Source organism: Abramis brama (assembly GCF_963993115.1).
Source record: "Abramis brama genome assembly, chromosome: 25".
Lineage (NCBI taxonomy): Eukaryota > Metazoa > Chordata > Actinopteri > Cypriniformes > Leuciscidae > Abramis > Abramis brama.
In genome coordinates, this window is record NC_139987.1 from 7,943,477 (window position 1) to 8,007,863 (window position 64,387).

At 37.1% G+C, this 64,387-nt stretch overlaps 2 protein-coding genes and 1 long non-coding RNA gene across 4 annotated transcripts; all 3 read right to left on the minus strand.

Moving 5' to 3' along the window:
• Positions 1-4,143: 4,143 nt before the first annotated feature.
• On the minus strand, positions 4,144-9,207 carry LOC311076101 (eosinophil peroxidase-like). Its single transcript, XM_084103996.1, has 13 exons — positions 9,183-9,207; positions 8,597-8,656; positions 7,402-7,501; positions 7,135-7,310; positions 6,903-7,035; positions 6,691-6,820; positions 6,378-6,584; positions 5,920-6,277; positions 5,611-5,771; positions 5,249-5,507; positions 4,986-5,156; positions 4,595-4,832; positions 4,144-4,365 (listed from the first exon to the last, which is right to left on the minus strand). Exons 2-13 carry the CDS (start codon positions 8,652-8,654, stop codon positions 4,149-4,151), a joined length of 2,208 nt encoding a protein of 735 aa, XP_083960122.1. The 5' UTR covers positions 8,655-8,656; positions 9,183-9,207; the 3' UTR covers positions 4,144-4,148.
• A 24,428-nt stretch (positions 9,208-33,635) lies between these two features.
• LOC311076100 (myeloperoxidase-like) lies at positions 33,636-39,910 on the minus strand. Of its 2 annotated transcripts, XM_084103995.1 has the most exons (15): positions 39,855-39,910; positions 39,391-39,450; positions 38,189-38,288; positions 37,922-38,097; positions 37,690-37,822; positions 37,478-37,607; positions 37,175-37,381; positions 36,724-37,081; positions 36,415-36,575; positions 36,044-36,302; positions 35,781-35,951; positions 35,393-35,630; positions 34,967-35,163; positions 34,284-34,319; positions 33,636-34,096 (listed from the first exon to the last, which is right to left on the minus strand). In XM_084103995.1, the coding sequence occupies exons 2-15, from the start codon at positions 39,446-39,448 to the stop codon at positions 34,014-34,016; spliced, it is 2,307 nt and encodes a 768-aa protein (XP_083960121.1). In that variant the 5' UTR covers positions 39,449-39,450; positions 39,855-39,910; the 3' UTR covers positions 33,636-34,013. The 2 variants fall into 2 exon arrangements, with proteins under 2 accessions (XP_083960121.1, XP_083960120.1); XM_084103994.1 differs by lacking the exon at positions 39,855-39,910 and having other exon boundaries at positions 38,189-38,285; positions 39,391-39,412.
• Positions 39,911-45,515: 5,605 nt separating this feature from the next.
• LOC311076179 lies at positions 45,516-46,893 on the minus strand. Its single transcript, XR_014604623.1, has 2 exons — positions 45,965-46,893; positions 45,516-45,775 (listed from the first exon to the last, which is right to left on the minus strand). It is a non-coding gene; the product is annotated as an uncharacterized lncRNA (long non-coding RNA).
• Between the last annotated feature and the right edge of the window lie 17,494 nt (positions 46,894-64,387).

The window sequence follows — 64,387 nt, forward strand, 5'->3', positions numbered from 1 at the left end:
AGCTAAAATCAGGGCAGAAAATGGCCCTTTATTTCTAAATTATAACCCTTTATAATTGTACATTTAAATAGTTTATTAATCATTTACTTACACCTTCTAAGTGATCTTATGAGCACTGACAGTGACAACTCCTAAATAACTTGGTGTAAATTATGCAATACTTAATTTAGAAATGATAAATTGATCATTAATAAAGTATGAAAATACAATTATTAAACACATTATAGATATGCTTACAAATCAAGAATAAAGCATTTATAGCTGTATTTATAAACGGCTTATTAGTGTATATTAATGCTTTATAAATTATGAATTAACTGTTTACTAATGCTTAACTAACGGTTAATAGCGTGCAGTTATTATAAGTGTTACCATTTTTTATTTAAAGTCATACTAACACTATAAGTGCATTTCATTATTAAATAATAAAGACATTGGAAAAGTAGCAGATTTACAACTTGCTTTTTATTGACTTTTTTCTGGCTTTTCTTATCCACAGGATATATGCATTTGTACACAACTGCAATAAATAAATAAATAAAACATTTACATAAAAGGAAAATAGTAATTAATTAAGTCAAGGCAAGTATCCTCTTCCCTTCAGCTAAAGATAGTGTAATTAAGGTTGATTATTTCAGCAGTTAGCTGTACATTATAGTTTTTCTTTAAGGCCACAGTGCCCAAAGTCCGAGTTCCTATGCATGAGAACTGGAATTCATATACACCAGGAATGCTGGCAGAAGAACTACCCTGATGTTTGGTTATTTGGTCAATTTCAATTTATTTAGTTTAAAAAAGAGACAATGTACATCAATCAACATTCATGAATGTAAATGTACACAAATTAGCCCGAAGGCTTGTTTTCATTGGTCCATTTGTCAGATCTTATTAGGCCTAAAAAATTCTAAAGAATTCTGTAAAATGCAGTTAAACAAGTTATACAAAAAGACAAAATATAAAAAAGACAAAGTAAATAATAATAATAATATTTATAATAAAGTGAGAAACATCAATGTTTACATTTTTGATTATGAAGAAGCCATTTCTTAAAATTATATATAAATGAGTTAAATGATGTGCTTCATCATTTGATTATGGAATAGAATTCCTTACTTGATTAGGAATAGAATTCCACCTATGCGATGCTCTGAATGAAAAAACAAATGACCCAACTGAACACAATCACTATAGCAGAGACAGAAAGGGTGGCGCCAACAGAAGAATTGGTAGAATTATTTCCTGCTGTATTAATGTGGGCTCCTGGGGGTCCTGGGGGTCCTGGAGGTCCAGGCGGGCCTGCTACACCTTGTGGACCTGGAAAAATTAAACATTAGTGAAAACTAAAATATTTGATTTTGATAACATACAGAATATCATATTTGTAATCTTGGCTCAGTTGGTCAGTTATGGTATCTGGCTTAAATAATTAAAAAGAAAGTGAGGTTGGCGGCTTTATGTTGAAGGAATATTTAAAGGCCATGTTTGATGTATGACTGGCTTACCAGGTTGTCCTCGAGATCCTATCAAGGAATCGGTGTCTGAAAGATAATGCATACATGTTACATGTTTGTACTACAGTGGTATGAAAAAGTTTGGGCACCCCTGTAAATTTTCATGATTTTCTTTTATAAATCATTGGTTGTCTGGATAAGAAATTTCAATTAAATATATCATATAGGAGACAAACACAGTGATATTTGAGAAGTGAAATAAAGTTTATATGATTTATGGAAAGTGTGCAAGAATTATTTAAACTAAATTAGGCATGTGCATAAATTTAGGCACCACAAAATAATAATTAACTCAATATTTTGTGCATCCTCCTTTTGCATAAATAACAGCCTCTAAACGCTTTCTATAGCTTCCAATTAGAGTCTGGATTCTGGCGGAAGGTATTTTGGACCATTCTTCTTTACAAAACATCTCCAGTTCAGTCAGGTGTGATGGTTTACGAGCATGGACAGCCCGCTTTAAATCATACCACACATTTTCAAAAATATTCTGTTCTGGGGACTGAGATGGCCATTCCAGAACGTTGTACTTGTTCCTCTGCATGAATGCCTTAGTAGATTTTGAGCAGTGTTTTGGGTCGTTGTCTTGTTGAAAGATCCAGCCCCGGCGCAACTTCAACTTTGTCACTGATTCCTGGACATTGTTCTCCAGAATCTGCTGATATTCAATGGAATCCATGCGACCCTCAACTTTAACCAGATTCCCAGTCCCTGCACTGGCCACACAGCCCCACAGCATAATGGAACCGCCACCAAATTTTACTGTAGGTAGCAAGTGTTTTTCTTGGAATGCTGTGTTCTTTTTCCGCCATGCATAACGCTCCTTGTTTTGCCCAAATAACTCTATTTTAGTTTCATCAGTCCACAGCACCTTATTCCAAAATGAAGCTGGCTTGGCCAAATGTTCTTGAGCATACCTCAAGCGACACCGTTTGTGGCGTGTGCTGAGAAAAGGTTTTTTCCGCATTACTCGTCCATACAGCATCTCCTTGTGTAAAGTGCGCTGAATAGTTGAACGATGCACAGTGACACCATCTGCAGCAAGATGATGTTGTAGGTCTTTGGAGCTGGTCTGTGGGTTGACTGTAACTGTTCTCACCATCCTGCGCCTCTGCTTATCTGAGATCTTTCTTGGTCTGCCACTTCTGGCCTTAACTAGAACTGTGCCTCTGGTCTTCCAATTCCTCACAATGTTCCTCACAGTTGAAACTGCGAGCTTAAATCTCTGAGACAGCTTTCTGTATCCTTCCCCTAAACCATGATGTTGAACAATCTTTGTTTTCAGGTCATTTGAGAGTTGTTTTGAGGCTCCCATGTTGCCACTCTTCAGAGAAGATGCAAAGAGAAGAAATACTTACAATTGGCCTCATTAAATACCCTTTCTCATGATTGGATTCACCTGTGTATGTAGGTCAAGGGTCACTGAGGTTACCAAACCAATTTTGAGTTCTAATAATTAGTGCTAAAGGTATTGAAATCAATAAAATGACAAGGGTGCCTAAATTTATGCACATGCCTAATTTAGTTTAAATAATTCTTGCACACTTTCCATAAATCATATAAACTTTATTTCACTTCTCAAATATCACTGTGTTTGTCTCCTATATGATATATTTAATTGAAATTTCTTATCCAGACAACCAATGATTTATAAAAGAAAATCATGAAAATTTATAGGGGTGCCCAAACTTTTTCATACCACTGTATAAGCCTAACTGTTCACATTAAATGGGAAAAAAAACTATTTTAAACGCGAAAGAGGCCCCAAAGCCAAGCAAAACCCAAAGAAGCAAGCAAAAGGCAGAAATGACTAAACAGCTTACAAAGGCTTGGCGCAGTTCATGAAACAGTGCTTGACAGTTGTGATATCCAAATCTATTAATATATGTCACTGCACCAGTACAGTGTACAGCAAAAAAAAAAAAAGAAATTACTCAAACAGTGTCCAGTTTAGATATTTTACAGTGAATTAAAGGAGAAGTTCACTTTTAAAATGAAAATTTTGTCATCATATAATCACCCTCATGTTGTTTCAAACCTGTATGAATTTCCTTCTTCTGCTGAACAGAAAGGAAGATATTTAGAAGAATGTCAGTAACCAGACAGTGTTTGGGTCCCATTGACTTCCATAGTATATTTTTTTCCTACTATGGAAGTCAATGGGACCCAAAAACTGCCTGGTTACTGATATTCTTCTAAATATCTTCCTTTCTGTTCAGCAGAAGAAAGAAATTCATACAGGTTTGAAACAACATGAGGGTGATTATATGATGACAGAATTTTCATTTTAAAAGTGAACTTCTCCTTTAATTGCCATTTAAGGTAAATAGGTCATGTGCACAACAACATTACTTATCTTTTTCCTTGCAATTAAGAGAAAACAAATTGACTAACCTTTTTTCCAATGGTTGTAATGTTGATGCCACCAACACCATGAAGGCCAATTACCAAATCACAGGTGAACCAAACCATGGTGACCATGCGAACAGATTATAAAATGTCTTCAATACCTGTTTGCCTATACTACCATAAATCAACCTCTACAAGCACATACAAAGGCAGTAAGAAGCTTAGAAATTTGCAGTCAGAGGAAGAAGATTTATGTATGACCACACAGCAAATAATCATTTAAGAGCTCTAATACTGTGGTGCCTTACCAGTTTCAATCCAAGGGTTGAGGTTGAAGGCGGGGATATCCCCACAGTTAACGAAATCGGCTGAACTTGTGAAGCGGAAAGGATCTCTGGGAACTCTGCTGATTCCAGTGTTGTCACAGATGATGCGGGCCAGCGACACAGAGGCTAGTGATGCTTTTTGTTGTGTGGTAAACACTCCTTTGTTCTCCCACCATAACCTGAACACAATGTGCAACTTGACATTAACACCACTCAAACACATGCTGTTCTCTTAGACTAAATCAGGGATGTCCAATCTTGCTCCTGGAGGGCCAGTGTCCTGCAGAGTTTAGCTCCAACCTGCCACAGGGCATTTACCTGGAAATTTCCTGAAGACCTTGATTAGCAGGTTCTCTCTTCCAGGAGAGGGATTGGACACCCCTGGACTAAATACACAGAAATCTTTACCTGTCACCCTCGCGAATGTGCTGGAACTGTGTAGAGATAAGGCAGGCAAAAAGAGAACCAACACGACCACCAGGAACAAAAGGCTCAGCAACACCTCCCAACCAAATGTCAATGTTCTTAGGGGTGCCATAAAGCTCAATCAGCCTGCGAGCCAATTCAGTGTTGTTCATCACCACAGCCAATTCTTGCTCATTCTGAGGTTCAGACAGTCCACAGAACCGACGCCATGCATTATAGCCTTGTGAGAAACAACAGATAAATACCCATTAAGTCTTCTAAAAAAACACATGGAGTGATAATGCAGCATGAAGCTGAGTTGACTTCACATGGTTGGATTTAAAGGGTTCCAAGAGTTTTCTTTGCATGTTGTGTATGAATCCAGAATATTTACCTGGTATAGCGTGGTCACGGCCTCTTTGCATATTGAGGGATGCCAAGTCCAAAGCAATGTGGGCTGTAAAGGCAAACAGTCTCTCTCTAAGAGCATTCACCATCATGTGGTCCTGTGTATTCAGTTTTGCTGGCCGACCAAGCAGTCCACGCAGCAGAGGATCAATGCCCCCTACACAAAAAGCAAAGTAGAAATAAAGTGAGCTTGAAAGAAGACAGATTTAGGACTCTCTGGGTATGCTGTTACAAGCCTCACAAATTCACCTTCAAATATCACCCTCCATGGCGAGAAGAAGGCTTCAAAGACGGGCACACTTGAAAATTGAGGATGGTTCTGGTAATTTTCATCAAGACGAGATATGATGGGTTGGATGGCCAGGTGGGCAAAACGGAAAGCTGCAGTGGCAAAGACGTTTGCAATGGTAGGGTCCACATTTTCATTGTAACCTGGATATTGTCCAAGGCGACTATTGTAAGCATCAGGACCCACAATTATCGGCAAGTAGTCCTTAATCACCAAGATCTAAAAGAGAAAGGAGAGGTTGAATATATGAATATATATATGTTGTACTCCACATGTAACTGTTTGTGCTTGTGTTAATGCACTTTTCATTGAGTGTCTTTACCTGGTTGTAGGCACCCACAATTTTTCTTGCCTCTTGATAGAGGGTTTCACTATTCCAGGTAGGATTTTGCACATGGAGGGCACGAGCTAATCTATTGTGCTCTCTCAAGAAAAGTGCGTGTAATGAGGTAAGAGCAATGTTTTCAACAACACGAACATCCCCTGCACACATCAAGAGTTCATTAGCATTTGCAAATAGTAGGTATATACCACACATTTTAGATGCTGCATTTACCAATGACGACTAGGAAAATGCCTGATACTTGCATATGAAGGCATAAGATTTTCTAAGAATGAAAAAGTTACTGACCTGCAATGAAGCAAGGCACCTCTGTTAGGGTGGTGTCATTGAGGGTTTTCCCACGTGTGGCACACATGTTACTTTTTACACTAGTAAAGGGCAGGTGCTCTCGTCCATTATCCTTGAACTGATCATTGACACGCAGAAGACCACCATCATTGGTCAGGTCTCGTAGTTCCTTTGCTAGCCCATCCTCATTCCCGTAAACCTGTCCAGCATCTAGGAAAGCTGTTAGAGCGTTGATCTGTTCCTGAACTTTGGGGACACCACCAAAGAAATAGGCGGTGTTCCCAGAACCACAGGCCGGTGACGAACGGAAGAAAGGGAGACAGGAGTCAGGAAGCAGGCGTTGATCTCCTGGAGGAGCCTGTGTTTTGACATTAAATGTATCATGAAAGATTGTTATTATACAACAACAATAGTGGCAATAATAATAATATCTGACAGAAGAACAATCTTTAACTGACCGGAATTGGGAAGCAGGGTTCAGAGCGCTCACAGCTCTCGTCACAGTTGAGGCCACTGCTGAAGGACCTAATGCTTGGTGAGGTGGGCGTAAAAGTCAGATCGTGGTCAACCCATTGCCCAAAGAGTGTAAGCATGAAGGTAAAGTCATGATCACTCTCTACGTCAGCATCTGCAGTGCTTAGAATACGATTGGAAACCAGTCGGACCTGTAATCAATGAGGTAGACAGAATTTGGACTTTGTTAACTGATTGGTGGCCTACTTGATTGTCAGGTAGACTTCAGTAAACTATTCATTATCATCTCCATCATACCAGGGGCAGCGCTGCACCATTAAGCAATCTGTTGGGATCCCATCCTTTGGCCTGGGATATGCCATCCTCATAGACAGCAGGCAACCATCGGGCAAAAGGGGTGTTGGATGCACCAAGAAGTGGGTTATTCCTGGGAATTATAAATTTAGTTGTTTAGCAAGACAAACACTGAGTCTTTGATTAAGACTCTGAATAAGGAGTGCAAGACAGACCTGTTGTTGCAGACATTGCTGGCAGTTCGATACTTGTTTATGTGGGGTGTGGTCCTACAAGAAGGTGGCCGGACTTGAGCAGTACACCCTGTCAGACGTGTGATTGTGTTAAGCTCGTCTTGAGTGAGCAGATCTAGGGGAAAACACATAACAACAGTTTATAGAAAGGAACATCAGTCAGTGATGGATCTTTTCTGAGCTTTGCAAGCTTTGCAACATGTTTTACTCATACTTGTAGCATTGATGGACCTCTTGTGTACATGATGGGCTTTCTCACTGATCAGTCTGAGCGTTTGCCCCATGTAGTCTGCGGCTCTCACAGCGTCTCGTGTCTTTCGAGCTGGCTGTTTCAGCAGACGTAACTTGTCGGAAGGCTTGATGACATCTCTGCGCACCCTTGCTAAACTCCTGGAAGAGGGAAGATTTATAAAAATAAAATAGATCAATGACTGATGATGGCACAGGAATATTGAGCAACATTCTTACAAATTTTACTCACTCATCACGAGAATACTTATAAGCAGCATCTACTATTTGCTTTGCTTCCTCGATTGAATCTAGAATGAAACGTCTCCTGGCTAAACGACTCTCGTCTTCTGCTAAAAAAAAGAACAGGGTATTAAATCATCAATTCATTGCCCCAGAAATACTAATAATGACAAATTTTAGTGTACCTGTATTTTTTATATTGCTAATCATTAGCTGATTAATTTTTGAAAGGCCCCCAATATATTTCAAGTGAAATTGAAGAATGGAAAAGGACGTTTTGTACAAAATCAGGCCAAGATGAAGTTCGTTTTGGCAGTTTGAAACAGCTTTGCAAAGCTAACTTTCCAGAAAAGTTCGCTCCGGCTGGTAAACACCTTCGTACTACCATTGGTCCAAGGTGATTACATCATAGGTTGGCGTGCGCAGAGGCTCCGTTTTTTTTCTTTCTTTTTTTTTTGATAAGGAAATCTCTGGTTCATTTCTTCTGTTCAGTCTGTCGAGGTCGGATGTCCGCAAGAAAAACATGAACACACTGGAGAGATGCTTTATAGTAGAGAATTAAGTTGTACTTTGGATAACATGAGACACTGACACCGTTTTTTTATTACTGTAAAGCTGCTTGATTTTAAGAAATCTATTGTATAAATGAAGTGATATATGAAGACTTAAGATGCAAAAGCCTCTAAGTCCGTCTAATGTTTTTCTTTAATATTAACATTTTTATCAGGCTCCTATGTATAGGTTTCTACCTAAGTACCGACATTTCTGAAAGGGATGAGGCTGGGATTTAGTGAGTTTGAAGTGAAAGTATTTGATGTACTAAGTGCGGAGAGCATTCACTCAATATTATTATCTCACTTTTTAATAGGTGGCTTTTAGAGGCTTTTGCATCGGAGGTCTTAATATATAAATTTGACGTGACTTTACTGGAGTGCCGATTTGCTGAGCTCGTGCAAACATATCCAAGTTGTTATGATCAGATGCTTTTCTTATGTTTTCTTTAAAAAAGCTTGCTGTTTTCTATTTTTTGTTCTATTTTTTTTATTTTGTTAGTGAGAGGAAAGCGTGCAGCACATATTTACATATTCATCTAAAATATTGCGACTTTCGCTAACAGTATATCACTGGTCACGTATTTTCGAAGCGAAGAACGAAAAAGAACTTAGAGTCCTTGAGTATATCAGGACCTTAACTGATAAACTTACCACCCATGGAAAGGGCACAACAGCACCCGACCACAAAAAGCAAGGTGCAATGATTCATCTCTGAAACACAAAGTGTGACCATATGAAAAACATTGTTTATGAAAATTGCACTTTTTGTTTTATGCATTTCCTCAGTTTTGGAAGATAAATTCCTCTAGATTTAAGTAAAAAAAAAAAAAGTATTTAAATAAATAAATGTAACTTTTTTAAAAACGAAGTAAGATTAAAATGTTATTTTAGACTGTAGTCATTTGGAGTATAACATATGATAGCAGTTTTTAAACAAAATAAATATGTTTCAATATTGTGCATATTTTACATTTTAAGAGACACAGGCAAAATAATACAGATTTATTGTGAAAGAATCTGAAAAATTTGACAATTAAAAAAACATTCTAGAGTGAGAAGTGTTTATACAATGTAACAAATAATTAGACTTAAATACATTTGCATTTATACTTTGCATTTGCAATCAGCATCACAGAGTTTCACAACAACTACGTAAAAAGTGCAATTAAATTTATTTACAACAACAACAACAAAAAAGCCATCTAACAATAAGTTTTAGATTGGTTGCATTTCTCACCTGGTTACAGGTCTCAGGCTCTTTGGTTCCGGACTCAAGGCTCTGAGAGTGTGCTTTATACCGTCCCTCATCCTCACTCTGTTAAGCATCACTGAGGGAGTCCTAGGCGGAGCAACTGGTTTACTTCCTTTTTCCTTTTCACATTTACCATGTGTGGTGTTTCTTTAATTGTTTTGAGGTGACACTTCTTAGTATGCATTAAGGAATGCAAAAACAATAGCTACGTATTTCTGTGCGTAATAATGTCTTTATACTGACACAAGGGGTAGTTCCCCAAAAAAAAATTAATACTGTCATCATTTATTCACTCATTAAACTGAAGTAATGAAATTATGTAGTTACCAAAATTCCAAAAACTATCTTAGATCTCAGAATTACAATAACACAGGAGTTTGATGGGCACTTGTTGGCTGCTTTTCTTTCATTGTCTGCTCCAGTTCATCCATTAAATAATAATAATAACAATAAATACAATAAAATGTTGTGTGTGTATATATATATATATATATATAGAGAGAGAGAGAGAGAGAGAGAGAGAGAGAGAGAGAGAGAGAGAGACGGTCACACTTTAGATTAGTGTCCAATTCTCACTGGCTAACTATTAATTTCGACTCACTATAATTTTCTTCAGTAAACTCCAAATCACTGCTTATTAATAGTTAGTAAGGTAGTTGTTAAGTTTAGGTATTGGGTAGGATTAATGGATGTAGAATATGATCATACAGAAAAGGGTGTGCTTTATTAGTACTAACAAACTAACAATATCCTTGTAATATTCATGCTAATTAAAGCAACTAGTTCAGTGGTTCTCAAACCTGTCCTGGAGGACCACTAACACTGCATGTTTTCGTTGTCTCCCTAATCAAACACACCTGATTCAACTCATCAGCTCATTATCACATGGGTTAAGGAGCTGAAGAGTTGAATCAGGTGTGTTTGATTAGGGAGACAACGAAAACATGCAGTGTTAGTGGTCCTCCAGGACAGGTTTGAGAACCACTGAACTAGTTAATAGTGTGAATTGGACACTAAACTAAAAAATCATATTCATACATTAACACAATTTATATTGTCCACACATTTTCAGAATTCAAGAAAACGTTTTAAGGTCATGCAGAGTAACAAATTCAAATAAAGTGGGTTGAACCATTTGACTGGTAGACAGTGTATATTACTGTCACCATGTTTTTGTTTGTTTTTTAAACTTTTATAACATTTAGGGGAAAAAAAAGAAGAAAAAAATCTAAAATAAGTTGAAACCTAAAATAGTTTAAATTGTTTAACAGCCTATTGACCTATAATCTATCACTGAGATCAGGAAGCACTTCTTTTGTGTTCATTTTTACCAGCACTCCACTTACCATAGAATTTATGACATCAAACTCCATGTGATGAATCAGAGCCTGATTATGAAGTTATGATTTGCTTTGCTTTCCTGGTCACAGAATTGGAAAACATGCTGGCACACACAAGGGCTCTACCAGTAAAAAATGTATTTAATACTCGCCTAAAACCTATCATTTATCAAAATATTTTTTTAATCAATTGTGTTATCAGGTCATTTGTTTTTTGTCCAATTCACTACTTTTTACTGGGCACAATGTCTGTCTGTTTTAATTTCTTTTAATTTCTGTTTTTCCAAAATCCTCATTCCATAAGACTCTTTCATAATTGATGTCATATCAAGTTTAATTTCATAATTTTAATTGCAATTACACTACTAAAAGTAAACGCCTGCAGACTTGAAAAACAACTAATTAATTTTTCTGGCCTTGCAGAATTTTTCAGATCTGTTGAAAGTTACTTGAACTTTCTTAACTTTGTTGGCTAAGAGAAGGCAAACCTCAAGACAAAATTTTCAATAGAGTCATTAATATTAGATGAACTACAAACTGTCACGTATTAATATCTGAGACTCTCAAGTGTTGTGATTGAACTTATTGTCATGGTATATTAGTCAATCCAAACTTAGTTTAATTTAACATTTAAACAAATCTTCTGACATTATTAAAGTTGTGCAAAAGATGAGAATGTCACGAAGATTAAGACGAAGGTACACAGGATCCAATACGAAATGATTTTAATCAATCAAGAGTAGTGTGAGTAGCAGGAAACAACGACAAAGAAACATGTGACTGAAGAAAACCACCTGAAAGTTCATGGAAGTGTAACTAAAGATCAACAAAACTGAGTGCGTGTGACAGAGACGTGTCTTTCGTTAACCTGATGTGATTTGAGATATTTTTTATGCAACACAGGCTCATTGAAAAAAAAAAAAAACGTAACTGTGGCAACATTTTGTAACACTATTGTTTTTTTTTGCCTGCTAAATAGTGGGGAGAAATGAGAGAATGAGAGAAACCTGAGGCACAGAACTGAAACATAATTCAAAACCCATCCAAACATAACACAAACTCAGATTATCCCTATGACAGTATCTTGTTTGATTAATTTGATGACCGACCAGAAACTTCATTCTTTTGTGTGACAGACTGAAGTGTGCAAACTGATGCTATCACCTGACAATTGAAAAATCCCAAAACTCCATGCCTAAATCAGACAGGGTGGTGACTGATAACTGTATGCCTCTCCTTCTTTAAAGATATTTTAAAGATACTAAGATAAAGATATTTAAAGAAATGTGTCATTGTTTTTGTCCATACATCACTCTGTTAAGCGTCACTGAGGGTGTTGTAGGCGTTTACTTCCTTATTCCTTTTCACATTTACCATGTGTGGTGTTTATTTTTTTAATTGTTTTGAGGTGACACTTCTTAGTATGCATTACAGGAATGCAAAAACAAGAACTATGGATTTCTGTACGTAGCTTCTTAATACTGACTAGGGGTGTGACGAGACACTAAGCTCAAGAGAACGAGCCGAGATTTGTGCTCAGTATTTTTAAGAAATCCCCAGTCGTGAGCTTAGAATTATAAGGTTCTATCTCCACTTTTGGTCGAAATTGAGTTTTTGACATAATCTGATCCATTAGGTGTTTATTAATGCCTGTGTGGTGTTATTTTTGTAGAAAAATATTTTGTTAGTAGTTATTAATAAAATAAAAAGGTTCCATCTCTCCATTGCCAGCTGGGATGTAAAAATTTTGATGCTCAATATCTCAGAACTACCCCAAATGGAGATAGATCCTTATAATTCTAAGCTCACGCAGTGACAAAATTCATGTAAAAATATTCAGGTGTATTTTGAAATGTTTTAACTGATAATTTTGTAATGAATGTAATTTCAGTTCTACTTCTCAATATGAATTATCATATGCATTGAAAGACAACAATATACAAGCACTGTAAAAGGTTTTGCCACAAACTCAACTGACTGGCTTCTGTCCTGTTTAACATCAAGTCTCTTCAGACCTTACTGTACATGAATTATAAGCTTCCAAAACTTGAGTTGAGGCTGTGTGTGACCTGTTAATTGAATTCCTTTCCACAAATTGAATATAGAAATAAAACATAAATAAAGTGCAAACAATAAGTGAAACCATAATCAAACCATAATCAAAGTACTCTCTCAATATTCAAAGTGCAAACAGAGACCAGAGCTAAGAGGTGGTTACATCTACACAGCCCAGCCTAAGATAGGTTTGGTATTGGAAGACAGGCTATTGTATGCGGCCTACTTTGTGCGCATGGCGCATCAGAGAGCTCGCGTTTTACTTTACAGAGCAGACATTTACAATAGTTTACAATTGAAGCGACCTTTATCCAACTGAATTAAATGGTTTTTATTTATTTTTAAAAAAAGCAAAACAACAGTGGAAGCAATGCAATGAAAACATAGCGATGGCATACAGGTATTCTATGCTAATTTCACCCTCACGCTCCGTCATGGCGATATCGCGAGGCAGCTTTTCACCTCAACGAGAAATCTCGTCACATTTGAATATCGCGAGATCTCACCCCTAATACTGACACAATGGATAGATCATTTATTCACCCTCATGTCGTCCCAAACCTGTATGCCTTTCCTTCTTCTAAAGAAGATATTTTGAGAAATGTCTCACTGTTTTTGTCCATACATGGAGGTCTTTATCTTCTATCAAAATATCTTATTTTGTGTTCAGCAGAAGAAAGGCATGCAGGTTTGGAATGACATGAGGGTGAGTAAATGATGACAGAATTTTCATGCACTTCGTATACTACAATATGCCATTTTATAAGCTATATAAATATATATATAATTTTTTTAATAAATGCTATTCAATAAAAAAAATGAATGCATTAGTATGTTGGTTGATGGTTTATATATACATGATATTCAAGTTCACAAGATTCACCACAAGGTAAAATGTTTCAGAATGTAAGTGGTCTGTGTTTTGATGTCATTTATTTCAGTGTCCTTGCAGATCTAGTCTAAAAGTGTGAACTATTTATTATTATTATGACTATTTTCCACATTTTAGAATAATGATTGGTTATTAAAATGTAATATATAATGTAATATAAATAAAGCTATTTTTGCAGTATGTGGGTGTATGTGAGCTGTTTGTCATTGAACTAATTAATCAGACATCAGGTGACAACCTGTAATGTAGTCAGTTTTGTGCCTATATGGTTTGCTATTTCAAGCACTTCTCTTTCTGTGCCTGTGTTTTGCAGCAGGGGAGAGTGGGGTAAGATGAGCCAACTACCCAGGGACCCCTTCAAAAATGTAATTCTTGGTGACACTTTATTAACAACAGATTAATAGTTAGAAAATGGCATGAAAATGTACTATTAGTGACTTTGTTAGTGAACTTTTAGAATACATTAGAGGATTGAGAAACTTTACAACAACAAAGTGGGGGCAGATATCACAACTTTGCACACCTTAAAGGACAATAACAATTCAGATTTTTTTGTGAACTGGTTTCAGCATTGAAGCACAAGGAAGTAGGAACATTTCATATTATCCAACTTTCAGTTTTGTTTTGTTTCCCTTTGTTCGCAGTCTGTACGTGATGAAGTGCACACTGTTTTTCCTTGCCTTGATTTACTGCATGCTATGAATCATTAGTTAGTAAATAGTGAATGTATCATTTATAAAGCAATGTCCCTACATTAATAGACATTTGTAAGCAGTTATAAATACAGCTATAAATGCTTTATTTTTAATGTATAAGCATATCTAAAATGTGTTTAATAATTGTAAATTAATACTTTATTAATAATCAATTTTAATTTCTAAATTAATTATTACATTGAAATATAGTAGAAGAAAATCCAAGGCACTCTTCTTTTAGAAATTAATAAAAAGCCTTTTTTTTGACTGGCTATTTCATGTTAGAAAATTTTAAAAGACATATGGGGAAAAAAACAACCCACGCGTAGCGGCACAAACAGCCTTCTTCAGGGTATGTTTTACAATCAAACACTTTCCTCTTTTATAGGTGCTAATTAGAAACACCTGAATGACAAATTACATGCACATACAGAGAAAGTTCACTAGGAGGTTGCATTACAAATTACATCAAAGAGAAAAAAGAAGAAGAAGAAAAAAAAACAAAAAAACAAAAACACATATGTACATACATACACATACTCATATACACATTAGAAAAAAAAAAGAAAAAAAAAAAAAGAAACCATATGTACATACATACACATACTCATATACACATTTAGAAAAAAAGAAAAAAAAAAAAAGAAAAAAAACAACAACACATATGTACATACATACACATACTCATATACACATTAGAAAAAAAAAAACATATGTACATACATACACATACTCATATACACATAAAAAAAAAAAAAAAAAAAAAAAAAACATCACAAAAAAGGACTAAAATCTATTTCTTCATTCAACCCAGGGTATACTGTGGCCTGTAACTCATATATATAGAATGTTTCTCTCTGTAAAAGTAATTTTAAACAGTCACCACCCCGAATACTCTTTTCGATCGTTTCTAAACCCTCAACCATTAGGCCTTCTGGATTACTATTGTGCACATTTAGGAAATGTTTTGCCATGGGGTAATCTAAATTAGCTTTTCTAATGGCATTCTTATGCTCTGATACTCTGTCTTTGAGACGTCTCTTGGTCCGGCCAACATAAAAGCATCCACATTTGCATGATAACCTGTATACCACAAACGTGGTATTGCAATTAATGAATGTCTTTATGTTGTACCTCTTATCAGTCTTGAAATTACAGAAGTCTTTACATTCTTTAATACTAGAGCAATGGTTACAAAACCCACATTTGTAAGTACCTTTTAACTGTCTTTTAAGCCAAGTGGTCTGTTTTTTGGCAGGAAGATGGCTAGATACTAGCCTATCTCGCAGAGTTGGAGCCCTCTTGAAGCTAATTTTTGGAGATGCAGAAAACACTTCTCTGAGAACAGGATCACTCTTAATGAGATTCCAATTTGAGTGTATGATCCTTTTTATGGGATTAGCCAAAGAGCTATATTCTGTCACAAAATAGGCCTGATTTTGTAAACAGGGTCGTTTTATCTTCTTCTGGAATAGCTCTGGTCTAGGAATACACTGGGCTTTCTTATAAGCATTTTGTACAATTTCTGTGTGATAGCCCCTTTCTAAAAATCGGTTCGACAGGACTTTAGCTTGCACTTCATATTCATTATCAGTGTCACAAATACGTCTAAGGCGTTGGAACTGGCCAAAAGGTATATTGTTTTTTAGCCAGTTTGGATGGAAACTATCTGCTTTTAACATCGTGTTCCTATCTGTTGTTTTACGATATACAGTAGTATGGAGTTTCTTATTTTTGCCAGTAGAAATGGTTAGATCTAAAAAGTTAATACTAGTTTTGGAATGTTCCATACACAATTTTATATTCCTATCATTATTGTTCAAGTGATCATAAAATTGTAACAATTCATCATACACTCTAAAAACTGCTGGGTTAAAAAATAACCCATCCTTAACCACACCGCTGGGTCACTATTGGACAGAACACGCGCTGGGTTGGTTTGACCCAAGTGCTGGGTTTTACCATTTAACCCATATTTCTGGGTCATTCATTTGACCCAACCAGTGGGTGAAATTAACCCTCTTGCTGGGTTAAGTCTTACTCATGTGCTGGGTTATTTCTTGTCTCATTGCCTTAATAATTAGTAACAAATATTTGTTATATTACGAATGTAAAATAATTATTATCTCTGTAATACAATAAACCAGAGAGGCCACTGTATATGTGATTTCAATCTCATTTAATTTTTTAAAAATTTTATACATTTAATACTTTTCTTTATTGAATACAAATGTTAATCAATGTCAAAGGTCTGACATGTCCCCCTCGTCTCGTTCCTGAGGCACAGAATGTGCAGCAATTCACCAGTCATCTCATTTTGTAAATATTCAACCATGTTTGTCCTCACCTGTTGATTACACAAGTCAAGTCATCTTTATTTATATAGCGCTTTTTACAATACAGATTGTATCAAAGCAGCTTCACAGTGATACTGTAACATGAAAATAATACAACAAAGTTTGTTTAGAAGAAAATTGCATCATCGTCCACCTTAAGGCAAATCAATAATATTGTTGAATATTAAATGTCCCCAACTAAGCAAGCCAAAAGCCAAGGCAACAGTGGCAAGGAACCAAAACTCCATCAGTGACAGAACAGAGAAAAAAACCTTGGGAGAACCCAGTCTCAGTCGCTCAGTTCTCCTCTGGCCATCGAGCGAACAGTGTATAATTATGATTCAGGCAGCATTACAGGTCAGAGGTCAGATTGAATAAGAACATTCAGAATATTTATCCAGTTCCATCTGGTTGGAAGTCGGAGTCATCACACCGCTATGGAGACGAGTTTGTTGAGGATCAGTCGTGTCGATGAGGCCTTCACAGGGCTGATGAGGCTGGCCCTTCAGGGATGCGTCATAGATGGGTCCAGGCACAGGTCCACCTTCTGATCTGGATACGGCCCGGATCCGGCTGACTTCAGTAAACCTCAGAATAAACAGAAAGACAAACATTAGCATAGATGTCATTCTTCTTATTAAATAATGAGTACATCAGGTGTTATAGGAAAGTGTGCCCGGTTCCAGCTGACCTTATCTATGCAGCCTAATAATCATTTAACTGATTTGAATAATGTATAATGTTCTATATGAATGCCAGGTAAAAGAGATGCGTTTTAGTCTAGATTTAAACTGACAGAGCGTGTCTGCTTCCCAGACAATCACTTAGAGTGTTGCAAATAAACTGACATGCAAGTTAAGCTTTTTTGTGGAAGTATCAATTTATTATTGAATATGCAATAAAAATATTCCAAACATTACCAAATGACTAAATGTAAAAAAACAAACAAAATGTGTATTCAGTATTTGCAAACTGAATTATAGTAATAGTAATAAAAGAGTAATTTGGACAAATATTATCAACATTAAGGCATTAAAATAAAACATTAATTTATTAAAAGTAAAATATTACTGTAATGTTAAAACTCACAAACCCACAAAGCTGCTCGTTAATCTCCTGACTGGCAGCGCTGATGATCGCCTCGTTTAGATGTTTCACACAATAAAATGAAAGATAGGGTAGGCTATCATGTAAGTTTAAATTGTTTAAGTTTTAAATATTGACGATCATTCGTTCAACTAAACGGGTATAATTTTCTTCTCAAAACTGGCGCCTGTCCATTTATTTCTCTTTTCCTCAGTTGCTGTTTAAAGATTGCAAGGCATACATTTACTAAAAAAAACTAGGCTATATCAAGCTCTTGAAAGCCTTTTTTTTTGGGGCACAAACGATGGTTCGAGACATTACAGAAGACACACGCAGACTGTGCTGGAACTTACCTCAGTCACTTCTTCTGACGAGTATTTCTAAAACTATGCCAGCAGACTTTTCACTCACAACTCACTAGCTAGCCTAACGTACATTAGAGACTCATTTCCCGCTGATTTTACGTGCGAGCCCTGTGAGGGATAGTGCGCGTATGGATTTCATACAAAACGCTTTTCTCACTTTTAAATACGCAACGTCGACAATGAATAGGCCTACGATAATTACATGATGAATTTAGAATTTAAACTGCATATTTCAAAAAGGCTGCTGATATATAGCTGGTTTAATTTCAACTAAGGATTTAACGATGCAGCATTTTATCAAAAATTCTAACCGGCTAGCTGTGGCTATTTAATGTTTCACAGAATAAATACGTTACCTCTCACACTTCCATATCAAAGACTGTATGTTGAACAGTGAAATTAGCTTGCTGCTACCACCACCACAACTTATTAAAAATATAGGTAAACATCATATTAACTTACCATAAAACAATGCCTGCTCCGAGTGACGTGCTCCTCGAGTCAGAAGTGAAGAATCCAGAAAGTTCTGCAAAGAATGAAAAAAGTAACCAGTTGCTGGGTCAAAATAACCCAACCAGCGGTTTATTTGTGAATGACCCCCTTACAACTCATTTGACCCAGCATGAGCAACCCAATAATGTGTTTACAGTACCTCAAACAACCCAACTTTTTGACCCAGCACAATCAACCCAACAATTTGTTTACAGAAACAACCCAGCATTTTTTTGAGTGTAAGAACCACCCCTTCTTCTTCTTTTTTCTCTTTGATGTAATTTGTAATGCAACCTCCTAGTGGACTTTCTCTGTATGTGCATGTAATTTGTCATTCAGGTGTTTCTAATTAGCACCTATAAAAGAGGAAAGTGTTTGATTGTAAAACATACCCTGAAGAAGGCTGTTTGTGCTGCTACGCGTGGGTTGTTTTTTTCCCCATATGTCTTTTAAAATTTTCTAACATGAAATAACCAGTCAAATAAAGGCTTTTTATTAATTTCTAAAAGAAGAGTGCCTTGGATTTTCTTCTACTATATTTCACTGAATTCCTGACCCCAAAGAGCACCTTCTAAAAAACTTTTTTGAACTCCTTGAGCACCCTGGACATTTTTCTCATTCCAATTATTAAGCACTAGGGACGTGCTTTTTCTGGAGTTGCTCTGCTCGTATCCAGTGGGCATGGTGGAGTCGTATTATTAGCTCAAGATGGAGAATGGAAGATACAACGCAGCATTCTCATATTCGAATGAGCAAGCCAACAACATCATTGTAACTCAGTCTTTACTCGATGACACAACAAATTCTCCAGGAGCTGAGCCAGATGTGAGTAAAAAATATTTTGAACTCAAAAGAATGGCAGAAAAAGAGATTAAGCTTCATTGGAGTATCGTTAATCTGTCTGATTACTGGCGTGAGGGCCGCATTCCAAGAGGACTTAGAATAAAAAAGTTTCCCTCGTTTGGCATAGAAGATACTGATTTCAGATCAAAATGGGAAGCCATTTTGAATAAATGCTCATTAGATCTGATTCTGCTAATCATTGAACATAGTAAGAAAGAAAAAGAAGTGGTGCAAGAAAAAATCAATGAGATAAAAGTACAAATCTCCGGCATGAGTAATGATGACACAAAACTGCCATTTGAAAATAAATTGAAACAGGACCTCGAGAAACTTGCAGATTGGGTCAGACAACAAAAGATCAAGAAATTTAAGAGAGATGAAAACGACTATAAAGATGACAGAGGGCCCTATCTTGCACCCAGCGCAATTGACTTTGTACACCGACGCATGTATCATTCCTATTTTGCACCCGCGCAAAGCGTGCTTTTCCCTCCACAGAAGCACGTCGGTTAACTAAGAAATACACTTGCGCTCCCCGGGGCGGTTCAGCGCAAAGAGGAGGCGTGTTCCAGCGCAAACGTTCCTTCATGCTATTTTGCAGGTTTAGAAAACAATTGCGCTACTAACCAGGAAAAAATAGTTTAAAGTCAGAGGCGCGTTGCGCATGTTATTCATATGCTATTTTAAGGGCGCATGCTTGGCCATAATCAATGTAGCGTGTGCACAACGCGCATACACTTTGATTCTCTCATCTTCACAGAAGCAGCAGTTTTCATTTTTGCAAATCATACATTATTACGATAGATAGATAGATAGATAGATAGATAGATAGATAGATAGATAGATAGATAGATAGATAGATAGACAATTTATTATAAAAGCATACATCTAGCTTACACATTTACCCAAATTATCATATGCCTTTTTAACCGAAGTTAATTTGGGTGTGTTTCTCCATCCCCAACGTCCCTGACGAGAGTGTTGCTCTCCTCGGCTGTGAACCGCTCCTGGTGCGCGCCTGGCAAATCCGCCGTTATAATAGGAATCCGCTTTAGAACAAACGCGCCTGCTCTTAAAGGGAATGTGAGATGACGCTCTGATTGGTTTATTTCACGTTACGCCCAAACCACACCTATGAATAATGAAGCTACTTCAGACCAACCCATTTTAGATTTGCGCCTGGCGCAAGAGTCATTTATCCCGCCGGGAAAATAGCAACAGCGCCAAGACCCGCCCACAAAGTTACTTGCGCTTTGCGCTTTGACACTTGCGTTTCAGATCGTTAAAATAGGGCCCAGAGTGTACAAGTGGACTAGACCTAATCACAGAGATAGACAAAGACAGAGATCTGTGTCCTTCAATTTTACTACGAGCGATGAAGAATCCACTTCGATCTCCAATATGTCTTCACCAGCTGCTTCTACCATGTCTGATTTTTTGGACGAAAGACCCAAACGTATAAAATCCAACATAAAAAGAAGAAAACAAGGAGAGGCAGAAAACGATCAAGGACAAAGACAACAACCATGGACTCTCAGGGACCGGAACAAGAACAGACGGTAATCAACCTATCAAAAACATCTCTTACCTCTGACCATGTGAGTGTGTTGTCCAAAGGACTCTCTTTTTCTCCCACTTACCACACTAATGTGTTCAATACCAAGGTGGATCTATTTAGATTCTATCGAAGTCTCCACCTTAAAGTTTGGTATCATCAATATAATCAGAGAAATGACTGCACAGCACAAAGATCTTCCTTTAGACCAAAATCATACTTCATGCCTCCAATTTCGAATGCGACTTTGACTGCTTTTACAAAAAAGGTGGATTATGACATTGAAAGATTATTTCTATCATCAAATCAAACAAGTAGGGAAAATTTGACCAAATCCCAGAAACTTGCAATAGATCATCTGACAAAGAATGAGTCTATAATTATAAAACCGGCTGATAAAGGAGGAGCAGTTGTAATAATGGACAGAGACAAAATGTTGAAGAAGCCTGTAAGAGCCACCAGTAAGTCTCCTATGTGTTCTGTATGGTTTCATTCATAAATATTCACTGCACTCGGATTGTAGGTGGTGGGCGTGTCCACCAGGGTTTGGGCGGAAGTGATAGTGATTTATTTGTTTTGCTTTACGGGCTCACCTGCATTCAATGGGGCTTTGACGGAGAGAGGGAGTGAGCCTGGGAGCGAACACTTTCTGTTGACCGCACTTTTAGCACTCATATAGCACTTTTATCACCTGGTAACTGCAGTACCATGTACTTTTACGTGTTGAAGTGCAATAAATGATTGAACTTGGATCAACGAGTGGAAATGAGTTTTCTGCGCGTCGCAGTGTATTCAGACTCTCAGTGTTTAGTCCCTCGCGGCTGCGGGACTATGTTTTGCCTCGTCCACAACCGCTAACAAAGCCTTACGACAACTTAACAATCAAGACTACTATCAACGGCTGCGGTTCAATCCGATAGACAACATAAGAGATAAATTAAAAGCTCTGTTGCTCACAGCAAAGGATACTGGGTGGATTTCAAAACAGGAGCATGATTTCCTCCTATGTCAACATCCTAGAATACCCACCTTCTATATGCTCCCAAAGATCCACAAGTCTCTTGAATCTCCTCCAGGCAGGCCCATCATATCGTCCAATGGTTCTCTCACAGAGCCAGCTTCGCAATTCATAGACTTTCACATTAAGCCATTGGCTCAACAACTTCCTTCCTATATACAGGATACCACTCATGTGTTGAAGGTCTTAAGCGATATGAGAGTTACAGACAATTGTTTTTTAGTCACATTTGATGTGGAATCTCTGTACACAAATATTGCTCACAATGATGGACTAAAAGCTTTACAACATTTCCTGGTGAATAGACCTTCAGACTCTTTGCCTCCCTCCGAATTCATTGTTCAGCTCACTGAATGGACACTTAAAAATAATGTTTTCCTTTTCCAGGACCTACTACATATTCAGGTTCGGGGCACTGCGATGGGTGCATGTTTTGCCCCCAACTATGCTAACCTTTTTTTAGGTCGGTGGGAGAGGGATTTGGTCTATTTAAACAGATACAGTGACAAGATAAAATGGTGGGGGAGGTACATTGATGATATTCTTATGATCTGGGGTGGTTCTTATGATGAATTGTTACAATTTTATGATCACTTGAACAATAATGATAGGAATATAAAATTGTGTATGGAACATTCCAAAACTAGTATTAACTTTTTAGATCTAACCATTTCTATTGGCAAAGATAAGAAACTCCATACTACTGTATATCGTAAAACAACAGATAGGAACACGATGTTAAAAGCAGATAGTTTCCATCCAAATTGGCTAAAAAACAATATACCTTTTGGCCAGTTCCAACGCCTTAGACGTATTTGTGACACTGATAATGAATATGAAGTGCAAGCTAAAGTCCTGTCGAACCGATTTTTAGAAAGGGGCTATCACACAGAAATTGTACAAAATGCTTATAAGAAAGCCCAGTGTATTCCTAGACCAGAGCTATTCCAGAAGAAGATAAAACGACCCTGTTTACAAAATCAGGCCTATTTTGTGACAGAATATAGCTCTTTGGCTAATCCCATAAAAAGGATCATACACTCAAATTGGAATCTCATTAAGAGTGATCCTGTTCTCAGAGAAGTGTAGTAGTAGAAGTAGTAGAAGTAGTATCTAGCCATCTTCCTGCCAAAAAACAGACCACTTGGCTTAAAAGACAGTTAAAAGGTACTTACAAATGTGGGTTTTGTAACCATTGCTCTAGTATTAAAGAATGTAAAGACTTCTGTAATTTCAAGACTGATAAGAGGTACAACATAAAGACATTCATTAATTGCAATACCACGTTTGTGGTATACAGGTTATCATGCAAATGTGGATGCTTTTATGTTGGCCGGACCAAGAGACGTCTCAAAGACAGAGTATCAGAGCATAAGAATGCCATTAGAAAAGCTAATTTAGATTACCCCATGGCAAAACATTTCCTAAATGTGCACAATAGTAATCCAGAAGGCCTAATGGTTGAGGGTTTAGAAACGATCGAAAAGAGTATTCGGGGTGGTGACCATTTAAAATTACTTTTACAGAGAGAAACATTCTATATATATGAGTTACAGGCCACAGTATACCCTGGGTTGAATGAAGAAATAGATTTTAGTCCTTTTTTGTGATGTTTTTTTTTTTTTTTTTAATGTGTATATGAGTATGTGTATGTATGTACATATATATATATATATATATATATTTATTTTTATTTTTTCTAATGTGTATATGAGTATGTGTATGTATGTACATAGGCTATGTTTTTTTTTTTTTTTTTTTTTCTAAATGTGTATATGTGTATGTGTATGTATGTACATATGGTTTCTTTTTTTTTTTTTTTTATCTTTTTTTTATGTGTATATGAGTATGTGTATGTATGTACATATGTGTTTGTTTGTTTTTTTGTTTGTTTTTTTCTTCTTCTTTTTTCTCTTTGATGTAATTTGTAATGCAACCTCCTAGTGGACTTTCTCTGTATGTGCATGTAATTTGTCATTCAGGTGTTTCTAATTAGCACCTATAAAAGAGGAAAGTGTTTGATTGTAAAACATACCCTGAAGAAGGCTGTTTGTGCCGCTACGCGTGGGTTGTTTTTTTCCCCATATGTCTTTTAAAATTTTCTAACATGAAATAGCCAGTCAAATAAAGGCTTTTTATTAATTTCTAAAAGAAGAGTGCCTTGGATTTTCTTCTACTATATTTCACTGAATTCCTGACCCCAAAGAGCACCTTCTAAAAAACTTTTTTGAACTCCTTGAGCACCCTGGACATTTTTCTCTTTCCAATTAATAATTACATTATTTGCAAATTAGGAATGGTCAGTGCTTCATAAGATCATTTATAAAGTGTAAGTAAATGATTAATAAAGTATTTAAATATACATTTATACATATTCATACAAATAGTAATAGTTACTCAATGTGTCAATAAATGCTTTTTTAACACATATTCCTACTGAAATTCATAATTAATTCAGGTAGTTATAAAACATTTAGTAGTTGTCAGGTAACTATTTTTGTGAGCTCATCTAAAGTAAGGACTTTTTATGCCTCCTAAAGCTTTTAAAAAGGAGATTTAAATGCTCAGTTATCTCCTAAACAGATAAAGGAAACAAATACAACACCGTGATACAGAACATGGAAATATTTATTTCAAGATACAAAAAATGTAAACTGTACAGCTGTACACTTGATATAAAATGAAAAATAAACCTCTGCAATGTCATATGAAATATAAAAAGAAACAAAATAAGCAATTGGAACAAAAAACAACAAAATAAGCAAGAATATAAATAAAAAATAAGAAACAAAATTAATATACGTCAAAAAAAAAAGAAAAAAAAAAAGCAACAATAACAAAAAGCAACAACATTAGGAAAATAGGCTAAGCAAAACATTTAGGTCAAGTCAGAAGGTTTTCTTGTTTCAGTTTCATGGCTGAAAGAAAATTCAGTGCAAACTTCTCACAAAGAAGTTCCAAAATTCCACATAAAATCTTAGTGTAGAAAAATCCAAACTGCCTAATGTTACCCAGGACGACCTATAGGACTGTGCAAGCATTAGGGGTGTTGATGGACTCTGTCTACTCCATCTATATTTTAATCATCGTTCTAAATCTGTTCTAAATTTTCTCAGCTTTTTGCTCAAAATGTTGCTTTTTTATGCAACTTACCAACATTCAAGTGTTGATAAAAAAAACTATGTTTTTGATTGTTTCAAAAAAAGCAGAGGGTCTGTTCTTACTTTTGACATATGTTCAAATATTCATACAACAAAATATTCTGAGGGCCATAAAACTTTTGTGAACATGATCAAACATGCTGACAGTGGCTGGCAACTGTTTAAAAAACGGACGGGGAAAGAGTTAAAGTGCAACAAATTATTATCCATCACATTACATCACATTTACATTTTAAATTGTACTTCAAATAGATGAATACGTGAAATTATAGATTTAATTATGAATGAATTACTTAAAAACAAACACACAGAATATTTACACAAAAGCACTTACATGCCTGCTAAATTTAATCCAAACATTAATAAAAACATCATCTCGGCCTATATCAAAAATAAAGGTAGGCTAATTGAGTTTACTTGAAAAGTGCAGCACGGTCATAACTAAACTCACATGTGGCACTGGCAGAGAAAGCACTATCTGGTGTAGTTGCAGTAGACTGAAACCTGTCTACTTCATCCTAAACATTGACCTTCAAAGGGTCAAAATGCTATAAATTTGTTATGTTACAAAAGCCTAAAAACTGAAGAGTGTGTTCGCTTGGAAAATGTTAAGTATTTTAGTTGAACTGGCATAGTTAGAGTCACTGTTATACCGCTCAAGCAAAACAGAAATGGTTTCACACCATTTGTCCAGGATTGAGGTGCAGTGTCCTTCTAATGAGAGCAGGCAAGTACAAAATGTAAGCAACTCAATTTGTTCTCTTAACTAAACTGAAGCAGAAGTGCCTGACCTGTTAATTCAACACGAGAAGTTTCTCAAAATGACTGTCGGAAAGACAGTTGTGTTTTGGCAGGAAAATGTCTTTTCCAATACTAAACAACCGCTCACATGTGGCACTGGCAGGGACACCAGTATTGCACTTAATGAAGACTGTCTTCATTTTTGATAGATGCTGGAAAGCACTATCATGTGTGTTTGTAGACTGTAGATAAATGTTAAATTCATCCAAAACATTCTCCTGGTTTCTGGAGAAGTAGTCTGTGATCTCATCACTTTTATTTTCTGGCTTCCTTGAAACAATTGTCTCTGCAACATGTTGACTGTGTGCTGCTGAAAGCTCCTGTTTTGGTCTTAAGATGATGTCATCTTTTTGCTCATTTGGTATGTAAGACATACGAAACATAGGATGTGAAGCCGTTACCATGAGATATGTTTTACCGGAAAGGTAACTGAACCTTCTGTTCACACCACTGATGATGGCATTAGCTAATGGCCCACAATATTGGGAGTTTTCTTGCTCGAGTGACTGCAACTTCTCAACAAGAATGTTGATTGTGGGGACCAAGACTCTGAGGAATGCCATTTTGTCTGACTGGGGAACATCTAGGGCCTTGGACAATGGTGCCATGACCTGTGAAATTACACATATACATGGCTGTATGCATGAGTGCAAAAATACATGATGAAAAGTCAATGTAAGTCAAATCACAGGATGCATAAGTCACAACGATTATTATATTCTTAAGAGTTATTAATAGGTACTTAACTTTAAAATAATTTACTAAAGAATTATTAAAGTCATTTAGTTTTAATAAAAATAATATAGAACATATACCAAAAATATTTTTATGATAAAAATATGGGATTCTATGAAACACTAAAAATATTTACATAAAATGATTGATTCAGTACATCTAAGCCAGTTCAAACTCACCATGACATATTCTTTGATGAATGTAATCTCTGATGGCTTCAGTCGTGGAAAGTCCATTTTCTCACAAACATCATGGAGCTCTTGAGGTTTCTCTTCAATTCAAGTTATCATACGATCCATTGCATTATATATAGAATTCCAACGAGTTACATTAGGCACAACAGCATGCATCCAAGTCTGTCTTTAATGTTGTCAGAAGCTTGGGTGCTTCTACTCTGCTTATTCCAAAGGCTTTGACATTTGGCGAAAGCTGCCCTTGAAATCTTTTTAAATGAAGAGTCTTCCACAGCTGCCTCAGCATCTTTGGGTGCAAACAAGTGGAGAGAATGGCAGGCACAGCGTTGATTGGCTGGCAAGTGGTAGTCATCCTTTTCTGTCTCTTTTAGAAATGCTGCAACATCACTGAACTCAACATCTGCCACTTCATAATTTTCTTCAATTAACACAACTTTGTTTTGAATGCTAAATTCCATGTGGACACTTTCAAGCATCTCTGCCAGAGTGTCATAACTTAAGTGTGCCTTCCCTTGATCCTTCGGCAAGCTAAAGCCCCCGAAGAGATGGTAAGTGTGTCTGAATCTATTGAATGGACAGTGACTCCCAGATGGCTCTTGTGATTTGTAGACCATGCATCTGTGGTTGTTGCTACAAATTTCTGCTCAGACAAAACTTTATACATATCTGCCTTCATGGAAATGTATTGAGTGTACCTAGCATTTTGACTAATGTCTTTCTAGACATCACATGTCTTGAAGGCAGTACCTGTTTGAATAATTCTTTAAATTCTGCCCTTTCATCAATACTGAGGGGATGAAGCAAAATTCAGAACCAGCTTGTTGAATTTTGCATGGGAAACTGGTGCCACATCCCTCATGAAATACTGGATTGGACTTGATGAGCTTGAGGAACTCTGTTCTTGAATGGAGGGTGTCGTTATCATCTTACTGAGTTGCTGCTGCATTCTCTGTAACTTATTCAGTTTAGATGGATGCTGTAATGGTCACCAGCTGGAGTGCCCTTGAGAGCCACCAGAGGGCACTCCACACACCAGACTATCATGTTTCACTCACAAACTACATTTCCCATAATTCACTGCCTGGACTCATCATCACTGATTGCATTCACCTGTGTCTCATCACCTTGTTAGTCTCAGCCTATTCATACCATGTTCACTCATTCACTCACTGCAAAGTTTTGTATGTTGTTGCACTGCACTTCTGAGCGTTTTCCCTGATTTTCTTGTCTCTTGGTTTTTTGGATTTCTTGCCTGTCCCGTGGATTACTCTTGTGCCTCTGACCCCTGGCTGTTTTGTTTTGTTTTGTTTTGCCTGTTTTGTTTGTTTGTTTGTTTGTTTGTTTGTTTGTTTGTTTGTTTGTTTGTTTGTTTGCTTGCTTGTTTGTCTTCCTGTGCTTGACCCTCTGCTTGTTGGATTACGATTCTGGATAACCCCTTTAATAAAAGCAGCTTTTGGATCCTCTACCCTCTTGTCTCGGAGCAGTTTGTAACAGATGCAGTCTCTGATAGGCATAGGATAAAGGGGTAAAAGCAAAAATTAGAAAGAAAAAAACATTTGAAATGACATACTTTTAAATTATTATGCAAGACAGAAATATATAAGCCTACTATTGTAATACAACTGCGATACAACATAAAGGAATGTTTCAGAGTATATTAATTTTCACTTTACACTAAGGTAGTTAAATGAAAATACTTGTCTTAACTTCTGCACTTGAAAGGATTAAACACTTGAGCTTTTATTTTGGCGGTAAACTATGACGAGACCTTTACGTTTCTATGACGCTTTAATATTACAAATGGAGCTGTAATTTTCTGGCTGCCCCACTGATCTATATAATGACTGGATAGCTCATGGCGCTCTTAACTGCCAGCAGGCAGTAAAGCCACCGGAAGTGTTCGAGCGGCTATCTTACGATTCCCTACCAGCAGAGGTATGGAATCACTTTTGTGCCAATAATAATGAACGTAACTTTTCAAGAAACTAATGAAAATATAAATTAAAACTGAATAAAATATCTTTGAAACTGAAAAAGAATAAATTGCAGGCAAATTTTTTTAATTAATTTTTAATACACTGCATGCTTTGCTAACTATTTCTCATATTTCTATCGCTGATCTGAACTTACAAATGCGCTTCCAGAGTTTTCATTTACGCTGCTGAAGTTTTCGTTTACGCTTCTGAAGTTTTCGTTCGCCGTTCTGACACACACACGTTCTGTTCTCATTGGCTACTGAGTTTTTGCTTGACAGCTTCTTCACCTGAAGTGAAGACGTCAGTGGTGTGTTTATGTGTGGATGTGAGCATCTGTAATCACAGCTTTCTATTTCATTTTAGTGATATTAAGTTTATATCTGTATTTATTTGCTGCTACACTATATTGTTGAGATGATTTCTTATAGAAGGAATAGTACAGACGAATGATATCATTATCATTAGTCATCGTCGCTATCAGGATACTGGATAGCCTACTCGTGGTAAGTCTGATTTTTTTTTTTTTTTTTTTTTTTTTTTTTATACTATACTAATACTATTTATAATACAGTATTGGCTTTTTCAGGTGGAGAGGCATTTTAGAGCTCAGTGAGAGCCCATAACATTATACAGCTGTGTTGTCTTGATTTAACTTAGCCCAATCAACACATGACTTGTTTATCTACATTCGGTTACAATACAGTCTTCGATTAGATCATATTTCCCCCCAGCCACCCCAAACAACATTGTACATTGTACAAAAGTACTGTATCAGTCAATGACCGATGCCATAGGACCAGAGAGCTGTCAATCACTGCCTGATCCAACTTTGGCAATGTAAAGCCTTTTTTTACCATGCCAATAAAGCTATTTAAAGGTGCAATGTGTGATATTTCTGAGGATATATTGACAAATGCAATATAAGATCCATAACTATGTTTTCAGTGGTGTATAAAGACCTTACTTAATGAACCGTTATGTTTGTATTACCTCAGAATTAGTAATTTATATCTACATAACCGCGGGCACCCCCTTCTATGAAGGTCGACATATCGTGACGTCATGTTTCTACCGTAGCCGACAGCGAACAAACAGCGATACAGAGCGCGTTTCGTCACTAACTTGAATGAGAAGAAGCAGAAAAAGACGCAGCAGAATACTCAGGTTGTCCCTGACTCTGCAAACGTGCTGTCTGAACGACGCCTCGGACATCGTAACGTTAGCTATTTCCCCTTACCTAGCTGCTTTGATGCTCTTATCCATAGCTCTTATCTTATACTAACTAGCATGGAAACAGGCTATGGTAAAGTCAGTGAATAAAAGACTAACACAATGATGAACAAGTAAAAATAATGGCAATAACATGTGGTTTTACTGAATAATTAAGTAAATATAATTTAATATAAAATATAATATAATATAAAGAAACCTCATTGCATGCTTGACTTGCTAATCTCTGCTGACTCAGACGACAACATCTTCCGATCCTACGTCGGCCACCGTAGCTTCTCATTCGAGTTTGCAATTTAAAGGATTGGCCTTGAGTGACTGACTGTTTGCAATTCGCAAATCTCACCACTAGATGCCGCTAAAAAAATCACACACTGCACCTTTAAAGCAGAACTTGGTAACTTTTTTAACTTAATAAAATTGTCTAGAAATCATTTGGATGGTTAAACAACATGTTCTGGTGATATTGGTGACTTTCCCCGCTCCCCCCAGCGTTCCCAGGCGGAAAACCAACCTTGCAACTTGGGGACTACCGTCCCGGCAAGATAGAAATTGGAAGTCTCGTGAGAAGCGAGAACGAGCGCGAAACACGAATTGCTTTACGGCAATTCGACATAAACACACACGCATGTATGATGTATTACCAGATTACCCACCTCGGTAGACATAGCTCCACACGATACAGTTAGCTTGCTCCGATCAAAACAAACGCACATGAGCAGCGGTAGAGAGGGGGAGGAGGCCGCGTTGTGAAATATACGGCCCACAGCTGTAGGGGGAGCTCGTGGGGAAAACATGCGACAACAAAAGGGAAAATCAGCGAAGAAGTGACTAGAGTTCGCTAGAGTTGCCGAGTTCTGCTTTAAACCTGAATTTCTCAATTGCTGATTAATTTGCGATGCAGAGTTTTTGAAAGAGGAGAGACACGACTTGACCACAGACCACGTCTCTGTTCATAATACAGTGAGGAAAATAAGTATTTGAACACCCTGCTATTTTGCAAGTTCTCCCACTTAGAAATCATGGAGGGGTCTGAAATTGTCATCGTAGGTGCATGTCCACTGTGAGAGCCATAATCTCAAGACATAAACACTCAATTATTTTGAAGTATCGCCCTGGTTGCAATATTTATTCTGATTACTTTTGTGTGATAAAGATGACTGATAAAGCTGTTATGTGTAACTAGTATGAGAAACAAAATGCTTTTTCTGTGTCCATATTTCACAAACAATAATGCAAAAAATTGCACTTCAAATGAACATTTCTATGAAAAATGTTTAATCTTTAAAGTCCCTGTAAAGGCAATTCTAAAAAAAAATCTAAACACATTATAGCCTAAATGTTAGAAATGTATTGCTAAAACATATTACAAAGACTGTGAACTGTGAAGTACTGAATTGTGGAGTTAGACCGTTATACAGTTTTTCACCATTGCTGTGTTCCGGATTTTTTGGGCGGGGCTAAAACGGGGGCTCGATGACGCACTGGAGCCCCTGAGCTCCTGGACACGCCCCTACTTGATGACGCAACGGTGTCATAGTCAGGCAATGTTTTCTCAGTCAAATCATAAAATTTCCTATTGATTCAATAGAACACGTGAGCTCACTAGGGTGGCACGGTGGCTTCACTGTTTACAGTATGACGTCATGAGCTATCCAGTCATTCTAGATTCTCCACAGGGCGGCAATATTCCGGAAAACATTGAAGCTTCCCGGGCACCATCATTGATTAGCAGACCATCACCTACTGTTAGCATTCCATTGACTCCCATTCATTTTGGCGTCACTTTGACAGCGAATAACTTTACATCTGAGGCGTTTAAAGACTCCATTTGTCCATTATTTATTTCTAAGGAAACACAAAAATGTATAATAGGCTCCATTACCTTGTATCTTACGCTATGGCCCCGTAGAAGCCGTTTTTATAAAAATAGGCTAACGATTGCGTCATAACCACGCGACTCTCTGTCGCACAGTAGAGAAATTACCGTATGGACAGGAGGAGAAGCTTGCGGGCAATCAGGGGGACGTGGAGGCAAAATGACAAAATAATTAATCAGAATACTTAGCAAAAGTTGCTCCTGCTCCTAGCTCATGGACACCTCCTACTCACGCTCTCCGTCTCTGCAAGTTTTGGAAGGGAATGATTCAGATTTCTCTTGGCACAGCTACTAGAAGACAGACGGGTTGCTCACATCACATCTACGTCGTCAAGCTCAGTTTGAGTCTGCGCAGTACGCTCAGCCATCAGGAAGTGAGTGCTTCTAATTGACTTCACTTTTCTCCATTGAAACCTATGGGGTCGCTGTGTCCAGTGTATATACTGTCTATGCGGCTTCACTTTTTATGACATCATGAGCTATCCAATCATTCTATATAGATCAGTGGGCTGACACCTATTATAAAATGACACCTATTGGTTAATGCAGGATACTACAAAAAACTTTGCAGGATTTACAATGCTGATGATCTTTAAAAGGCGTCATCACAGTCTGTGAAAAGGGTCCATCTTTTCCATCACAGCATGAGTTTATCAGTGGCTGAGTTCTGGACTCTCACCAAAACTCCCATTATAATCAATGATGATGTCTACTCTGCACAATGAATCTCCTAATTAAATCATGTTTGCATTCTTAGTTATGATTAAAGCATTTGTGAATGTGCAGATATCCACAGATCACTGTATTCATGTCTGTCATCAGCTACAATGCTCATTACTGCAACCTCTCATGGGAAGGGAGATCTTAATATGATGCTATGATCAACACTTCACACGATTATTCTCGAGAGCTGTAATAGTAAAAACATAGTCAATGTTTTCGAAGAGAGTTCCAAGTGTAATACTTATTTCATATGCAAAGATGTTAGCCAATCATAGCAGTGGCGATTATACTGAAGTCTCACAGCAGATACATCCCTTCCAACAGAGCGTTTAAATCAGAGAGCTAAAATCAGGGCAGAAAATGGCCTTTTATTTCTAAATTATAACCCTTTATAATTGTACATATTATAAAGTATAATTGTAGTTTATTAATCATTTATTTACACCTTCTAAGTGATCTTATGAGCACTGACAGTGACAACTCATAAATAACTTGGTGTAAATTATGCAATATTTCATTTAGAAATGATAAATTGATCATTAATAAAGTATGAAAATACAATTATTAAACACATTATAGATATGCTTACAAATCAAGAATAAAGCATTTATAGCTGTATTTATAAACGGCTTATTAATGTATATTAATGCTTTATAAATTATGTTTATTAAAAACTGTTTACTAATGCTTAACTAACGATTAATAGCGTGCAGTTATTATAAAGTGTTACCGCAGATTTACAACTTGCATTTCATTGACTTTTTTTCTGGCTTTTCTTATCCGCATGGATATGTGCATTTGTACACAACTGCATTTAGAATGAATAAATAAATAAATAAAACATTTACATAAAAGGAAAATAGTAATGAATTAAGTCAAGGCAAGTACTGTATCCTCTTCCCTTCAGCTAATGATAGTGTAATTAAGGTTGATTATTTCAGCAGTTAGCTGTACATTATAGTTTTTCTTTAAGGTCACAGTGCCCAAAGTCCGAGTTCCTATGCATGAGAACTGGAATTCATATACACCAGGAATGCTGGCAGAAGAACAACCCTGATGTTTGGTTATTTGGTCAATTTCAATTTATTTAGTTTAAAAAAGAGACAATGTATATCAATCAACATTCATGAATGTAAATGTACTCAAATTAGCCCGAAGGCTTGTTTTCATTGGTCCATTTGTCAGATCTTATTAGGCCTAAAAAAATTATAAACAATTTTGTAAAACGCAGTTAAACAAGTTATACAAAAAGACAAAATATAAAAAAGAATATTTCAATAAAATTATATTTAAATGAGTTAAATGATGTGCTTCATCATTTGATTGTGGAATAGAATTCCTTAATTGATTAGGAATAGAATTCCACCATAGCAGAGACAGAAAGGGTGGCGCCAACAGAAGAATTGGTAGGATTATTTCCTGCTGTATTAATACTGGGGCTCATGGGGCTCCTGGGGGTCCTGGAGGTCCTGGAGGTCCTGGAGGTCCTGGAGGTCCAGGCGGGCCCGCTACACCTTGTGGACCTGGAAAAATTAAATATTAGTGAAAACTAAAATATTTGATATTGATACATACAGAATATCATATTTGTAATCTTGGCTCTGTTGGTCAGTTATGGTATCTGGCTTAAATAATTAAAAAGAAAGTGAGGTTGGCAGCTTTATGTTGAAGGAATATTTAAAGGCCATGTTTGATGTATGACTAGCTTACCAGGTTGTCCTTGAGGTCCTATCAAGGAATCGGTGTCTGAAAGGTAATGCATATATGTTACATGTTTGTACTATAAGCCTAAGTGTTCACATTAAAGGGGAAAAACTATTTTAAACGTGAAAGAGGCCCCAAAGCCAAGCAAAACCCAAAGAAGCAAGCGAAAGGCAGAAATGACTAAACAGCTTACAAAGGCTTGGTGTGCAGTTCATGAAACAGTGCTTGACAGTTGTGATATCCAAATGTATTAATATATGTCACTGCACCAGTACAGTGTACAGCAAAAAAGAAATTACTCAAGCAGTGTCCAGTTTAGAGATTTTACAGTGAATTAATTGCCATTTTAAGGTAAATAGGTCATGTGCACAACAACATTACTTTTCTTTTTCCTTGCAATTAAGAAAAAACAAACACTTGTCTAACCTTTTTTCCAATGTCTGTAATGTTGATGCCACCAACACCATGAAGGCCAATTACCAAATCACAGGTGAACCAAACCATAGTGACCATGCGAACAGATTATAAAATGTCTTCAATACCTGTTTGCCTATACTACCATAAATCAACCTCTACAAGCACATACAAAGGCAGTAAGAAGCTTAGAAATTTGCAGTCAGAGGAAGAAGATTTATGTATGACCACACAGCAAATAATCATTTAAGAACTCTAATACTGTGGTGCCTTACCAGTTTCAATCCAAGGGTTGAGGTTGAAGGCGGGGATATCCCCACAGTTAACGAAATCGGCTGAACTTGTGAAGCGGAAAGGATCTCTGGGAACTCTGCTGATTCCAGTGTTGTCACAGATGATGCGGGCCAGCGACACAGAGGCTAGTGATGCTTTTTGTTGTGTGGTAAACACTCCTTTGTTCTCCCACCATAACCTGAACATAACGTGCAACTTGACATTAACACCACTCAAACACATGCTGTTCTCTTAGACTAAATCAGGGATGTCCAATCTTGCTCCTGGAGGGCCAGTGTCCTGCAGAGTTTAGCTCCAACCTGCCACAGGGCATTTACCTGGAAATTTCCTGAAGACCTTGATTAGCAGGTTCTCTCTTCCAGGAGAGGGATTGGACACCCCTGGACTAAATACACAGAAATCTTTACCTGTCACCCTCGCGAATGTGCTGGAACTGTGTAGAGATAAGGCAGGCAAAAAGAGAACCAACACGACCACCAGGAACAAAAGGCTCAGCAACACCTCCCAACCAAATGTCAATGTTCTTAGGGGTGCCATAAAGCTCAATCAGCCTGCGAGCCAATTCAGTGTTGTTCATCACCACAGCCAATTCTTGCTCATTCTGAGGTTCAGACAGTCCACAGAACCGACGCCATGCATTATAGCCTTGTGAGAAACAACAGATTAATAAAGTCTTCTAAAAAAACACATGGAGTTATAATGCAGCATGAAGCTGAGTTGACTTCACATGGTTGGATTTAAAGGTTTCCAAGAGTTTTTTTTTTTGCATGTTGTGTATGAATCCAGAATATTTACCTGGTATAGCGTGGTCACGGCCTCTTTGCATATTGAGGGATGCCAAGTCCAAAGCAATGTGGGCTGTAAAGGCAAACAGTCTCTCTCTAAGAGCATTCACCATCATGTGGTCTTGCGTGTTCAATTTTGCCGGCCGACCAAGCAGTCCACGCAGCAGAGGATCGATGCCCCCTACACAAAAAGCAAAGCAGAAATAAAGTGAGCTTAAAAGAAAACAGATTTAGGACTCTGTAGGTATGCTGTAACAAGCCTCACAAACTCACCCTCGAATATCACCCTCCATGGCGAGAAGAAGGCTTCAAAGACGGGCACACTTGGAAACTGAGGATGGTTCTGGTAATTTTCATCAAGACGAGATATGATGGGTTGGAAGGCCAGGTGGGCAAAACGGAAAGCTGCAGTGGCAAAGACGTTTGCAATGGTAGGGTCCACATTTTCATTGTAACCTGGATATTGTCCAAGGCGTCTATTGTAAGCATCAGGACCCACAATTATCGGCAAGTAGTCCTTAATCACCAAGATCTAAAAGAGAAAGGAGAGGTTGAATATATGAATATATATGTTGAATATATGTTGTACTCCACATGTAACTGTTTGTGCTTGTGTTAATGCACTTTTCATTGAGTGTCTTTACCTGGTTGTAGGCACCCACAATTTTTCTTGCCTCTTGATAGAGGGTTTCACTATTCCAGGTAGGATTGAGCACATGGAGGGCACGAGCTAATCTATTGTGCTCTCTCAAGAAAAGTGCATGTAATGAGGTAAGAGCAATGTTCTCAACAACACGAACATCCCCTGCACACATCAAGAGTTCATTAGCATTTGCAAATAGTAGGTATATACCACACATTTTAGATGCTGCATTTACCAATGACGACTAGGAAAATGCCTGATACTTGCATATGAAGGCATAAGATTTTCTAAGAATTAAAAAGTTACTGACCTGCAATGAAGCAAGGCACCTCTGTTAGGGTGGTGTCATTGAGGGTTTTCCCACGCGTGGCACACATGTTACTTTTTACACTAGTAAAGGGCAGGTGCTCTCGTCCATTATCCTTGAACTGATCGTTGACACGCAGAAGACCACCATCATTGGTCAGGTCTCGTAGTTCCTTTGCTAGCCCATCCTCATTCCCGTAAACCTGTCCAGCATCTAGGAAAGCTGTTAGAGCGTTGATCTGATCCCGAACTTTGGGGACCCCACCAAAGAAATAGGCGGTGTTCCCAGAACCACAGGCCGGTGACGAACGGAAGAAAGGGAGACAGGAGTCAGGACGCAGGCGTTGATCTCCTGGAGGAGCCTGTGTTTTGACAATAAGTATAGCATGAAAGATCGTTATTATACAATAAAAATAGTGGGATAATATCTGACAGAAGGACAATCTTTAACTGACCGGAATTGGGAAGCAGGGTTCAGAGCGCTCACAGCTCTCGTCACAGTTGAGGCCACTGCTGAAGGACCTAATGCTTGGTGAGGTGGGCGTAAAAGTCAGATCGTGGTCAACCCATTGCCCAAAGAGTGTAAGCATGAAGGTAAAGTCATGATCACTCTCTACGTCAGCATCTGCAGTGCTTAGAATACGATTGGAAACCAGTCTGACCTGTAATCAATGAGGTAGACAGAATTTGGACTTTGTTAACTGATTGGTGGCCTACTTGATTGTCAGGTAGACTATTCATTATCATCTCCATCATACCAGGGGCAGCACTGCACCATTAAGCAATCTGTTGGGATCCCATCCTTTGGCCTGGGATATGCCATCCTCATAGACAGCAGGCAACCATCGGGCAAAAGGGGTGTTGGATGCACCAAGAAGTGGGTTATTCCTGGGAATTATAAATTTAGTTGTTTAGCAAGACAAACACTGAGTCTTTGATTAAGACTCTGAATAAGGAGTGCAAGACAGACCTGTTGTTGCAGACATTGCTGGCAGTTCGATACTTGTTTATGTGGGGTGTGGTCCTACAAGAAGGGGGCCGGACTTGAGCAGTACACCCTGTCAGACGTGTGATTGTGTTAAGCTCGTCTTGAGTGAGCAGATCTAGGGGAAAACACATAACAACAGTTTATAGAAAGGAACATCAGTCAGTGATGGATCTTTTCTGAGCTTTGCAAGCTTTGCAACATGTTTTACTCATACTTGTAGCATTGATGGACCTCTTGTGTACATGATGGGCTTTCTCACTGATCAGTCTAAGCGTTTGCCCCATGTAGTCTGCGGCTCTCACAGCGTCTCGTGTCTTTCGAGCTGGCTGTTTCAGCAGACGTAACTTGTCGGAAGGCTTGATGACATCTCTGCGCACCCTTGCTAAGCTCCTGGAAGAGGGGAGATTTATAAAAATAAAATAGATCAATGACTAATGATGGCACAGGAATATTGAGCAACATTCTTACAAATTTTACTCACTCATCACGAGAATACTTGTAAGCAACATCTACTATTTGCTTTGCTTCCTCGATTGAATCTAGAATGAAACGTCTCCTGGCTAAACGACTCTCGTCTTCTGCTAAAAAAAAGAAAAAGGTATTAAATCATCAATTCATTGCCCCAGAAATACTAATAATGACTAATTTTAGTGTACCTGTATTTTTTATATTGCTAATCATTAGCTGATTAATTTTTGAAAGGCCCCCAATATATTTCAAGTGAAATTGAATAATGGAAAAGGACGTTTTGTAAAAAAAAAAGGCCAAGATGAAGTTCGTTTTGGCAGTTTGAAACAGCTTTGCAAAGCTAACTTTCCAGAAAAGTTCACTCCAGCTGGTAAACACCTTCGTACTACCATTGGTCCAAGGTGATTACATCATAGGTTGGCGTGCGCAGAGGCTCCGTTTTTTTTTCTTTTCTTTTTTTGATAAGGAAATAGATAAGATATAGATAAGGTTCATTTCTTCTGTTAAGTCTGTCGAGGTCGGATGTCCGCAAGAAAAACATGAACACACTGGAGAGATGCTTTATAGTAGAGAATTAAGTTGTACTTTGGATAACATGAGACACTGACACCGTTTTTAATGTTTAATACTGTAAAGCTGCTTGATTTTAAGAAATCTATTGTATAAATTAAGTGATATATGAAGACTTCAGATGCAAAAGCCTCTAAGTCCGTCTAATGTTTTTCTTTAATATTAACATTTTTATCAGGCTCCTATGTATAGGTTTCTACCTAAGTACCGACATTTCTGAATGGGATGAGGCTGGGATTTAGTGAGTTTGAAGTGAAAGTATTTGATGTACTAAGTGCGGAGAGCATTCACTCAATATTATTATCTCAATTTTTAATAGATGGCTTTTAGAGGCTTTTGCATCGGAGGTCTTCATATATAAACTTGGCGTGACTTTACTGGAGTGCCGATTTTCTGAGCTTGTGCAAACATATCCAAGTTGTTATGATCAGATGCTTTTCTTATGTTTCCTTTAAAAAAGCTTGCTGTTTTCTATTTTTTGTTGTATGTTTATTTTGTTATTGAGAGGAAAGCGTGCAGCACATATTCATCTAAAACATTGCGACTTTCGCTAACAGTATATCGCTGGTCACGTATTTCCGAAGCGAAGAACGAAAAAGAACTTAGAGTCCTTGAGTATATCAGGACCTTAACTGATAAACTTACCACCCATTGAAAGGGCACAACAGCACCCGACCACAAAAAGCAAGGTGCAATGATTCATCTCTGAAACACAAAGTGTGACCATATGAAAAACATTGTTTATGAAAATTGCACTTTTTGTTTTATGCATTTCCTCAGTTTTGGAAGATAAATTCCTCTACATTTAAGTAAAAAAAAAAAAAAAAAGCATTTAAATAAATAAATTTAACTTGTTTTAAAAACGAAGTAAGATTAAAATGTTAGTCATTTGGAGTATAACATATGATAGAGTGAGAAGTGTCTATACAATGTAACAAATAATTGACTTAAATTGACGACTTAAAAATACATTTGCATTTATACTTTGCATTTGCAATCAGCATCACAGAGTTTCACAACAACTACGTAAAAAGTGCAATTAAATTTATTTACAACAACAACAAAAAAAGCCATCTAACGATAAGTTTTAGATTGGTTGCATTTCTCACCTGGTTACAGGTCTCAGGCTCTTTGGTTCCGGACTCAAGGCTCTGAGAGTGTGTTGGTCTGACTGGATGCAGCAGCCGTGCTTTATACCGTCCCTCATCCTCACTCTGTTAAGCATCACTGAGGGAGTCCTAGGCGGGGCAACTGGTTTACTTCCTTCTTCCTTTTCACATTTACCATGTGTAGTGTTTCTATAACTAATTGTTTTGAGGTGACACTTCTTAGTATGCATTAAGGAATGCATAAACAGTAGCTAAGTATTTCTGTACGTAATACTGTCTTAATACTGACACAAGGGGTAGTTCCCCCAATTTTTTTTAATTCTGTCATCATTTATTCACTCATTAAACTGAAGTAATGAAATTATGTAGTTACCAAAATTCCAAAAACTATCTTACATAGTGGTCAAAGTCAAAGTAACCACTCTCTTATATCTCAGAATTACAACAACACAGGAGTTTGATGGGCACTTGTTGGCTGCTTTTCTTTCATTGTCTGCTCCAGTTCATCCATTAAATAATAATAATAATAACAATAAATACAATAAAATGTTGTATATATAAAACGAAAACAGTCACACTTTAGATTAGAGTCCAATTCTCACTGGCTAACTATTCATTTTGACTCACTATAATTTTCCTCAGTAAACTCCAAATCACTGCTTATTAATAGTTAGTAAGGTAGTTGTTAAGTTTAGGTATTGGGTAGGATTAATGGATGTAGAATATGATCATGCAGAAAAGGGTGTGCTTTATTAGTACTAACAAACTAACAATATCCTTGTAATATTCATGCTAATTAAAGCAACTAGTTAATAGTGTGAATTGGACACTAAACTAAAAAATCATATTCATACATTAACGCAATTTATATTGTCCACACATTTTAAGAATTCAAGCACAATACTTTAAGAGAAAACGTTTTAAGGTCATGCAGAGTAACAAATTAAAATAAAGTGGGTTGAAACATTTGACTGGTAGACAGTGTATATTACTGTCACCATGTTTTTGTATGTTTGTATTTTAAACTTTTGTAACATTTAGGAAATTAAAAAAAAAGAAAACTAAAATAGTTTAAATTGTTTAACAGCCTATAACAACCTATAATCTATCACTATAGATCAGGAAGTTGTGTGTTAATTTTTACCAGCACTCCACTTACCATAGAATTTATGACATCAAACCCCATGTGATGAATCAGAGCCTGATTATGAAGTTATGATTTGCTTTGCTTTCCTGGTCACAGAATTATTGCATGTAAAACATGTTGGCACACACAAGGGCTCTACCAGTAAAAATATATATTTAATACTCGTCTTAAACCTATCAAATATCAAAATATTTTTTTAATCAAATGTGTTATCAGGTCATTTGTTTTTTGTCCAATTCGCTACTTTTTACTGGGCACAATGTCTCTCTGTTTTTAATTTCTGTTTTTCAAAAATCCTCATTCCATAAGACTCTTTCATAATTGAGGTCACAGCAAGTTTAATTTCATAATTGTAATTGCAATTTCACTACTAAAAGTAAATGCCTGCAGACTTGAAAAACAACTAATTCATTTTTCTGGCCTTGCAGAATTTTTCAGATCTGTTGAAAGTATTTACTTGAACTTTCTTAACTTTGTTGGCTAAGAGAGAGAAAAAAATTTGTACCTGTGGCAACATTTTGTATCGTTACAGTTTCCAACAGGAATGAACTCTAGAGGCAGCAAAACAGCAAGCACTTTTAATCGTTTTCACACACAATTATGATTACAGGAGCAGATTATAGATTAAGCTAATAAAGATTTGTGGTAACACTTTAGAATAATGGTCCGTAGTTAACAAGTAACTATGCAGGAAGTAATAGGTAGTACTGCATTAACACCAAACTTAATACTATTAACTAATATGGAAGCAATATTAACTAAGCAGTAAGTAATATCTAATTTAGTACAAAGGTAGTTCCTTGGTAGGTATTTGATTATTACTAAAGAAATGTATCCTCACTGAGAACTACTTGTGAACTAAGAAAGAATAACCAATTAATTACTAATCACAAAAGTAACATGTCTAAAAAGTGAACAATTGTGGGGGTTTTTTTTTTACTCTTAACATGGTCATAACATTTCAGAAGCTTGTGCCTCAAATGGGTTCTTAGTGGAAACCAGTTTATGAATATTATATTCCCCCAAATACATTAGCTACAGGTTGAGATTGTGACTACTACTCTTGCCAAAGGATGGACGCATGTTCTCTGTTTATTTCAAACTTAAACATAGAATAATACTAATAATGATAATTTGTTTAAAATTTTAAATAATTAGGAAGTGATGCTGACACTCATGATTGGATTAGTTCACTATTAGACTCCAAAGACCTACCTTTATGTTACAGTAGCCGCCAGAGGAGGACTTCTCTTTAGGATTATGAATATAAACATTGATGTTCTCTTGTCAAAAACAATTTGCATCCTTAATGAAGAAATTGGCTGCATTTATATTGCGATAATCGCAAAACCACATCTTCCAGATTACAATGTTTGTTAGAATATTACTAGTGCCTGTACAGTATGTGTTAAATATAAAATTAAATAACTTGTATTACTTGTGAAAAACATGCTAACTCCTCACTAATTACTCAAGCGTTACCTTGTTATCCCGCATGAACTACTAGTGATGTGGCCCATTATTTTAAAGTGAAAAACATGCTAACTCCTCACTAATTACTCAAGCGTTACCTTGTTATCCCGCATGAACTACTAGTGATGTGGCCCATTATTTTAAAGTGAAAAACATGCCAACTCCTCACTAATTACTCAAGCGTTACCTTGGTATCCCGCAGGAACTACTAGTGCAGCCTGGTCTCATTGTAATACGTAATTTTCTCAAAGATAGAAAACATACTTTTTTGTACGTTTCGATGCTGAAACGTATAACGTTAATTATGGACGTATCTGCAACGTTTAAACGTAACATTATTACGATTTTACAGCTAAAAAATGTAAACTATTTACTAATATTTCATATCATAACGATATCTGTATAATTTCCCTTTTACCATTTTATAGATTATAAATGTAAGATCTCTTAACCCTACTCCCACACCTAAACATACCCATTTTATTGACAAAATTAAAAGGATAAAACTTAATGGACAGATATGTGTAGGGAAATGGCAGTTTTATTAACAATATAGCATTAAAACATAGTAAAACTAATCCTACCCCTACCCCTAACAATTTCTGTAAACTAAGTTACGTAGGCTAGAATTATAAAGAAAAACAACAGACAGGTATAATCACAATCATTTATTTACTGAGAAAATATCAAAACCGGTACCAAAAGTTGTTCACATGACGATGTGTCGCAGTCCTCTCTGGCAGTATTGTATGAGGTAACGTTACAGAGCAGAATATAAATTATTAATCCATGAAAATGTTAATCCGGTTTCGGTTCGCTGTTCGCTCTGTGAAGGCGCGCGCGCTTCTCCAATTCAAATATAGTACACCAATTTAAACACGGCATGTCGTAATCTGTGATGAAGCATGCGAGAGCCAATAAGCGTCTGATATCACTGCCGTAAAACATGTCGTAACGTTTCGGGAGAAGCGGAAATGGAGATGAAGATCACTGGATAAAGGGCTGAATTTGGATCTGTTTCTTGCAAACAACGTATGGATTCTAAAGATTTGAATTACATCAAGCTAATAAAATTGATATATTTTGTGAATTTATGTTGTGTTTTAGTGTATTATGGGTCTATAGGAGAAAATACCTTTTGTGTCTCACAGTAAATAAAACACAAAATGGTTAAACGATTAAAGAAGGTATTTTTAAGGTTTTAAAGTGTATTCTTGTTTAACACCATAATAGGCTAATCATCCGAAACGAATTTGCAGCAGAAGGCATGAACAGAGCGAAATGTTATTATTTATGAGTAACGTTAAACTGTATTAATAAATGTGACTGAAAATTTAATTGATAAGACAATTGAATGCAATAGAGTCAAAACATTAATTTTGAGTAATTAGTGAGGAGTTGGCATGTTTTTCACTTTAAAATAATGGGCCACATCACTAGTAGTTCCTGCGGGATAACAAGGTAACGCTTGAGTAATTAGTAAGGAGTTAGCATGTTTTTCACTTTAAAATAATGGGCCACATCACTAGTAGTTCATGCGGGATGACAAGGTAACGCTTGAGTAATTAGTAAGGAGTTAGCATGTTTTTCACTTTAAAATAATGGGCCACATCACTAGTAGTTCATGCGGGATGACAAGGTAACGCTTGAGTAATTAGTGAGGAGTTAGCATGTTTTTCACTTTAAAATAATGGGCCACATCACTAGTAGTTCCTGCGGGATAACAAGGTAACGCTTGAGTAATTAGTAAGGAGTTAGCATGTTTTTCACTTTAAAATAATGGGCCACATCACTAGTAGTTCATGCGGGATGACAAGGTAACGCTTGAGTAATTAGTAAGGAGTTAGCATGTTTTTCACTTTAAAATAATGGGCCACATCACTAGTAGTTCATGCGGGATGACAAGGTAACGCTTGAGTAATTAGTGAGGAGTTGGCATGTTTTTCACTTTAAAATAATGGGCCACATCACTAGTAGTTCATGCGGGATAACAAGGTAACGCTTGAGTAATTAGTGAGGAGTTAGCATGTTTTTCACAAGTAATACAAGTTATTTAATTTTATATTTAACACATACTGTACAGGCACTAGTAATATTCTAACAAACATTGTAATCTGGAAGATGTGGTTTTGCGATTATCGCAACATAAATGCAGCCAATTTCTTCATTAAGGATGCAAATTGTTTTTGACAAGAGAACATCAATGTTTATATTCATATCCTAAAGAGAAGTCCTCCTCTGGCGGCTACTGTAACATAAAGGTAGGTCTTTGGAGTCTGAGACATATTGAACTGACACTCAAGAGCTCATAATAGTGAACTAATCCAATCATGAGTGTCAGCATCACTTCCTAATTATTTAAAAATTTTAACAAATTATCATTATTAGTATTATTCTATGTTTAAGTTTGAAATAAACAGAGAACATGCGTCCATCCTTTGGCAAGAGTAGTAGTCACAATCTCAGCCTGTAGCTAATGTATTTGGGGAAATATAATATTCATAAACTGGTTTCCACTAAGAACCCATTTGAGGCACAAGCTTCTGAAATGTTATGACCATGTTAAGAGTAAAAAAAAAACCCACAATTGTTCACTTTTTAGACATGTTACTTTTGTGATTAGTAATTAATTGGTTATTCTTTCTTAGTTCACAAGTAGTTCTCAGTGAGGATACATTTCTTTAGTAATAATCAAATACCTACCAAGGAACTACCTTTGTACTAATTTAGATATTACTTACTGCTTAGTTAATATTGCTTCCATATTAGTTAATAGTATTAAGTTCGGTGTTAATGCAGTACTACCTATTACTTACTGCATTACCAGATTTGTTTCACCTGGCTCCTTGCACAATTATGTCATGACCTCAAAACACTTTTTACCATAGTAAACGAATATATTTTGGAGTTTGCATCACTTAACCAGCTCCATATTTTGGTTTTACTGACGCACTAATGTAACAGGAACCGCTCTAGTGCCGAGAACACCCACCACTCTGGAGGAGCTACACCAAAGTACACCACGAGGCCAGACAACGACGTGATATAAAAGCTTGATTCTTTTATTGAATGTAAAAACAACTTTAAGGGAATGTCACTGACGCAGAACTCCTCGTAGGGGCCGCTCTCTGACACAGGTCGAAGGAGTCTTTGCTGGAGGAAGACTCAGGCCAGCCGGCAGTTGGTCATCTCCTTTTACTGAACAGCAGCGTGGGGGGACAAAGTCCAACAGTTAATAACTGAGTCTTCTCTTCCCACAGGACAGCAATGGCAGATTGCGGCGGCAGATAACAGGATCTCTCTGTTCATTGAAATGTAAGCTTAGCGTTAGATGGCTAAGTTAGATGGCTTTTAGAGGCTTTTGCATCGGAGGTCTTCATATATAAACTTGGCGTGACTTTGCCAGGAAGACTCAATCAGCGCGTCATGAATTAACTCACTTCTAACCAATCATGTGTTAACACTCTCAGTATAAAAGAATGGTACTTACATCCGTCTGAGTTCGCAGATACTGACGGCGCCAATTACCTCCATCCTCCCCGACCACCTCCAAGATGGTTCCTTCCCTCCATCCTCCCCACCACCACCAGGATGGTCCCTTCCTTTACCTCCAGGGGGTCGGCTGCGCCCCTGCCTTCATCTTCAGGCGGGATTTGCAGATTCCGTTACCCTTGCATTGCTTGCTAAGGACGGGGCCTACGCCAAAGACTTTATAAAATTTATGCTTGCTGAGCTATTAATAAATTTACTCTTGTTATATCATTTTATCTCCCGAGTCTTTCTGGTAGAACAACAATGGGACAGAATCCGACAGTTAATAACTGAGTCTTCTCTTACTACAGGACAGCAATGGCAGAATGCAGCGGCGGATAACGGGATCTCTCTGTTCACAGAACAGCAATGGTGAGTACAGAATCCAGCTGTTAATAACTGAGTTTCTCTTACCACAGGGCAGTAATGGCAGAATACAGCGACGGATGACAGGATCTCTCTGTTCACAGAACAGCAATGATGAGTACAGAATCCAGCAGTTAATAACTGAGTCTTCTCTTACTACAGGACAGCAATCGCAGAATGCAGCGGCGGATAACGGGATCTCTCTGTTCACAAAACAGCAATGGTGAGTACAGAATCCAGCAGTTAATAACTGAGTCCCTCAGTTATTAACCCTCTCTCCCTCTATTCCGCCTTTCCCTGCTTCGGCCTCGGCCGCTCTCTCTCGCCTGCTGCCCGCTGCCTCCGTTCTGCTTCTCTTCCTGATCTGCCTCTCGTGCCTCTTCAAAACGCCGCTTTTAAATCCCCCGTTGGAGACACGCGCTCCAATGGCCGCTTGATTAGCTGCTGCAGCTGCCGCTTGTCAATCGTCAATACGGTCGGAACCGGCCTGGTGTCGCACCGGAAGTCTCCCCCCAGGGGAACTCGTTCCGCTTCCAATGTTCCTGTTATGTCACCCGGTGACACTAAGCTTGCTCAGTAGCTCATCTGGTACAGAATTGTACTTGTGATGCGGAGAGCTCGGGTATAAAAGACGAGTCACGATTAAAGAGCTCAGAGGCAATAGTTCAAAAACAAGTTGCTAAAGTGTTATGGTTACGATTGCGTTTTTTGGTCACATTTGCTTTATCGTTTAGGGTTACTGTAGGTGTACGTTAGCCTGACGTTGTCTTACTCAGATTCTAGTCAGAAAATGAGTCTGATACTGCTCCATTGGGCTGTGATTAAGGGCCGTGTTTCAACCGAATCAGGAAAGAAAATAGGCTTGTTCGACTTCATGCAGCTCTGCGCAGACGATCGGCGGCTGACTTGAAGCAGTGCATGCCGGTCAGAAATTTTGTCCGACTTGATACAGCGCCGACGCCACGTGACTGTGACGTATGCCATCAAAGTACCGCGAGAGCGATTCGAGAGTAGCCGGAGAACTCAGCCAGCGCAGCTTCTCAAGAGCGGCTGCACAAGCTCTGATGACGACACAGCTGTTCCACGATTAGCCGGATTCACCGCATGACAACGATCACATGTGCTTCGTGTTTATTCAAACACCTTTAATTCCTCTAAAGCTCACAAATCAGTTTTTTATAACAGTAAACACTCTTTTCATGTCGTTGCGATGTTATATTGTGTCACGTTTATCAAATTAAAACTGATTAAAAAACGTAGACTCCACTTCATTGATAGTAGCTTGAACTTTATTCTTGTTCAAACAGACGCTGTATGAAGCAGTACAAAAAGTATTGAATAAAAATGTCTCTGAAGCATCTGTGTATTATTTGGCAAATATTGCATTTATCCCAGCTAGAATTTTTTTGTTCTAAAAATGTTCTGAGAACATTATATTGCAGTTTTCTAATAATGTTTTCAGCGGGTAGTTTTATTTTAGTTCCCAGAATGTTCTCGTAAAAGGTAGGATAACATTCTCTAAAAACATTCTAAAATTGTTTAATGATAACATAGAACATTATTCCCTAATGTTCTTATAACATTTTCATTGGGTAGTTTTATTTAAGTTCGCAGAATGTTCTCCTAAAAGGTAGGATAACAATCTCTAAGAACACTCTAAAAATGTTTTGTGATGACCTTCTATAAAGGTTTAATCATAACATTTTTAGAATAGTATCCCTTAAAGGAACACTATGTAGCTTTTCAACCTATATAATATATTTCCAAGACCCTTGTGATGGTACATCGACTTACAGTAGGTTGAATGACACGTCTGCCATAGCCTGACGGGGTCTGTATCGCTTTTACTGGCACTACGTAACTTCGGGGTTCGGGTAGTAACCCGAGCACAAAAATAACTAAATGTTCTTTTATGAACATATAACTATGCTGCTTTACGGCATACGTCACTTCCCCCACCACTTCCTCAAATTTGGACGTGAGAGGCCAACCAGCGTTTGTTTTCGGCTTTCGTGCGTATGTTTTTGTCATGGGGGCTGTTTACACCTGGCCACTTCATGCGTTTTCTCAGATCGGATAGCTATCCGATCGTGAAAAGACCAGGTGTAAATGCCCTCCGAAACGCATTCGAGACGGATTTGAATCCGATCGCTCAAACCACTTCAGGAGGAGGTCTGGGCCGCATTCCAGACGAAACTGGACAAGTGTAAATGCATCTGGTTGTTGAAACCACATATGTAAATTGTACTCCTCCCAAAAATGCTAAAAAAAATAAATAAAAAAACGTGTGAGAGCGTGTTATAGGCTATATGTTATAGCCAGATATGACGACGCTACTGGAACACGCATCACCGCAGATGAGAAGCTGAGCATATTCATCAAGACAACGTGCAAACTATATCGCAAATCAAAGTGAAAGTAAGCTGCAGACGCTTAACACACAATCATCATCATTAAAAGTAAAGAAATGAAATGATCTTACCAGGGCTGTTACTGCTCTCTCTTATTGCGGTCTTTGATTTTGAAATTTTAGTTGATGATCAATAAAATGCAGTTCATATCTGTTGCTTTCAGTGACATGCACTCCATTAAATCTGCATATAGCGCGGGAATTGAAGATCGGATTTAAATCTGTTTTGCAAAAACACATTTATGTGACCAGGAGTAAATCAGAGATAGCTATCCGATCTGAGAAAATGCATGAAGTGGCCAGTAAATAAGTCTCTTGTAAACTTGTTTGCATTCTATGTTGTATGTTGTTGCGCTTGCTTGTAGTATGTATTTTTTAGCGCAATTTTCCAACGGACAAAATTGCGATTGTTAACTCATGATTTCTGTTCTGTCTGTGCGCACCAATCTTGCACTTCTATCTCCTCCTCAACCAAACCACCTAGAGACTTCGGGTTTTCGGCATTATGTTAAGGAAGGTCTAATCTCGGGAACGCACACACAAAAAAAAAAAAAAAAAAAAAAAAAAAACCACCGAAAAAGATTTACTATCTCTTAGTGTTGTGATCCCATGACGTCAGAAAATTGCGCTAAAACACTCACTGAGTTTTTATTACTTGTTTTACATGCTGTTCATTCATCCATTGCTGATAATTAGACCAGTCCAATAATTTCCACATATGTCTAGCTAGCTTTCGATTATCAGAGCTGTTAACAGACTTGCTAACAAACACTCGTTTCTCTTAACTTACGTGTTTTTTGCGTTATGTTTTATTGCCTAGCTTGCCTCACGAACTAGTTTATTCGGTATTTACGACAGTGCAAGTATTCCACAGCGATTCTAGGGTTCGCTGTTTGACAAAAACACAATTTCTACACAGTGTGCCTTTAAGTCATTAGAAGCTTATGAACAATTCTTTTGCGGCTGGGTGCAAGACTTACAAACCCACACACGTGTAAACTGCGAGAGCTCAGTCATACTTGAGGTTTCAGGCCTCATTCATCTGTGGAAATAAATCTGATATGAATCTGATACATGCGTTTGCACCTGCCATGTAAGCGGACAGATCGGACATTCCCTTGTCAATGCAAGTCGTACGTCATTGAAGAAAGTGACTTTTTGAAACATTTTGCGGTACAGTGATTAATTTGATGACCGACCAGAAACTTCATTCTTTTGTGTGACAGACTGAAGTGTGGAAAGTGATGCTATCACCTGACAACTGAAAAATCCCAAAACTCCATGCCAAAATTAGACATGATGGTGGGGCAGTACAGCTGTTGAAGATTTTTGTCTCATTCTTTTGACTGATAACTATATGCCTCTCCTTCTTCTAAAGAAGATATTTAAAGATATGTCTTATTGTTTTTGTCCATACATCACTCTGTTAAGCGTCACTGAGGGAGTCGTATGCGGACAACTGGTTTACTTCCTTCTTCCTTTTCACATTTACCATGTGTGGTGTTTATGCTTTTGAATTGTTTTGAGGTGACACTTCTTAGTATGCATTACAGGAATGCAAAAACTATGGATTTCTGTAAGTAGCTTCTTAATACTGACTAGGGGTGTGACATTTTGAGATATTTTGAGAAATGTCTCATTGTTTTTGTCCATACATGGAGGTCTTTATCTTCTATCAAAATATCTTATTTTGTGTTCAGCAGAAGAAAGAAAGGCATTTCAGTGTCCTTGCAGATCTAGTCTAAAAGTGTGAACTATTTATTATTATTATGACTATTTTACACATTTTAGAATAATGATTGGTTATTAAAATATAATATATAATATAATATAAATAAAGCTATTTTTGCAGTATGTGGGTGTATGTGAGCTGTTTGTCATTGAACTAATTAATCAGACATCAGGTGACAACCTGTAATGTAGTCAGTTTTGTGCCTATATGGTTTGCTATTTCAAGCACTTGTCTTTCTGTGCCTGTGTTTTGCAGCAGGGGAGAGTGGGGTAAGATGAGCCAGTGGGTGTCAAAGCAATTTTTTACCAGACAAGACTACCCAGGGACCCCTTCAAAAATGTAATTCTTGGTGATACTTATAAAATTACCTATTAACAACAGATTAATAGTTAGAAAATGGCATGAAAATGTAATATTAGTGACTTTGTTCTAGTGAACTTTTAGAATACATTAGCGGATTGAGAAACTTTACAACAACAAAGTGGGGGCAGATATCACAACTTTGCACACCTTAAAGGACAATAACAATTCAGATTATTTTGTGAACTGGTTTCAGCATTGAAGCACAAGGAAGGAACATTTCTTATTTTCCAACTTTCAGGGTTTTTTTGTTTCCCTTTGTGTACGTGATGAAGTGCACACTGTTTTTCTTTGCCTTGATTTACTGCATGCTATGAATCATTAGGTAAGCATTAGTAAATAGTTAATTTATAATTTATAAAGCAATGTCCCTACATTAATAGACATTTGTAAGCAGTTATAAATATAGCTATAAATGCTTTATTCTTCATGTATAAGCATATCTAAAATGTGTTTAATAATTGTAATTTAATTCTTTATTAATAATCAATTTTAATTTCTAAATTAATTATTATATTATTTACAAATTAGGAGTTGACAGTGCTTCATAAGATCATTTATAAAGTGTAAGTAAATGATAAATAAAGTATTTAAATATACATTTGTACATATTCATACAAATAGTAATAGTTACTCAATGTGTCAATAAATGCTTTTTTAACACATATTCCTACTGAAATTCATAATTAATTCAGGTAGTTATAAAACATTTAGTAGTTGTCAACTATTTTTGTGAGCTCATCTCAAGTGAGGACTTTTTATGCCTCCTAAAGCTTTTAAAAAGGAGATTTAAAGGTTCAGTTATCTTCTAAACAGAAAAAGGAAACAAATACAACACATGGTGATTCAGAACATGGAAATATTTATTTCAAGATACGAACTGTACAGCTGTACACTTGATATATAATGAAAAATAAACCTGCAATGTCATATAAAATATAAAAAGCAACAAAATAAGCAATTAAATGAACAAAAAACAACAAAATAAGCAAGAATATAGGCTAAATAAAAAATAAGAAACAAAATTAATATACGTAAAAAAAAAAAAAAGCAACAAAACTAACAAAAAGTAACAACATTAGGAAAATAGGCTAAGCAAAACATTTTGGTCAAGTAAGAAGGTTTTCTTGTTTCTTGTCTCTCATGGAGAGAAAATTCAGTGCAAACAGTGAGTCACAAAGAAGTTCCAAAATTCCACATAAAATCTTGGAAAAATCCAAATAAATTCTACATCAAAACTGCCTAATGTTACCCAGGATGAGCTATAGAACTGTGCAAGCATTAGGGGTGTTGATGGACTCTGTCTATTCCATCTATATTTTAATCATCGTTCTAAATCCGATCTGGGTGTAGTCTTTGACAAAAACTCGATTTTCTCAGCTTTTTGCTCAAAATGTTGCTTTTTTAAGCAACTTACATTCAAGTGTTGATTAAAAAAACTATGCGTTTTTGATTGTTTCAAAAAAGCAGAGGGTCTGTTCTTTCTTTTGACATATGTTCAGATATTTATACAACAAAATATTCTGAGGGCCATGAAACTTTTGTGAACATGATCAAAAATGCTGACAGTGGCTGGTAACTGTTTAAGAAATGGACGGGGAAAGAGTTAAAGTGCAACAAATTATTATCCATCACATTACATCACATTTACATTTTAAATTGTACATCAAATAGATGAATACATGAAATTATAGATTTAATTATGAATGAATTACTTAAAAATAAACACAGAATATTTACACAGAAGCACTTACATGCCTGCTAAATTTAATCCAAACATTAATAAAAACATCACCTCGGCCTATATCAAAAATAAAGGTAGGCTAATTGAGTTTACTTGAAAAGTGCAGCACGGTCATAACTAAACTCAGGAGGAATGTGGCTATCCAGGTCCAGGAATGTGGAATCCATGCTTTACTGACGTGCAGACACATGTTTTCACAGAAAGAGAATGATGCATACATTACAAACAATAAAAGTTATTATTGATGTGTCCACCTTATGTTTACTGTCACTTCATTTTCAACTCAAATAAGGGTGGTGAATGGTGATAGGAAGAAATTCATATGATATTCTTAAACATTTTAGCTAATAACATATACAGAGAATTATGAAATAATTGAAACAAATGACTAAAAAACAATTATTCTTGTGACAAAAACCAGTAGAAGACCTTTCACAATCATGATTTATTTTTAAAATTGAATCATTCATTTTGGCATTGTGAGAGGTAGGGTATCACCAAAGTGTGGGTTGCTTCACAAATCGAGTCCAGGCAGAGATCAAGTCACTGGTTTCTTTTTAATAACCAACTTAAACTCCAAAAAGATTTTAACCAAAAAACTCTTCCAGCTTCTCTTTGTGTGCACTATCAAACAAAACAGCCAGTCTCTCTGTTCTCAGCTCATTAACAGCTTTTCTCCTTCCCTCGTAACAGCTGTGTCCCCACACTGTAAAAAATGATTTTATGTCAAAGTAAATAAAACAGAAAAAATCATGTATCTTTTGCTAAGAATAATTTTGTAAAAATGAAAACTTTAGTATATTAAGTAAATCCTAATTATATACTCATTTTTTACTTGTAAATATTAGACATCCAACAGACAAGTGAAATTGACTTCTGACTCTCTGGCATATTTACATACATTAATTAAGTACTTGAAGCAAATTTTAAAAAATCAAGTAAAATTTAGTCCTTGAAGAAAGGAATCTGCGCATGCGCAGAAAGAAGAACACACGCAATGATTGAGGGATTTCGAATCTCCACTCCAACGGCTCTCGACAGGTAAGCAACAGTAAAAAACTGCATTATATTACAGATTTATAATGATTTTTTGATTAATTCAACGATTGTCTTGTCATCACTTCATGCTATACATTTGAAAAGTTTAGTGTTCTTAAGTTTAGAGACGTGCTCCAGAAAAAAGTTCAGGGAGAGGCAGAGGAAAGCACCCTGTTTATTTTACAAAAGCACAATGTTTTATTTCGATTGAAAGTGGAAAAAGTAGACATTTAACAGTTTATTTTTTCATATTTCTTAAGTCTGTAATCTTTATGACCAAAAATGACGGAGTATAAGTCTAATTTGCTGCTATGTGAAAAAAAATCGAGCAAAACGCGCGGGCACTTTTGCCGACTCAAAGAGGGTTAATATAATGACGAGTTAGTTTAGACGTTAGCCATATTTTTGTTTTAAACTTTACGTTTTACACGATTTATCAGTAATTACGCCTAAAAACCATGAATATGTCACTTAAATCATGATCTTTTTGTTTAATATTTGTTATTTTGTGTGCAATTTTCTTTATAGATGACAAATATTGGCCACAAATTAACAATAGGCCTAAGTGAGAAGGTTCTCGTTCCCTCATCGTGCACAATATAATTCATTTCCTCATTCATTTGCTAAATCGTGCATACTATCTATTAAATGGTGCTTTTACTAAATCGTGCCCACGTTGTAAATGACAATAATTCGTACTCCCAAATGCCTAATTCGTAGCCTTGATATCTGCTGTGTGTCACATGTTAGCATTAATGTGTGTAAATTGACTATGAGAGTAAGGTCATGCAGGATGTTTTTAATGATTTGGTTTAAATGAAATGAATAATGTGAATGCAAATTAATTAACTTTTAATTTAAAAGTATTTGCTGTTTACTGATTATTGTTTTTTTCTCTCTCTCTTTTCTTAATTTCAGGATATTTCTCAAATGCATTCAGCCCTTTGTGCCTCCGTTGCTGTAAACCGGTTGAGAGGGACAAAGAGAGAGACCGAACACACTGAATTGTTATTATTGTCATTATAGGTTTCTGTATATGCTTATTTCTTAATAAATTACTCTTAACTGCACATTGTCACAGTATTATTTTGTCACATTATAAGAGTAACATTTAATTTAATTTAAAATAATTACCAGCACTGCATAAAACAAGTAAAATGTATTTAAAATATCAAGTGGTTTTACTTAATTATATTAATTATATCATATTTGTAAGTAAAAATTACTCAATATAATTTAACAGGCCAAGTTATATGTACTTATTCACTTTGTGAATTTTACTCGGCTTAGTTAAGTAGATTTACTTAATTTCCATCAATGTGAAATTTACTTGAAAAAAATTCGTGCAAAAACTTGCCTTATTAAAATTGAGTAAATTCTACTTATTGTTTTTCTCAGTGCACAGTTGAGAAACCTGGTAACTGTAGTCCGGGAACAGGTGGCCATCTTGGTTTGTAGTCCCCATTGCTGCAACCACCTAGATGGCACATACCTATACCTATACCCTCTCACGATGCCACAGTCATGTAGGCTACAATAAAAAAAGACTTCACTTTTTTCTTAAAAATACAGTTTTATGATATCTATGCTGTGTTGCTCTTCTGTGCTGTCGTTGCAACAACACCATTTAATAATGACAGCAGGGTTTAGTGGAGGTTCTTAACCACACAACCAGTCAATGCTTCTGCTGATGTAAGTTTCATGAATTTTCAGTAAACCTACACAAAACTAGATTTGTTTAAAGGAGAAGTTCACTTTCAAAAAAACTTTTGCTGATAATTTACTCACCCCCATGTCATCCAAGATGTCCATGTCTTTCTTTCTTCAGTCGCAAAGAAATTAAGGTTTTTGATGAAAACATTCCAGGATTTCCCCCCATGTAATGGATTCTATTGGGACCCAAACGGTAGAAGGTCCAAATGACAGTTTAAGTGCAGCTTCAAAGGGCTTTAAACGATACCAGACGATGAATAAGGGTCTTATCTAGCGAAACGATCGGTCATTTCCAAAATAAATAAAAAAGTTTAAGTTTTATAAGCACAAATGTTCGCCTTGCTCTGTTCTGTGATGCGCGTTCGTGACGTCACGTAATACGCAATTACGTTGAAAAGGTCACGCTTGAAAAATTTCTGTCCTGAAGAAAATGTTCTTTTTGGCTTTTTAATATTAAAACACCCAGGATACGCACACGAAATGGGCATTTTAAACGATAAACTGACACAAATACATTTGAAAATGTGTATATGGTCCTCCTTCCGCACATTTGTAAACACGTCAAGCGTGACCTTTTCAACGTAATTGCGTATTACGTGACGTCTTCAACGCGCATCACAGAACAGAGCAAGGCGAGCGTTTGTGCTTATAAAACTTAAACTTTTTTATTTATTTTGGAAATGACCGATCGTTTCGCTAGATAAGACCCTTATTCATCGTCTGGTATCGTTTAAAGCCCTTTGAAGCTGCACTTAAAACTGTCATTTGGACCTTCTACCGTTTGGGTCCCAATAGAATCCATTACATGGGGGGAAATCCTGGAATGTTTTCATCAAAAACCTTAATTTCTTTGCGACTGAAGAAAGAAAGACATGGACATCTTGGATGACATGGGGGTGAGTAAATTATCAGGAAAGTTTTTTTGAAAGTGAACTTCTCCTTTAAAGTGGGACAGTGCTGAAAGTAACAATAATTTGCAGTTTTACAAGTTACTCTGATATCAGCATCTGATTCGATTAGTTTATTCAGAAAATGTATTAATCAGGGGCCGGTTTCACAAAGATAGACTTTGACTATGGCTTAGATATAGTAGATAGTCAGACTTCAGATAGACATCTAAATCAGACCGTTGCACAAAGCACTTAAGACTCTGACTATCTTAAGTAGGACTACACTGCAATGCATTCTGGGTAAAATAAGACACTTTTCAAAACAAAAAACATGGCGGATCGAGTAAGCGCATTCAACCGCTCAGTGCTGTTTACCCCAGCGGAAAATATGTGTTTGTTGGAGGAGTATAAATGACGGCGTATGTTTTTATGTTTCCATTGTTCGATCGCGCCCGTGCCTCTCTCTCTCTGACACACACACACACACACACACACACACACTTCAGCATTGCAATCTTGACATCGCAGCCTGTTATTATGCAGCATTCACACCAAACGCGAATAGAGCGTCAAATTCGCGTCTAGTTCGACGCTTGAACATTTTGAAACCATTCGCGCGTCCAAGGCGAATAGGACGCGCGTATAAAGCGAGCGTTTGAAGCAAAATAGACTGGCGTTCAGAGCTATGACTCTACTACCCCCAGTTGCGTGAGCGGTGTATTGCATTTCACGCATCGCCCGTGACGCTTGTGTCCACTGCTCAGACTATGAAAGGGAGCGCGTCGATCGTTGTTCGCGTTGACTATGTAACGGAATGTAATAACTGGAAGAAATGTTTAAATTATGAGCCATTTTCCCTTTTCTTTTGGCAGTTTGTAACTGATTGTTACTGCTGGTTGCCAAGGTAACAGAGTCTTAGACCTAAGTTAGCCTGGGGGTAAGGTGTCTAATTTTTTTGGTCTAAATTAAGTCAGTCTTTATTTTTGTGAAACAGTCTAACGTGCATTAGACTAGTCTATGAGCAAATTTTAGACTTGTCTAACACTATAGACCGGTCTAAAATAGCTTTGTGAAACCGGCCCCAGACTGATTATTTTTCTTTCTTTCTTTTTACTTACAAATTGAGAAAGAAAAAATAAGATATGTTAAAATCTTGGTGAACGGGTGCTGGCATTGGATCTGGTTGTGACAGCCCCTTTCAGGCAAATTTTGCAGGCCCATATAAGGCATTTCACATCGCTCAATTTAGAAATATTTATTTGAGACAAGTCTGCATATTAACCTATTAAAGCCTTATCTTTAATAAGGCTTTAGCCTTATCTTAGCTTCTGATGCGCTCACATTTTTACTGCGGCTAGACCATATGCGACCGGCTGACAGGATGTGATATATTCTAATCAAAACTATCAGCACAAAGTTAAATTACCAATATTTTAACACTTTAACATTATTCTGTAAACACTATTTCTGTAAAAAGGCGGTTATTAATAATTATGATTTAATTGTTTTATAATTATAAAATCAATATTTATGTTGATTAGATCTATCAAATCTACTATGCTTTTATTTTAGATGTATTTGAGGGTCATTTGTTTTGTTTCTCACAGTCACATATAGGCCATAAGGCCTTCAAAACACATCTAGCTTTTTCCACAATTGTTTTCTATAGGATATGTAAAATATTTCATCAGTAGCTGCTGACCTGAACACTATTGAAAACTGAAAATGAGGTTGCAAAAATATATTTCTCTGTATTAGAGAAAAACTTTTCATAATCAGTTGTTTTACTTCAATGAAAGGTTAGGTTTTTGTAAATATTATTATTATTATTATTTTTTTCATATTTGCCAAGGGTGCCAATAATTCTGACCACGACTATATGTATCCAAGTAATACAAGTGTCTTCTTTGAAACACAGCATTAATCTGAAGCCTCCTGTTGGGTTTAATTCAAGCCTCAATTTAGTCCTGGAGTAGCTCTAGTCTTCCTTCAGGAAATCAGTTTATTAAACTCTGGACTAGACTTACTCTAGAGTCTAGACCAGGGGTGCCCAGTCCTGCTCCTGCCGATCAACTGTCCTGGGGTGCGTTTCCCGTACAACTATATAGCTCGCTGCTTAACTACCATACGATGCATCGTTGGAGAAATCAACTAGCTAGTCATGACTGTTTCCCGAAACCGTATGTCGCAAAGTATCGTTCAACCACGTTGGTTTATGACGTCTCGCACGTGGTGGACTAATAACTTATTTTGATTAATCTGTTTGAGATCGAATTAACGCTAGATTTTGTCATATAAGTTACAGACATGGCATCTGAAGACCATTTCTAATTTTTCTCAGTTATTTTGCTTTATTACCAGACTCAATATTTGGCTCGTTCTTACATAGTAGAGCACGTTCGCACATGCGCAGTCTTCAAAAACGGTGCTTTAAATCTCTTGACAAACTAAAAGACATAAATTACATTTGTATGTATTCTAAATAAATAACACGGGTTGTACTGAATGCAAGCTTGCTTATTTTGCTAAAGATAAGGATTTATTCAGTCTACATCTCATGTAAACTAGAAACTATGCTTCTAACGACAGCTCGAGAGCTGTTGTTCCAACCACACAAGTTTGCGATGCTGTTTGCGAACGTTCGTTGGAACGATGGTTTCGGGAAACACCAAATCGTTGAACTATGCTGATAACGACGGAACTTGCAACCATAGTTGGCTAACGATGCTTTCGGGAAACGCACCCCAGCACAGTTCGTCTCCAACCCTAATCAAACACACCTGCCTTTCATTTTCAAGTGATCCTGAAGATCTTAATTGGTTGCTTCAGATGTGTTTGATTGGACAGTCGATCGGCAGGAGCAGGATTGGGCACCCCTGCTCTAGACTATTTAAAACCATGACAGAGAAAGCAGGTTTAAAGGGCAATTTTAGTCAAGGACTAGGCTTAATCTCCGTCTGGGAAACTGCCCCTAAATATATTAAAATATCAGTTTAGGTTACTGATGGGCTACTTAATGTGTGCAAACAAATGGGGGAAACAAATGAAATGCTTGTTGACAAAGAATACAAAAACAGACATAAAATCATTGCCTGGATGGGGGAATTTCAGAAATGCAACTTAACCGCAGTTGCACAAACTTCATATTTGGTGCAGTTTGTGTTTTTTTTTTTCTGTTATAAACAGTAGCTATATGACCCACCTTATGTCAATGATTGATGGCCCTATAATTAATGATGATTGATGGGTTGACCCCTTGACCTTGCCACGCCCCCTGCCCTAGCGATGACCTTGCGATGACCTTGGCCTGACCTTGCCCTGACCTCTCCCTGCCCTAGCGATGACCTGACCTCTCGATGACATTGTGGCCTTTGAACTTGTGTGTAATTGAATAATTGGATTATCTATGACCTCGTGAGTATAAGGCATCCATTGATTAATATTTGAACTTTGATATAATGTAAGTCATGAAGGGTTATTTTTTTTGAGCTGTGATATCAGGATGTGCGTCGCATGCAGGCATCAGCATGGAGCTCCCTCCCACCTTCCGCATTCCTGTGCGCAGGGGGATTTCTGGGGACAGTGGAAGTGATAAAATTAGGTTTTCTAATAATTAAATATTTCACAAGATTTCACACTAACTAAAGTTGAAAAAAAATCTGTTCTTTTAAAAGAATATAGATGAAATGATTATAAAATAAAATAAATATCTTACTAAAAATCTACTGAACAAATTATTTAAATTTTAGATAAACAAAAAATAAAAATAGAATCATCTTACATTTTTAGAGAGTTGAAGAAGTAGCTCCTAACATATAGATGTCCATACAACGTATGAATGGGTTTGCCAAAATGCAATGAGTTTAAAGTTGTAATACAAAAGATCCTGAGTGTTTTCCTGAAGCGCCTCTCACAGCACCGTCTGAGCCAGAGGGGTGTGTTCAGTGATCAGGATGAGACATTGTGAATGTTTTGTTAGTGCTATTTCAGAGTATAATCTTAAAAGTTATTTATAGTTAAACATTTAAATGAGATATTTTAAAAATAAGAGAGAGAGAGCAACAATGAAAACATTTAGAAACTGTGAAGCCTCAGGCTGTCCCCATTGATAGGCTGCTTATAAGGTCCTTCCGATCAGAACAACGTCTTCAGAGAAAGAAGTTCCTTGACACTCATTAATGTTAGCTTCAGAATATAGGGTGACAGACCAGATGAGCCTCTGTGCATCATGTCACAGCATATGTAATGTTAGTCTGCTAACGCCTTTCCAGAGCGAAGTTTTGTTCGTACTAAATTTATTTCAAAGCATAATCGTAAAAGTTTAAATATGATCTTTTAAAATGAAGATTGTTTAAATCAAATCTTTAAAGTTTTATTAAAATCGTATCTTCTATTTATCTTCTTAGAAGATTACTGTCATGATTTTGTTTAACGGTGACCTAAAGTATAATTTTTATTAAACAATGTCTGTTCAAAAACTTTATATTTTTGAAAAAAAAATCTCATTTATATGAAAAGATTCAATCAGCATATTTGTCCATGCTGGGTTTCAATTTGTATGGGGGGCTTTCCATAGCCATAAAGATTTTTGTACTGTAACTGCATATTCTATCCCGTACACCTAAACATGACCATCACAGAAAACGGCATTTTTACATTTTCAAAAAAAAAAAAAAAAAAATATATATATATACAGTGAAGAAAATAAGTATTTGAACACCCTGCTATTTTGCAAGTTCTCCCACTTGGAAATCATGGAGGGGTCTGAAATTGTCATCGTAGGTGCATGTCCACTGTGAGAGACATAATCTAAAAAAATAATAATCCAAAAATCACAATATATGTTTTTTTAACTATTTATTTGTATGATACAGCTGCAAATAAGTATTTGAACACCTGTCTATCAGCTAGAATTCTGACCCTCAAAGACCTGTTAGTCTGCCTTTAAAATGTCCACCTCCACTCCATTTATTATCCTAAATTAGATGCACCTGTTTGAGGTCGTTAGCTGCATAAAGACACCTGTCCACCCCATACAATCAGTAAGAATCCAACTACTAACATGGCCAAGACCAAAGAGCTGTCCAAAGACACTAGAGACAAAATTGTACACCTCCACAAGGCTGAAAAGGGCTACGGGGAAAAAAGGTGAAAAAAGGTCCACTGTTGGAGCAATCATTAGAAAATGGAAGAAGCTAAACATGACTGTCAATCTCCCTCGGACTGGGGCTCCATGCAAGATCTCACCTCGTGGGGTCTCAATGATCCTAAGAAAGGTGAGAAATCAGCCCAGAACTACACGGGAGGAGCTGGTCAATGACCTGAAAAGAGCTGGGACCACGGTTTCCAAGGTTACTGTTGGTAATACACTAAGACGTCATGGTTTGAAATCATGCATGGCACGGAAGGTTCCCCTGCTTAAACCAGCACATGTCAAGGCCCGTCTTAAGTTTGCCAATGACCATTTGGATGATCCAGAGGAGTCATGGGAGAAAGTCATGTGGTCAGATGAGACCAAATAGAACTTTTTGGTCATAATTCCACTAAACGTGTTTGGAGGAAGAAGAATGATGAGTACCATCCCAAGAACACCATCCCTACTGTGAAGCATGGGGGTGGTAGCATCATGCTTTGGGGGTGTTTTTCTGCACATGGGACACGGCGACTGCACTGTATTAAGGAGAGGATGACCGGGGCCATGTATTGCGAGATTTTGGGGAACAACCTCCTTCCCGTTAGAGCATTGAAGATGGGTCGAGGCTGGGTCTTCCAACATGACAATGACCCGAAGCACACAGCCAGGATAACCAAGGAGTGGCTCTGTAAGAAGCATATTAAGGTTCTGGCGTGGCCTAGCCAGTCTCCAGACCTAAACCCAATAGAGAATCTTTGGAGGGAGCTCAAACTCCGTGTTTCTCAGCGACAGCCCAGAAACCTGACTGATCTAGAGAAGATCTGTGTGGAGGAGTGGGCCAAAATCCCTCCTGCAGTGTGTGCAAACCTGGTGAAAAACTACAGGAAACGTTTGACCTCTGTAATTGCAAATAAAGGCTACTGTACCAAATATTAACATTGATTTTCTCAGGTGTTTAAATACTTATTTGCAGCTGTATCATACAAATAAATAGTTAAAAAATCATACATTGTGATTTCTGGATTTTTTTTTTTAGATTATGTCTCTCACAGTGGACATGCACCTACGATGACAATTTCAGACCCCTCCATGATTTCTAAGTGGGAGAACTTGCAAAATAGCAGGGTGTTCAAATACTTATTTTCTTCCCCTTAATATTTTAATATAATTATATATTAATATAATTTCTAAGCTGTTTTGCGCACACACACACACACACACACACACACACATACAGTTGTATCATTATATTATATACAGTTGAGACTATTCATATTTGCTGTGTTCTGACACAATGGCATTTCTGTCAGGTCCATTAAGTCAAGAACACACAGACAATCAGGGCCTGAAATTAACACCCGACCACACGCCAAATGCGGGTGAATTCTGCAATTGGCGGGTAACACTGTCAATCTACCTGCCACATTGGCAGGTAGCCAATGAGAATCGACCCTTCGCGGGGAGTTTGATTGACAGGCGATCTGGCCAATCATAATCCGCCGAATCCGCCTTTTTTGTCCGACAAAGCAGTCAGGAGAGTTCAACGTTGGAGGATTTGAACTTGAAAAGTAGTGTACTGAGTAGGCCTACTGACATCTTTCCGCAGTTAAAACTACATTCCTTCTTATTTTCATTCATGTTTATTGATTAAACATTCAACATCAAATAAACATTCATTCATGAATTAACTAGCTATAAATTAACTAGAAGGAAGAGATGATCGGTTCACGAGCAGCTTTAACTGAGGCACCACAGCGATCTGTCAAGACACATTACAGAGCCACAAAACGGTATTGTCTAAATTTCTTTAAAAATGACCAAATTTTAACGTTGAGACTTTGTTTAATATCAAAAGTAACCTGGACTGTCTTGTCTGTCAGCGTGTTGTCAGTGTCCGCTCTGCTGCGCGATGTGTTTTTCATTGCGTGAGATCATGGTTTGGCGTGAGCGCGGTGTAGCTTGTCGGACATAGCAACAGCAACCGGGTCTTTGCGAACAGTAAAGGGGCCGGGTCTTTGCGAAGGTTTTTTTTTTTTTTGCAACTGTTGTTCTTTGACATTTAAACAAAGTCAGCCATTTCGTTGGATTTTTGTGCTAAAAAATGTGGCGACACATTACTGGAGTAAAGAAAGCATCTGTGAAAGCAGCACAGTTTGAGTGTTTCGGAACGTAGCCTATATGTGATCGGAGAGAAAGATGAGGCCCTTCTCTGACTACGTTTGAATGTGAGAGTAAACTGTTGGTGAGATGAGATGAGATAATGCAACGCTGACATAGGCTACATTACAATGACAGTTGCACAGATGTTGGGAGTTGGGAACCGGTGAGAAAATGTCTGGTAGCCTACCCGGTAACTTTACCAGCAATATTAATTTAGTTCTGCTTAACGGTTCCTGAACGCTGTAACTAACAGCTGCCCAGCCATCAACACAGCCGCGTGTGATTTGTTTACGAGCTGGTCTATATCTGTATTCTAAGAGTTATTATTACTTGTATGGATCTCATCTCGTTAATAACTTGACAGCACTTAAATGTGTATTCTTACAAGTTAAAGAACAAATGTTTGTGCAATTACTTTTTTTTTTACCTTTTATGAGGCAAAAAAAAAAAAAAAACTGGCTGGTAAAAAGTCACTGTGGCGGGTGGATTTTTAAATCCACCTGCCACAGTGGCTGGTGGTCAAAAAAGTTAACTTCAGGCCCTGCAGACAATAAAAATAAAGAATTTTTATTGAATAGATTGCAAACAAGTTGAGGTTCCTGAATTGAAATTTGGCGGTATGGCTCTGTTCAGGGAGTCCTCTGACCTTTCATGAGCACCATGAAATAGCAGAGAGTACAGCAGCAGCAGCAGCATTAGGGAACGCTCACACAGTTTAGGACTGTGAGAGCTAAAATATCCCCCCAAACAAAACCACACCTGGCAATCCTCTGAGATACAGAGGATGATTTAATTTTAACAATTTATATGCTTAGTAATCTACGAATATATACGG

Excerpts from the sequence above, each read along its gene's own strand:
- LOC311076100 (XM_084103995.1), bottom strand. The coding sequence starts at position 39,448 with ATGAATCATTGCACCTTGCTTTTTGTGGTCGGGTGCTGTTGTGCCCTT. Across the intron at positions 37,382-37,477 it reads ATGGTGCAGTGCTGCCCCTG|GTCAGACTGGTTTCCAATCG; the intron begins GTATGATGGAGA and ends CATTGATTACAG. Across the intron at positions 34,097-34,283 it reads AGGACCTCAAGGACAACCTG|GTCCACAAGGTGTAGCGGGC; the intron begins GTAAGCTAGTCA and ends TAATTTTTCCAG.
- LOC311076101 (XM_084103996.1), bottom strand. The coding sequence starts at position 8,654 with ATGAATCATTGCACCTTGCTTTTTGTGGTCGGGTGCTGTTGTGCCCTT. Across the intron at positions 4,833-4,985 it reads CCGTGACCACGCTATACCAG|GCTATAATGCATGGCGTCGG; the intron begins GTAAATATTCTG and ends GTTTCTCACAAG. Across the intron at positions 4,366-4,594 it reads CACATTCGCGAGGGTGACAG|GTTATGGTGGGAGAACAAAG; the intron begins GTAAAGATTTCT and ends CATTGTGTTCAG.